Genomic DNA, 72,089 nt, shown 5'->3' with positions numbered 1-72,089 from the left:
CCTAAAAATCACAAAACTCGTCAAAAATTTGCAATAAACTTTGCACATTTTCACTGTGGATAACCATCCCTTTTGTGTTCACACTTGCACTTTGTAGACTAAAAATCAAAGCACTACACTTCAATGCCAATCACAATATCTGAGCATCGTGAACCAACAATCAATCCAACGTGTCACTACGAACCTATCAATTGAATTCACAAACAGTGCTATCACATTATCAACCTATCAAACACCATCTAAACACCTAACACACTAAAAAGAAATGTAATAATGGACAAGAATAGTTGTTGGCTCACGCTATTTAGTGAGTGATTTATTTTTGCTTTGTTTTTTCTTTGATCATGTCCCTATGCTACTCGATGATATAAATTGATCTATGAGAGTGGTCAAGATGCTTCATGGTCATCTTTTTCCATTTTTGTCTATTACAATGTACCTTTGAGAGTCTGGAGCATGTACATATGCCTCAGGAAGGACAAGGTCATTCTCTGTTTGCATTGTGCTTGTTTATGCAAAAGGCTTGCATTTGCGCTCTAGCCCTTTATGCCATGATGCATTGCATTCCATTTGCCATATCAAAATAAAGCTCCATTTGACATCTAGTGCACTTTCTACAAGAAAAATTCTTTCCATCATACTAACATCTCCTCATATCATCTTTCTTTTTCATCTCATTCTCCATCACCATGATCATGTCTTCCACTTCACCAATTCATCTTCATCTCACATTCATGCATTCGTGCATCATCCTACACTGTTAATCAACTTTCTATGGCTTTCCACCGGGTTCAACCTTAGTATAACTTTTTTCTCATCATATTTGACCAAATATGACCATTTTTGATGATTTCCCTCATGTTATGACATCTTTCCATCATTTTGGGCATGCACGCACAGTTTCGGGTCTACACTCTAGGCCTCATAACTTTCACATTTTAGCTATGATTTTCATTCCGTCAGTTGCTATGGTTTTGTCTTCTTGTTGTCGATAAATTAACTTATCATATGCTTATCTTATTCAATTTTTCAAGGGGGCACCCATATATATCATCCCTACTGGGGCATGTTGTGGCTTTCTCATCAGTTATTCTTTGATACAATGCTCTAAATCACATTGTATCAAAGAGGGGCAAAATGTAGACACTCAAAAATGGTTTGCATCTACAACCTCATCACTTCTTCATACTAATTTGTCCCATTTTTTGATTCTACTAACTTCGATCTTTTGGCCAGATTGACCATATTTTGTCATTTGTATCCCCTTTCACATCAATTTCATATCAACTCAGAATCATATCAAATCAACTCGGAATCACCCCAAATCAACTCGAAATCACTTGAAATTGGTCCTAATCAACCCAAAACATATCAAAAATCCCAAATCAATCATCATTTATCTGCTCCTAGGCATTGTTATGGCTTTCAATATCTTGGAAACCTATCAACTTATCAATCTTATCAATCTGACCTTAGTACTGTCATGGCTCTCAGTACTAGGTCAAAATATCATTCATTTCATTCAATATTTGATGTTGTTTAGGCTTTCAATGTTAGATCATGGAATCATCAACCATTTTAATAATATTGATAGTGTCCGTCAGTGTTATTATGATCAAACCTTATCAATCAATTTCAATCCTGTAGCATTTACAATGTCCGTTAAATGTTACATATCAATTAATTCATGTCATGTGTCCTTGGCATGTTATCAATTTCAATCTATCAATTAATTTGACCATGTCTTTGGTCTACCTTTTCATCATCTTATTCGATATCCATCATCGTCACATTTTCATCAAAAGATACGGTCGCATTCATTTAATCAATTTGGCCAATCATCTACTAATTTTCTCTATAGGATTAAATAACCCATAATTTAATTCTATTATTCTCACTAATTATTCTTCCTAATTATCATCCTCAATTAATTAATTTTATTAATTAATTGATTCATTATCTGCAAACCATGGAAATTTACAATTTCCTAAGTTCTATTTTCCATCATTAATTCCATTTTCTACTAATTCTTATTTTGTGGAATAAAAGGATTTTTAATTCAAATATTCCATAAAATATTTCATCATCATGACACTTGGATGTGACACCTCGTGGATTCTCCTTTGACACTTGTCTGAGATTTGTCATAATCAAATATTCTTATCTCTTACGCATGTCCCTATTTGGCTTATTCGTCATAGATTCTTGACTTTAAGTTGGTTGAGGAATCTTATGACGCGTCATAGATTCTCTTCCAAATTTGACTCTCGCGTGTCATAGAATCTTACTTTTGGCATATTCTATCATATGCATCATAGAAATTATTATTACCTCTTACGCATGTCCCTATTTGGCTTATTCGTCATAGATTATTGGCTTTAAGTGGGTTGAGGAATCTTATGACACATCATAGATTCTCTTCCACATTTAGCCAAATTTGACTCTCATGTGTCATAGAATCTTACATTTGGCATATTCTATCATATGCATCATAGGAATCTCTTGCCACATCGCATGTCTATGGGTGACAAATCCAATGCTCTCACCCTACATGAAAATTATAAAATGAACACTCTTTCTCTCATTTTGGGTCCTTGAATCCGAATGCTTAAGTTTTGAAAGTCCAAATCTTTGAATCTTTGAGTCTCTACTTCTTTGCATGTTGCATTCTCTCTCTCACATAAAATCACACTTCAAGTATTCTCATGGCATTATCCATATCACAGGCTTTGGCTTCAATCTTGTGTGCACTATAGGCAACTTTGGAGCTACAATCATTTGGAGAAGAAAGAAGAACATGGGAGCTACAAACAAAAAAGGGGGTTTCTATTGCTTTCTTAATTAGTTTGGCTTTCATGGTAGACTAGTGGGTGCTGATACATGTTGATTGAGTTTTGTGATTTTCTCATAGTGTGCTATGCATATTACCCATTTTTTTGGTCCTACACATTGATTTCCATCATGACAAGGCCTCCGATAGGAGGCAAAAAGAATTCTATCACACTGAGAAAATCCTCTAATCAAGATTGGGAAGCAACAAAGGATAATAATCCCAATGAGGAACTTAGTAAGTTCAAGGAAGAGGTTAAGAAGGATATGTGTGACCTACAAGGAGATATATCAAATATATGAAGCATGTTAAGCACCTATATGAATGAAATAAGGAAGGAGCTCTCAAGCAATCAAGGTGAAACCTTCAAGTCAATTAATAATGACACAAATTTTATTAATCCTACAGGATCTAGGAATTTTTTCCAAAGGTGGATATGCACAAATTTGATGGCAAGGATCCTCTAACATGGATAAATCAAATGGAGATTTTTTTTGAAGTACATCAAATCCCATATGGACAAAAGGTTACGATGGCTTCCTTACATCTAGAACCAGATCAATTTATTTAGTATCGTTGGCTTTGTACTCATAGGAGGAAAAAGGGTCTCACTGTATCATGGTCAATTTTTACAAAAGAAATCCAAGCACAATATAGCAATAGGGTGACAAAAAACTTCTTTAGCCAACTTGCTAAGCTGCAACAAACAAGATCAATTAAGGATTATATTCAAAGATTCCAAAATCTATCCTTAAGAGAGGATACAATTATAGAGAACTTCAATGATCTATTCTTGGGTGGTCTCAAGGATCACATTCAACATGAGGTACACATGTTTTGTCCCAATTCAATAAATGAGTCTTTTATATTGGCATGCAGGGTAGAGGAGAAGTTCTTGATTCCTAGAAAGCAAGGGGCTAATGTGACAAGAGACAAAGGATATTCAACACCTTATCTTCTTCAACCTACAAGGTTGACTCCACAAAAAATTGAAGTGTAAAGAGCAAAAGGGTTGTGTTTCAATTGTGATAGCAAATATAGTCAAGGACATAAATGTAGTGAAAAGAAATCATTCTATATTGAAGGCCCAAGTGAGGAAGAAGAGGATGAGCCCATGTTAGAGGATGATAGGGAGTCAAGTGAGGAATCATAGGATTCTCAACCAATAATTTCTTGTCATGCACTTCCAGGTTTTAGTGCACTACAAACTCTCAAGGTAGTGGGTTTCTTAAAGAAGTAGAAAGTAATAGTATTGATTGACTCAAGTAGTACTCATAATTTCATCAACAAAAAGTTGGTAACTCTTCTAAATTTTTTTATATATCTAGCCCCAGAGTTTCAAGTTTTGATTATAGATGGGGGCACAGTTAGTTGTTCATGGAAGTGTCATAGCATTAAATTATCCATGGGAGATTATCAAATTAATACCCCAATGTATGTGATATCCATGGGTGTAGACAATATTGTTTTGGGAGTACAATGGCTTACTACATTGGGAAAAATTGAGATGAACTTCCAAGAACTCTTCATGCAATTTCAATCATAAGAAAAGGTAGTGGAGCTAAGGGGATTGAAGGAAAAATCCCCATAGATGGTAAGCTCTCATCAAATGCAAAAAAAATTTAAGAAAGGTGTGGATGGATTTGTGTCCCAGCTATGTTCATTAGAAGTCTCTCAATCTAATGCTCTTACTCATCCAAATTTACAAGAAATAATTGATTATCACTCAATGATTCTTGGAGATATGCCCAAAGGAATTCCTCCTAAGAGGGACCATGACCATGCCATACAACTAGTTCTAGGGAGTTAGCCACCAAACATTAGGCCTTATAGGTACCCACACATACAAAAAAGTGAGATAGAAAAAATTGTTGAGAAAATGCTAGAGGTAGGAATTATCAGGCATAGCCAAAGTTCTTAGTCCTCACCTATTGTGCTAGGGTGTAAGAAGGATGAAAATTGGCGCATGTTTCCAGATTACAGAGTGCTTAACAAGTACACCATTAAAGATAAGTTTCCTATTCTATTCATTGATGATCTTCTAGATGAATTAAATGGAGCTATGTATTTTACCAAGTTAGATCTTAGATCAGGTTATCACCAAATTTGGATTGAGGAAGGTATTTGTAAGACAGCATTTTGAACTCATGAAGGTCATTATGAATTTTTTTTGATGTCATTTGGTCTTACCAATGCACCATCTACATTCCAAAGTTTGATGAATTCCATTTTTAAGAAGTTCTTGAGAAAGTTTGTGTTAGTGTTTTTTGATGATATATTAATTTTTAGCAAGACTTGGGAAGAACATTTGTAGCATGTAGATCAAGCATTACAATTACTCGAAGATCATCAACTCTATGCTAAGCCATCCAAGTGTTCTTTTGGTCTTAAGGAGGTGAAGTATTTGGGACACATATTTTCACATGAAGGAGTAAAGGTGGAGCCTAAAAAAATTAAGGGTATCATGGAATGGCCTATTCCAAAAACTATTAAGAAGTTGAGAGGTTTCTTGGGATTGACATGATACTACAGAAGATTTGTGAAGAATTATGGTTGTATAGCAACACCCCTTACAACTCTATTGAAGAAGGATTCTTTTCATTGGAATGAATCTACTAATGTATCATTTGAGCAATTGAGCAGTTCTCATGCAAGAAGGTCAACCAATTACTTTTCAGAGTCATCAATTAAAAGGTAAAAATCAACTCAAACCTATCTATGAGAAGGAAATGTTAGCAATCCTTCATGCAATTAAAAAATGGAGGCCTGATTTAATGGGTTGACACTTCATGGTTAAGACAGATCAGGATAGCCTAAAATATTTTTTTGAACAAAGACTATCATCGAAAGAGCAACAAAAATGGGTCACTAAGATGTTGGGATATGACTTTGAAATTGTATACAAAAAAGGGAAGGAAAATATTGTGGTCGATGCACTTTCTAGGAAGGATGAAAAAGATGAAGCCTTATTGTGTACCCTTTCAATATTACAAGAAAATTGGGTGGTACCAGCTAAAGAAGAGTGGGAAAATGATGTTGCAACAAGGAATCTCATCCAACAATTAAAAAGTGACCCTAGTAGTTCATATAAGTTTTTTTTAAAGGGGGATATTATTTGGTATAAAGAGTGCTTGTATCTCTGCAAGAATTCCACTCTTAAACACAATATTCTGAAAGAACTAAATGAGTCCCTAATTGGTGGTCATTCAAGATTGGTCAAGCAAGATTTTTTTTTGGAAGGGCTAAAAGGTGATGTTCAAAATTTTGTGGCTGAATGTTTGGTTTGTCAAAGAAATAAGGGGGAAACAATTAAGACACCAAGTCTCTTGTAGCCTTTATCTATTCCTAGCCAACATTGGGAAGAGGTATCCATGGACTTCATCATAGGGCTCCCCAAATCTAAAGGTTATAATGTCATCATGGTAGTAGTTGATCACCTCACTAAATATGCACATTTTATTGCATTATCACATCCTTTTACAACAAGTATAGTGGAAAAAGTTTTCTTGGATAATATCCAAAAGCTACATGGTACACCTAAGGTTATTGTTAGTGATCATGATCCTATCTTTACTAGTCACTTTTGGAAAGATTTATTCTCATGTTTGGGTACTTAATTGGCTCATAGTTCTTCATACCATCCACAATCAAATGGGAAAACTGAGGTGGTTAATAAATGTGTGGAAGGAGATCTATGTTGTTTCACTTCAGAAAAACAATCTCAATGGGTAGATTGGCTACCTCTTGCAAAATGGTGGTATAATACTTCTTTTCATAGCTCATCAAAAATGTCTCCATTTTTGGTACTTTATGGATACCATCCTCCTTCCATCACATCATCATTAAAGGTTTTTCCAAGAGTTCAAATAGTAGAGGATCACTTGCTTCATGAACAAAAAGTACTTTCAAGACTCAAGGAGAATTTAGCTATGGCACAAAATTGAATGAAACAACAAGCAGACCAAAATCATAGAGAAAGAAATTTTGAAGTTGGGGATTGGGTCTTCTTGAAATTGCAGCCTTATAAACAAATTTCAATGAAGCAACAAAAAAAGAATAATAAGTTGTCTCCAAGATATTGTGGACCATACCAAATCATGCAAAAGATTGATAGTGTTGCCTAAAAACTTGAGCTGCCACCAACAACAAAAATAAATCCAATTTTTCATGTTTCTTGTTTAAAGAAGGTAATTGGGAAAAATATTCCTACTCAAATAGTACTACTAGAACTTGATGAAGAAGGAAGAATAATTTTGGAACCAAAGTACATTCTTCAAACATACATGAAGAAGTTGAGGAACAAAACCCTAACTCAGTATCTCATCTAATTGAAGAATTTACTAGTTGAAGAGGCCACATGGGAAGATGAGGAGTTCATTCAAAAGAATCCACACTTGGTTAGCATTAAGGATAATGCTTCTTTCAAGAGAGGGGGCATGCTACACCCTTAACATTTTTGTATATAGGGTTATGAATAGTCAACTTGTGGCTATCTTAATCCTAAATTAAGTCATATTTTCCTTATTATATTATAATTTAGGTAGATAGGTCGGCCTAGATGTTATGAAGGGTTGTGTCTATTCAACCTAAGCATAATTAGGTATATATAGGAGTTTGTGAGTCTTATTTCATCATGGTATTGTGAAGTGTGTTCTCATTGGAGATATTTGGAAGTTTACCCCTCGAAGTGGCGTATTACTCTTAGCTATTATCAAATATTTATATAATATTTCATATTATTTTTTTCTATTATGCAAGTTATTTCATTACAATCTACGATTATGTCAATACAAGCACCGTCAGGTGCAACAATAGATGCACCATCAATAAGAGGAGAAGAAACTGATAACTCAAGAACTTGGTCACATGTGAGAATACCCAAGTTCAAGTAGCCAAAGTCCGCCTCAAAGTCTAAATCAACACTAGGAGTGTGATCAAAATCTATTGTAGAATTTGCTAAGAAACCACTGTCATCATCATGAGAAAAATATGAGTAGTATAGTCTAGATGCATGATCAAACACCCTATAGCAATTACCTCTCTAGTGTTCAAGTCACTAATAAAAATTGAATAAAGTGTGAATTCCACAGTCCTCCTTGTATCTCCATGAGTGAGCTAATAGATGGAAAGAAGATTATGACTTAGGTGAGGTACACAAAAAAAATCTTTGAAGTAACCCTCCCCCTTATCAATGGTTCCTTTCCAAATCACATTCATGTAAATATGATTTCCCATCAAAATAGGTGGAGTATGACAAGGATCAAATGATGAAAACATAGACTATGAAGATGTCATATGATGTGAAGCCCCTGAATCTCAACTTGAAGTAGCAAGTAAGGCTTGACCCTTGCCCATGTGATCCTTTCTTTTATCTGAATGTGAAGAAGAGGATGAAGTAGTCATTCTTGAAGGTAGATTTATGTGATTCTTCTTAAGAAGATTCTTTATTTCATCAATTTCCTTCTTATAGCAGTCATGTTCTTCGTGTCCACTCTTCTTGCAATATGCACAAGTAAGAAACTCCCTCTTGGATGATTTCCCCTTATTATTGGAGTTGTCTTACAGTGAGGAGGTGGATTTCTCTTTCTCTATTTTTGTCTTATGTTTCCACTAGGTTTGCTTCTTTTTTCCTTGATTCCCTTGATTAGCTACCAATGCCTTATAATTGGAAGACTTGAGAATTCCCAGTCATTAATTTTGATTGTTCCAACATCAACATCTCTCCAAATGACTCAAATGAAGGTCTAGTGAATGCACTTCCCATTCTCAACTTGTGAGTGTCATAGCTCGAAACAAAGGTTGCATATGCTGAAGGAAGATTGTCCATCATATGATGGATCAATTGGGAATCCTTAATGGTAATACCACAATCCTTAAGTTGTACTCTCAACTCATTAGCCTTGTTCATGAAGTCTTGGATTGTGTCAAAGTTTTTAGGATCCAATTTGAGAAGCTTTTCTTGAATTGTGAATCCCTTATCTTCATCTACTTTACCATACAAACTTTCAAGTTTATCCCAAGCTTCCTAGGAACTACTCAAGGGTATAATGTGAAACAAAAAGATCTTCAGTGATTAATTCTCTAATGATTCCAAAAGCCTTAGAGTCTTCAATTTTCCATGCAAATATTTCCTTAGGATCTACATCAAGACTATAGGGAATTGCAGTTGTTCCATTTACAAAGATATTCAAACCTTCCTTCATTAGCCTACTCCATACATTTTCTTTCCATTTGGCATACTTATGTGGAGTTAATTTAAAAAATGAAGAAGAATTCATGATGAAAAATTGAAAGAATGTAAGAAAAATCACACAAGACACCCCCCCAAATCACTCAATGACATAACCCCCCCAAATAGATGATTTGACACTTTATATTTATTGCATATACAATAGCCACTTTTCAAAACAGAACAAAGTGGACTTCTAATTTTGATGTTTACAATAGAAAAGATGAAGCTATAGTAGACTCAAGTACATAAGACACCAGACCTCTCAAGGATCTAAACAAGTACAAGTGCTAAAATAGGCCAAAAATGACCAAATGTTGAAAGTACAATATCTACTTACAATTTCTCCAAATTGATAGTAGATCTGGAAAGTAGACAAAAAATTATGCATTTTCAAAAAATTATGCACTTGAAATGTCTCCGTACAAGCCTGAATGAAACCTCTAAAGTTGTAAAACTAAGGATTGCAGAGGAAGAGTCACCAAAATCTCTTAAATCTACTCACCAAAACAAGAAAATAGCTACACCAATGTGTTATAGGAAATGTAGTCCAAAATCAAAAAAATTGTGTCTGATTTGGAGTCCAAATGAGTGACTTATGGCCTTTTAAAGTCAAACTACCAAATCAATATCAATATGAAGAGGGGTCCAATTTTCAAATGCTTTCTGACATCAGGAAAACTGATAAGCCTAAATTTGACAGTTTGGATCCTGTTAAGAAAAAAATTAAAATGGCCACCAATTAGCCTCAGATGGTTGTCAAAGTTAAATCCTTAAAAAAAATCCACAATAAATGTAATTTTATAATTAAAATTTGCCAATCACCCAAAGTTTGACTGCCTATTGAGGAATTCACCACTGAGCTCAATTAGTTTTCTTGCAATGCTCAATCCAATGATGGGTTATAACTCAATGTTTGCATAGAAAAAGTACGTAACTCAAAAAACTCCAAATGATTGAGCTGTGGGGAGTGCTCTGATGAAGTTGCATGCTACCAAGGATTGGAGACATGTGACTATGGTTGGGCAAAGGAAAAATACTAGACTAATGACCTCTAGTCAGAATATACCTCTATGAATCTAGAAATTTCAATGAGTCAAATGTCAAGTCAGATCACTATGATGAATCACCAATTTTGACTGGAGCTCAAAAAATCTATGGTTTTCAGATGAATTGGCAACACAAAACTATCAAACTTAGGTTTGAATATGCAGTGATATTGCTATGATTGGGGTCAATGGTAAATCTATGTGAGGAGGGGCTCAACACAGTCATGATGCCATGTTCCTCCTAAGTTGGTTTAGATCAAAGATCATACAATCAATTGGTGTCTTGGATCACATTATGCAGGTTGGGCTCATAGGCAATTGCCAAATGAATGGCTCTAATGTGTGGATCAGTTATCAAAGATCAGATCAAGAGTTTGTAATGATCTGTATGTGATAGAAGTGTCACTTGATGGATCCATAATCAGAGAGTTGGGCTCAGATTTGCTATGACAATGTGGTAGAGGTCTAGTCACTGTAGAAGTGGGCCAAAGATACAAATCCGTCAATGGGTATGAAGAATGGTGCTTGGTATGGAATGCTCCTAACACCTAGGATCACAATTGTTTGAGCAAACCCATAAACTGAAGTCACTGGATATGATGTTGAACTTCACCTACAGATTCTAACAAAGACAAAGAGCACTTTTGCCAAAGTATTTTGCCATAATTTTTGTAGAATAAAATGCTTCAAAAGGCTCTAAAATAATAGAGATTCAAAAATATGCACCAAATAATGCCAAATTTCCAAATCTTCAAATAATTGAATATATGCAGATTTGAGAAAAATAATTGAAATTAGTTTTTTTTAAACAAAAACCTCAAATCCATATCGTAGCTTGCAAGCTTGCCATGAAGAATGATACTTGTAATCCTTCAAATGGGTAAATCGGGCTTCCAAGTCTAATTCACAAAAAAATTGTCTCAAATTTGTCTTTTGCCCAGCATAGGCAAATTTATAGTCAAAATTTGTCAAAATGGCCACCCAGACATAATGGTGAGATCCATATTTTTCTCAAAACACTCCCAATAACTACAGATATCTTGGATATAAATGATGGCCCTCCAAAATGAAGCAAAATAATGCTCTCTAATGGCTATGCAATGAAGCTCCTATGGCTCTGATACAATGTAAGAATTTTCCTAAGGCAATAATGTAACACCAAGATCTAGAAGCACAAGAGATAGCACAAGAGAGACAAGAGATGATCAAATGAGAACCTCAATGATGATCAAATGATAATAGATTTTAGATGAATACATCATATAAGTGCCTTGTATATAAAGGCAATTGATATGTCTAGGAGTCATACAAGAGATAAGTGTAACAACCAAGCACATGTCCACCAAGAGTGGATTTTCATCCATTGTGCATGAATGTATGTGCAACAATGAGAGGATAAGAATACAAATGTGTATTTCATAAAGAGATATAGTAGACAACATGTGCTCAATTGGAGTGCAAACTACTATGTTGTCAACATGACAACTCATATGAATATGCAAACTCCTAAGTAAACTTAAGTAAAGTGTAAGTAGTAAATACTATTTACACCAACAATTATCATGATAAGGGTTGGGGTTTTGATTAAGGTTAAGCTTAAGGTATTGGAATAAGGATTATCATTAGGGTTAGAGTTTACATCATTGTTATGATTAGAGTTAACAATTAGGGCTATAATTTAATTCTATAAGGGTTAGGGTTAAGTTGTAGGTTCAATTTAAAGTTGGGTAGATTAGGGTTACTATTTGGATTCATATAGGTTTATATATTAAATTTGACACTATCATTTAGGATATAAGATAGATTTCATAGGTTTGTATCTTAATAATATACTTTATAATTAGGATAATCTTATTTGAATTAGTTTAATTCAAACAAGATTACCCTAATTGAATAAGTTAAGGTTTAATTAGGTTCAAACTTAGGGTTATAGTTGAATTAGTTTAGTGTAAGGGTTAGGGTTTAATTTATTAGGTTGCCCTATTTTTTATTATCTTTGAGCGAAGTAGATCTTGGGAGCCTATAAAAGATCAATTATGGTTATAGTCATGTTTTTCTTTTTTGATTTATGTATAAAAAAGAGCTTAATATTAGGGTTAGGGTTAGGATTAGGATTATTATATAAATACTAGAATTAGGATTAAGGTTTAGGTTTAGAATTAGATTAGGATTTAGTTTATAGGGTTTAAGAGTAGGATTATGATTAGGGTAAGGGTTTGTACCTTATGAAAAAATAATGGTTAGGTCAGGATTTTGATAATGGTTAGGGTTAGGATTTGGATAATTATTTTAGTTAAGGTTTAGGGTTAGGATTAGGATAATGGTTAGGACTATGATTTAGGATTGTGACCACGATTAGGGTTAGGATCATGGTTGGAGGTAAGGATTACAAATTAGGGTTAGTATTAGGCTTTAGAATTTAGGATTTAGGGTTATAGTTAAGATTAGGATTAGGGTATGGGTTTACATTGCTATTAGTGTTATTTATAGGGTTAGGATATGGGTTGACATTGCGATTAGTACTATTTTTAGGGTTAGGGTTTTTATCAGGGTTAAAATTTATGGATAGGATAATTATTAGGGTGAAATATTTAATATTAGGGTTAATAATTAAGGATAAGGGTAAGGACTTAGCATCTAGTATAAGGGCTTACCATTTACAATTAGGGTTAGGATTATAGTTTAGTATTTATAATTGGTTTATAGCGATTAGAATTAGATTTTATAATTTATAATTAAGGTTTACTATTTATAATTATTATTTAAATTAGGATTGGGGTTTAACATTTTGGACTAAAATTTAGAATTTAGGGTCATGGTTTAGTATTTATGATTTATGATTAGGGTTAGGGTATGGGTTTACATCATTGTTAGAGGTATGGTTAGAGAGTTAGGATTTGTATTAGGGATAGGATTTAGCATTATGGTTTTAACATGTGGTTTCAATATTTATAGTTAAAGTTAGGATTATGGCTTAACATTTATAATTAGGGTAAATAATATTATGTTTTAGGTTAGGATTTATGATTGAGGGTTGTGCATTGAGGATTAGGGTTTAGTAATTAGGTTTAGGAATGGGGTTTATCATTTAGGATTTAGGGTTTTGGGTACAATTAGGGTTACGGCATTCAGTTATGACATGGTTAGTCTTATTGTTAAGGTTAGGGATCGAGTATTATGATTTACTATTTAATGTTGGGGTTTAGCATTTAGGTCTATGGTTTAGATTGAGGTTTAGGAGTTATGGTTGAGCATCTAAGATTAGGGGTTATAATTTATGATTAGGGTTTTGCAGTTAGGTTTATGAGTAGGTTTAGTATTTAGGACTATTGTTTAAGAATTAAGAGTTAGCATTTAAGTATTTAGCATTTAGGCTTATGATTAAGATTTATGTATACTTTACATTGTGATTAGGATTATGGTTAGGGTTAGAGTTCAAGTATTAAGCTTAGTATTTGGAGTTACAATTAGGGTTATGGTTTAGCATTTAATATTAGGGATGGTTACAATTTTGATTAAGGTTAGAGTTTAGGATTATGATAAGATTTTACCTTGAATGTTTAGTATTATGTTTAAGATTATCATTTTATTAGGTTTAGGAATTATGATTAGGGTCTAAATTCTATGATTAGGATTACTATTAGGGCTAGGATTTGCATATTGCACTCTAACTATTTCTTTTTTTTAATTAAAAATATGAAATCATCTAAAACCTTATTTTAAAATTGATCTCAAGTATCCCTATAACCTAACCCCTAACAACAAAATTCAAACCCTAAACCTAAACTTCATTATTCTTATGAACTAAAATTAATTAAATCACAGAAATCTTAATTTTTATTTCATATTCTTTGGGTTCCTACAAAATATATTTCTTATCATATAAATATTTAAAAATGTATAATATCTTTTAATTTAAGTTTAATGAAATTTTTTCAAAAAGACCGCTAAATTGAATTAATTCTTCAAAACTATTTTTCAATGTTAAAATATATTCTTTTATTTTAAAAATATAATTATGCAATTAATCATAATGTATATAAATGTATACATGATGTATTTTCTTTAATATTTATACTATTACAAATATTCATTTTTCAATCACTATTTAGAAGAATATATTATTCTTCTAATAGTAATACATTATGACATAATTTGTGGTGATTATATTTATATCTATATATTGACTCTGATCTGACCAAAGTCTCTATTTTTAGTATTGTCAAATAATAATTTGACATTTTTATTATGTTTAATTATAATAAATATGTATTGCTATAATTTAATTAAAATTAAACTTATATTTATACATAGAACATATTTTTAGAAATAGAATATTTCTATATTTTTGTACATATATTTAAAATTGAATTATAAAACTTACATCTAGATAGAAATAGAACTTTCCTATAATTTTTTACATATATTTAATCCTTCCAAACTTTTATCAAATGTATACATAGAATTTCACATATAAATTCTAATTGTTTCATGAATTGTTAATAATAATACTTAGAACTTTAAAGATCTAATACAATTGATTGGATACGGTGTATTGTTCACAGGTGAACTAATAATACTAAATAATTCCTAACAAAAAAAAATACATAGTTGAATAAAAGCAACATGCATTTAGATCTGCAAGCACGATTCTTTATTAGCCAATGAACAACTAAGAACCATTTCAATGCACATTTCGAGGGTGTGATTCATTTCTACAAATTCTTCTTCAATGATTATTTACATTTGAAATAAAATAGTTTATGTAATTCTAAATAAAAGTATATAAATCCTATAAAGAACATTCAACAATCTATTGCTCAAAAAAGAGAAAAATTCTCCACTCTTTAAACTTTAACAGTAATATTATACAAAAACTTTCACAATTTGACTGAAATATCCCCATCCAATTTAATTTATATTTTACAATGTAAATGATGGATACATCCATCAAATTTAGGACAACTCACGAACTAATCTAAAATATTTATTTTATTTCATTTGAATCATCCCAATAATAGGATCTTAGAATGCTTGAAAATTTATAGCATGAAACTTGAAAATGCTTTCCAGCAAAGAATTTATGTGAGTAAACACATAACCTAACAAAAACTAAATAAAGAGAGACTCTGCAAATAGGACATAACTGTATACAAACAGCAAATGACAAAAGAGAAACCCTTAGCTTGTATCCATTGCACAATGAGGAAACATCACACACTAAGCTTAATTCCTAGACTAAAAGTGTTAAATAGTCAAAGTTGATTTTTTTTCCCAAGCTTAATTCTTCCCTTAGTGTGTGATGTTTAAGGGTGGCTAAAATTATAGGTAGGGCTTCTTGTGAGGATTCCCCTCCCCAAACTCCCCATAGCTATGATAAGAGTTGCATGTCTTGTTGTATGACACAATATCCCCTCTTAGAGCTCCTTGGCTTATGTACTGCATCGTGGGAAAATTCCTTCTATTAATCTCTAAATCTATAAGGATTTCTTCATCAATAAAACACTCCCCAGTCGGTTCATCGCAAATTTTCTTCTAATGTAAACAAAGAAGAGATTTCTATTGCATCTTCTATAGAACATGTCAATTTCTCTACATCTGCCATTAAAAGCAACACCAACACTCCACACATTCCTAACCTTGTGCCTGCAACCATCTTCCCGATCTAGGAGACTCCAACATAAACAAAGAAATTTCTTTAGAGGAAGTTGTGGAGCATTTTTTAAGGGCAGGAGATTGAAATCTTCTTTTTTTCCATTCATATCCCATTGCTATTTCCAACAGTGCATATTTATTCTTGTTGTCATTATTTTTGGCTATTTTAGATAGCAATTATACTGCAATATGGAGCGACAGCTGGTGTAATGGACCGTCTGAGTAGGAGATGGTGTAATGGAGTGTATGCGCAACAATTAGTGTAATTTTTTTTTCTTACACCGTTACATTTGCTAGGCTCCTATAGTGGAGGTCTGCTACCATTGTAATGTTACACCTCTCAACTCGACGTAATAAAAGATTTTTATATTTTAAATTTTTATTATATTTATCTAATTTAGAACTATATATTTCTAAATCAATTTTATATTTCAAATAGCCTAAAAAAATTGAAATGTATATTCTAAAAAATATGTATTTTTTTATCAAAAAGAAAATTACAAATACACTAATTAAATTAAATTTAGTATTAAAAACAAAACAAAAAATCATTATATTGAATATAGTAGCATAAGTCGAACATCTCAAAAAAAAAAATTTAATAATATTTTTTAATAAAATTCCGAACGCAATTTTGTTTCTTTAATCTCGGATCTAATCCAGTGTGCCTATATAATCCTCCATTGATCAGCGAGGAGGGGGTTCGATAAGAAAAGCCCGAGGGAGGCAGATAATTGCGCACTCTCAATTCAAACCATTAATGGTGGAAAATTTAAGTAGAGCGATATAGAATGAAGCTTAATTTCCTAACCAATTTTCCACAAACATAAAATCATTTCATCAAATACTATTCCATTGACCTGAAATACCCACCAATTCACAGTTGCATTACAGTAATATCATTTCATCGAGAAGCATTTAAATGGAAAAATAATCAGCAATTCACAATTCTATTGCAGTTCCATCAGCGCGATTTAAAAGCTTCCCCATTAGATCTGAAATCTTAAAGAAAAACTAACTACAGTGAAAACAATTCTACATCTGCGTTATTGATCCAATAAATTACACGGAAAGCTCAACCTTTAGCATTAATGTACAAATAGTCAGAAGAGCGGCCATCATCCTCAACCAAAAGGGTGGTGTTAAAGAACACCATTCATTTTCTACACTTCCTGCAAGTCTTGAAGCTAAAAGAGAGAAACCTAGCTCTCACATTAAGCCACCTTCTTTGCCTTCTTGGCAGGCAGAGCCTTGCCAGCAGGCTTAGACTTTGCAGGAGTCTTCTTCACGGACTTGATGGATTTAGGCTTCTTCACCTTCATAGGCTTCGCCGCAGCAGTTTTCTTTGCAGGAGCCGACCTCTTCACGGTAGCCTTTGCAGCAGCAGGGGCCTTGGCGGCCTTCTTAACAACCTTCTTAGCGTGTGGCTTGTTAGTTTTGTTAGCTTTGGACAGCTGTTTGTTCATATGCTATTATTTAGTATCTAATTGTTTTTGCTAACAAATTGGTTAGAGCAAGGACAATTATTAAATAATTGACTTCTTTTAGAAACAACTAGAAACCAATTTTGTTAGGGTTGGTAAGTTGTTTTATATCTCCATCGTCAATTGTAAATCAATCTCGGCCGTTGGTTTACCAACGAGAGTAGTATAAAAGGAGCTCTAGGGGGCATTTGGAGAACAATGAAGTTTGGAGAAACGTTTGCAGTGTTAGCAAACAGTCTTGCAGTGTTAGCAAGGGCGCAGTGTTAGCGTGGGAATAGCAGTGGAGAATATCAGTGGGAGAAATTAGGAGGTTGGCAGAGTTCTACCAGTAAGAGGCAAGGAATTTTGTATCTCTTGATTTGCTGAAGTTTAATATAATTTCTCATCTGTAAAACTGATTTTCCCTTGGGGGTTTTTCCAAGGACAATTTGTCCGAAAATATTGTGTTCATTGTGTTGCGCATTTCTTTCCATATTTTATAAGTGAAGTTGCAGTTGTGTTATTTTTCGATATTAGCTGGGAATTTATTTTCAACAGTTTAATAATCGTTTACGATAGGAAATTAATAATCAGTGACTGCAATAGTTAAATTTTTCACATAGTATCAGAGCATTGTTAAGGGTAGAAGAGTTTTTCCCTAGGAAAGAAATTTTGATCTCTTTAGATTTATTATTGCTTTGAACCCTTGAGATGGCTTCAGCTGGTTTGAGAGATCAGGATAGATTGGATGGTGCCTCAAATTTTGGTGTCTGGAAGGCCAAAATTTCTTTATTGTTGGAAGAGAATGGTATCAAAGATTATGCTACCAATGTTGTACCTATACCAACGGATGCAACCCAACTTGCAGCATATAGAAAGGACGATGCCAAAGCGAGGAGGATTATCCTTGATGGTGTCAAAGATCATATTGTTCCACATATCGCAGAGCTAGATACAGCGAAGAAGATATGGGACGCCATTCTGAATCTATACCAGAATGCTACCACCAACAGAAAGTTGATTCTCAGAGAGAAGCTAAAGAATACCCTAATGAATCAAGGAGAAGATGTCACAAGTTACCTCACCAGGCTTAGACTTGTTAAGGACAAGTTAGCAGCTGTTGGAGATAGCCCTAGTGATGACGAGCTAGTGAGAATAGCCCTAAATGGGTTTACTAAACAATGGAGTGTCTTTGTTCAAGTTGTCAGTGGACGAGATACTTTACCGAGTTCGGATCGACTATGGACTGATTTCACTTAGGAGGAGACTAAGTCTTGTCAATGGGGCCAACAAGAGTCAGAAAAATGAGGTGGAACAAGAGAATGTTGCCCTAGAGGGTAAAGGGAAAGAAAAGAATGGATCTAGCAAAGGATCAAATTCACAAAGTGAAAAGAAGAAGAAGGACCTTTCTAAGGCCAAGTGCTTTGGATGTCACGAGTTTGGCCACTATGTCAGTGATTTCCCAGAGAGGAAGAAGGGTAAGAAGCAAGTGGTAGCTTTAGCAAGTGTGGAAGAACTCTCTAATAGAATGGAAGATGAGTTTGCACTCATAGCTTGTATGGTTAGCTCAACCTCACAGTGCGTTTGGTATATAGATAGTGGGGTGTCATTTCATATGACAGGAGTTAGAGAGTACTTCTCCAGTTACAAGGAGGAGGACACCAACATCCAAATTTCTATGGGAAACTTGTCCAAACTCAACCCTGTTGGGAAAGGGACTGTTTAGTTTCAGAGGGAGAATGGAAAGATAATCCCACTTCATGATGTGTTATATGTGTTAGGCTTAAGTATGAATTTGATTTCTATATTTGTTCTTCAGAATAGGGGGTATAATGTGCTCTTTAGAGGGACAAATGTGTTGATTAAGCACAAGGATTAGAAATCACCCATAACTATTGGAGTTAGGAGTGGTCACCTATATAGATTGCAGTTTGATACTCCTAAGGCACTTATGAGCAACAATAATCCTAGAGATCTTGGAGAGCTATGGCATAGAAGGATGGGCCATATTCATCATAGAGCACTTAGATTGCTTCGTGAGATAGTAACAGGTGTTCCAGAGGTGAGCACAGAGCATGACAATGTATGTAAGGGATGTGTGTTGGGGAAATTTGCAAAAGCATCTTTTTCAAGGAGTGACACCAGATCTAAGGGTGTTCTTGATCTAGTACATTCAGATGTTTTTGGACTGATGTCGATGAAATCTCTCAGAGGATATGAGTACTATGTTACTTTTATTGATGATTTCTCTAGAAAGACCTGGATATACTTCTTAAAGACTAAGGATGAGGTTTTCAGTCGATTCCAAGAGTTCAAGGCTCTTGTGGAGAACTCGACAGGAAAGAAGATAAAGGTTCTTCGGTCAAACAATGGAGGCAAGTACAAAGGAAATGTCTTCTAGGAGTTCTGCACCAGAGAAGGAATCAAGAGAGAATGGATTGTTCCTTACAATCCACAACAAAATGGAATTGCTGAGAGGAAGAACCATTCTATATCGGAGGCAGCAAAAGCTATTCTACATGACCAAGACATGCCCCGTTACTTATGGGCAGAGGCGTGTAATACAGTAGTCTACATTCATAATAGAGTTCCACACAAGGTGCTAGGGAAGATGACATTAGAGGAGGCTTTCACAGGGAAGAAGCTAGATGTTAGTCACTTCAGGATATTTGGGAGTTTGGCATATTGCCATATTCCTGGAGATACATGTACAAAGTTAGATCAGACTGCAGAGAGGGGGTAGTTTGTTGGGTATAGTGAGACCTCAAAGGCATACAGGATTTTCATTCCAGGGACTAAAAGAATTATTGTCAGACGGGATGTCAAGTTCATGGAGGACAAGGCATTCAGGAGATCCAAAGATTTGATAGCAGATGATTAGAGTGAGAAGCCAACAGAAGCTCCAAGACCTAGTCAAGGGCAGCAAAGCTCAAGTACGAGTGTAGACTCAGTTAGTGAAGATTCACAGAGTATGGAGCAATAGGTGCAACAAGAAATGCACCTAGAAGACTTAGAGATTGACATTTCATCCTCTACAGTTGGCAGGGGGAATCATGTGGTTCCAGATACACAAAGGGATACTCAAGAGTTTGTGGGAGCTCCTAGGAAGGGTACTAGACAGCGAAGACAACCAGCCAAGTTCAATAACTACGTGGCATTAGTTAGTCAGTTGGTAGATAGTGAGCCTTCTAGCTATCAGGAAGTTGCAGAACATCAGGTATGGCGAGATGCTATGGTTGAGAAATATTCTTCAATAATGCAGAATGATGTGTGGGAGGTAGTACCTAGACCAACAGATAGGGTTGTAGTTGGATCACACTGGATCTATGAGATAAAGCACGGTGTAGATGGTAGCATCGAGAAATACAAGGCGAGGTTCGTGGCAAAAGGGTTCTCTCAGAAGGGGGGAATAGACTATGAGGAGACATTTGCTCCTATTGCTAGGTATACTTCTATACAAGCTATAATCTCACTTGCAGCACAGATGGGATGGCAAATCCATCAAATGGATGTTAAGACAACATTCCTTAATGATGAGTTGAAGGAGGAGGTATACATAGAACAACCAGAAGGCTTTGTAGCACACAACAAAGAGACCCACATGTGCAGATTGAAGAAAGCATTGTACGGACTCAAGCAAGCTCCTAGAGCGTGGTATGAGCACATTGATACATACTTGCAGAAAATGGGCTTTGTAAAGAGTGAAGCAGATGCTAACCTCTACTACTTGATGGTTGGGGGTGAGATTCTCATTCTTGTTCTTTATGTGGACGACCTATTTCTTACAGGTTCACTAGGGCTCATAGTGGATTGCAAGAGGAACCTTGCAAAAGAGTTTGAGATGAAGGATTTAGGACTTATGCACTACTTTCTAGGCATGGAAGTGTGGCAGACAGATGAGGAGATTTTCCTTGGTCAAGGGAAATATTGCATTGAAACCTTGAAGAAATTTCGGATGGAGGATTACAAAGCCATGTCTACGCCCATGATCATGAATTGGAGGAAGGTAGATACAACTAAGGAGAAAGATGTAGATCCCACTTTACATAGACAGTTGATTGGTTCGCTTATGTATTTGGTCAATACTAGACCAGATATAGCATTTGCAGTAAACTCTCTTAGTCAGGGTAAGCATGTGCTACGTTACTTGCGTGGTACAATCGAGTATGGGATCAGATATGTTTGAGGTGAAGGTATCAAGTTGATAGGCTATACTGACGCAAATTGGGTAGGAAGTACAACAGACAAAAGGAGCACTTCAAGGTGTTGTTCCAGCTTGGGATCAGGAGTTGTATCTTGGTTCAGCAAGAAGCAAAAGTCTGTGGCTCTAAGTTCAGCAGAAGCAGAATACATAGCAGCTAGCATGGTGACATGTGAAGCTATATGGCTTCGAAAGTTGTTAGTAGCCTTGTTTGGTCAGAAGGTTGAGACTACTATGATACATTGTGACAATCAGAGTTGCATCAAGTTGTCTGAGAATCCAGTGTTTCATGATAGGTCTAAATATATAGATATCAAATATCACTTCATCAGAGATTGTGTACAAAGGGGAATTGTTCAGCTACAATACATACCTACAGAGGAGCAGGTAGCAAACATTCTAACTAAGGCATTGAGGAAGGAAAAATTTATCTTCTTCAGAGATAAGTTAGGTGTCTTGCAGAACAGCTTCCTCTCTAAGAGGGAGTGTTAGTTTTGTTAGCTTTGGACAGTTGTTTTTCCATATGCTATTATTTAGTATCTAATTGTTTTTGCTAACAAATTGGTTAGATCAAGGACAATTATTTATTAAATAATTGACTTCTTTTAATTTAGAAACAACTAGAAACCAATTTTGTTAAGGTTGGTAAGTTGTTTTATATCTCCACTGTTGATTGTAAATCAATCTCGGTCATTGGTTTACCAACGAGAGTAGTATAAAAGGGGGTCTAGGGGGCATTTGGAGAACAATGAAGTTTGGAGAAATGTTTTCAGTGTTAGCAAACAATCTTGCAGTGTTAGCAAGGGTGCAGTGTTAGCATGGGAATAGCAGTGGGAAATATCAGCAGGAGAAATTAGGAGGTTGGCGGAGTTCTACCAGTAAGAGGCAAGGAATTTTGTATCTCTTGATTTGCTGAAGTTTAATATAATTTCTCATCTATAGAACTGGTTTCCCCTTAGGGGTTTTTCCAGGGACAATTTGTTCGAAAATATTGTGTTCATTGTGTTGCGCATTTCTTTTTGTATTTTATAAGTGAAGTTGCAATTGTGTTATTTTTTGATATTAGCTGGGAATTTATTTTCAGCAGTTTAATAATCGTTTACGATAGGAGATTAATAATTAGTGACTGCAATAGTTAAATTTTTCACATGGCTTTGCAGGCTTTGAGGCAGAGTTGGCCTTCGAGGCGGTTTTCACTGCCGGCTTTGAGGCAGATTTGACCTTTGAGGTAGTTTTCGTCACAGGCTTTGTTGTTTTCCTTACGATCTTCTTCGTTGCCACCTTCTTACCCTCATCTGAAAGCTTGAAAGAGCCTTTCACTTTGACAAGCTTTCCACTGAGCACCAGCTTCTTGATCTGTACTACCAGCATCTTCTTGTAATTTGGGGAAAGCATGGCCTTGTGCTTCTCCTCCATGAATTTCGCAATTGCATGGGGACATGAACCTCCCTTCTCCTTCAGAGTAGAAATCGCCTCCTTGATCATCTGAACAAAACACAAAGAAAAATCTTTAAGCGCAACTATTACATTTGAGGCCATTTTTCGACCAAAATTGGTCAAAATTTTGACCCAATTTTTTATCAAAGTTTGATCAACCAATTGGTCGAAGTTTTTCTCGTCAAAATTTTGACCAACCTACTAGTTGGTCAAAATTTTGACCGAAAACTGTCAAACATGTTGGCCCAAGTTCTGCCAAGCATTGGTCAAAGTTTCAACCAACACTTGGTAGTTCTTGACCAAACATTGGTTGAAATTTCAACCAATACTTCGTAGTTCTCGACCAAAAATTGGTCGAGAACTGTCAAACATGGCCCAAATTCTGCCAAGCATTGCTCAAAATTTTGACCAATGCTTGGTCGAAAACTCCAAGCATTGGTCAAAATTTCAACCAATGTTTGGTCGAGAACATCCAAGCATTGGTCAAAATTTTGACCAATGCTTGGTCAAAATAATGTTTAGGCTCACACTTGTTGAGGTCCACTTTAGCAATGGCCCTTCTTGTGAAATTGTTGTGTAAAACCTTTCTAATGAGATAATGTGTTATGAGCTCTTCATCAATGGGATGGAACGTGAATCCAAGAGGTAGTTGTACATCACCCATATCATGACTGTAACTAAAGTTAAGAGCCTCTATTATTGAATTCTCTTCCTTATCACCCATATTCATTTACTTTGCCATGGGAAATAAGGAAGAGAATTCAATAATAGAGGCTCTTAACTTTAGTTACAGTCATGATATGGGTGATGCACAACTGCCTCCTAGATTCACATTCCATCTCACTAATGAAGAGCTCATAACACATTATCTCATTAGAAAGGTTTTAGACAGCAATTTCACAGGAAGGGCCATTGTTGAAGTGGACCTCCACAAGTGTGAGGCTCAGGGAGGGTTGAATCCCCTCCTTTATTCTTCACTATGTGTATAATCCCACACACCCATTTGATCTCGAATGATGATGTGCTGAATGTTGAGTGTATGTGCTGAGTGCTCCAAAACTCCATTTCATACCTTCATCTATACACAATGTCTTTCCAGTTTCTTTCTACTTGCATGCCCATTTCATTTCATATGATCATCTGAAAATTGTGTCACTCTAAGCTCTCAATGGTTTCCTCTTGAATGATCATCTCATAACTATTGAATGAGAGCTTTGGGATAAGCTATAGGCATTCGTCAAAGCATAAAGGATTTTTTTAGATGGTGTAGATGTAGTAGTAGCATTTGCCTTGGGAGAAATTCTTGCAAAATGGAAGCATAGATAAGTCATGTGAACTATTTGACAGGATGCCTAAACATAATGTGGTCATCAAAAGCCATGGTTTCTGGATATGCACAAAATAGATATATTAAGAGAATATATTTGTTTAAGTTGCAACTGCCCTGGTAGACATGCATGCAAAATGTGGAATCCTAGATGAATAGTTCAATTGAATCCTCCTCCTGGAGGAAGGCTACAAAAAATACATAGTTCAATTGAATGTGTTGGTGTTTGAAACTACTGAGCAAAAAAATGCTCAATATCACAGTGAAATTACTCATACAATCTAAGGATTAGCCAATTCCTAGTAGCAATTACTTGAATAAACCTCTTTGACCCAACTTCAACAAAACCAAAAATGGTTTTCTACTCTTTAGGCTCTGCTAAACCAAGGCGGGTATACCTAGGGATGATTCTAATGCAAACTGTGGTATGAAATTATCTTAGTTTCATTCTTATTCTCATCTTTTACCCTCAAGAACATACACAGTTTATCAATTTTCTCTAAAAGCTTCTCAAATCTATATGCATCCCCTATAAGCAGATCTGGTTATAAATCTCCTATTAGTTTACAAGTATTCCTAGAATTAGTGGCTATCTAAGACTCAAAAAACTATATGCAAACGAGTGGTAACTGGCATTTGTAACTTTAAACAAAATGGAATGAAATAATTTTGATTTTTTAAAAGTGATTTGATATGTAGTAGCAGAATTCACCCTTGCCCATTTCTGACTCATGTGACCAGTGCCTTATCCATTAGGCAGAAAATTGACTATTGGCAGGAGATCTAATTCAAATAACTTGAAAATGAATAAATCAATTGTAATCACCCATTTCCCTTCTTATGAAATATCCCTTTTATAAGCTCACAAACCCTATTGATTCATTGAAGCATTTTCATAATTCCTTGAATTATAAGCAACAATAAATCTAGCATACAACCCATCCAGATTGCATTCAGCCAATTAAATCTTATTTAAGTGACTTCAAAGTAAACAAACTCATAAAATGGAGACAGAAATTGGTGACACAAATATAGTGTTAATACCCCTTTGTATTATCCTTCTGAATGACTAATGCAATAACCAATAGAATTCAAAGAAAATCCCAGAACATCTTGTTGATTTTGTCATTTCAATATCACCAGAGAGTACAAGTGGAAGCAAACTCAAAACAACTACATACTATTGGACCGACTGTCTGTACTTTTCTTGAGAAACACAAAAATTATACAAGTTTTCGGACCATCACCTTGCCTTGAAAACTATAGACATGAGTTGCAACAAGAAAAGGGCAATTGTGATTGAAAAGTGTCCTTCCAAACAAGAAACAAAACATCATAACAAGAGACAAAAACAAGCATAACAGAATGCCAAGCACAGCAAAAATTCTTTGGGTAGGCCCATTTCTATTACTGCTACAAATCATCAACTTTTGATTTATCCCCTACTATTTCGGATCTTCAAAATATGTGGCTACCAAACTAGCCAACGAAGGGTTATCCTGTGGTGCCTCCAAATCAATTTATTCTTGTGGATTTTCACTACTTTCACCTTGAATAGGCAATATTACTTTTTCACCTTCTTCTTATGTCAGATCTAGTGCTGATGTGTCAATGATCTGCACCTCACCTTTCAGTTCTTCATCATCATTTGTATTGCCTTCTTCTAACTGCTCATCAGAAGTAATATCTTTCATCCAGGTGTTAAACTATGCATCATCAGGCCAGCTGAGTTGTAGGATATCATCTTGCTTCTTTAATATATAGTTAGCCTCATTTTCAAGACCAACAAACTGTTGTCTCAAAGAATCAAAAAATAATTGGACTTTAACCAATTCCTCTGTTGTGGTGGCCCACCAAGCATGTCCCTTTTTGTTTACAACATTATTTATCCTTATGCAAAATAGGTCATCTAGTTCTTTACTCCATGCATCTTTATTTTTCAATTTACTTTTTCTATCCAAGGCACAAGGAAACAAATCAAATTTTTTATTCTTGTACTTTCTTAAATAAGAAACAATTTTCAGTTGCAGAACAATTCTCCTATTATCAAAATCTGATAGGTCATTAGCAACATCATACATTTTTTCAATATGGTCATGGGAAGACCTTATAACTGAATAACATAAAAGGGTGATTTCTTTCTCCCTTTTTCCCCACTTATTAACAATAGGCTTGAGGGTTTCATCATGGGTTTTCAGTTCCTCCCATATACTTGTTACTCTTGCTAACTGATCATAGAACAAGGGCCATTCAATTTTATCTACTAAATACATTAGGGCCTTTCTAAGCTTATCCTCATATTGCATATTTAACTCTACATGTAAGGCCCATAGCTTTCTTTTCTCTTCTTCAAAATCCTTAGTTGTGTAATATTTTGGCCTTTGAGGTGTGTCTGGTATTTCTACAAGGGGGGTGGATTTAAAAGGTTCCACTGGAGGACGAGGGTATGTTATTCTTGGCTTGGTAGACTTCCCCATTAGCTTGTCCTCAAGCTCAATTCTCCTTTTTACCTCCTTATTATAGGCCTCAAGAATTGTTTCATATTTATTCTATAACTCAAACATAGCCTGTTCCTTCTTCCTAGCAGTGGCCAAAAGAAATTTGGATGAATCCACATTCTAGTGTGCTACCTGCACATGTGAAGTATCAACAAGCCTTCTTACAATTATGTTTCCCATCAATCCAGACTCATCTAATTTTGATGGTGTGGCTCTAGATCCTCTTGTTAATGACCAACTAACCAATGTAGCTTGATCCTTAACAAATACAGTGCCCCTAAAATCCTTTTCATTGTGATCTTGCAAATTCAATTTGTTTGAAACAAAACTGAAAACTAAGGCATCAACAATATCCCAATTTGGTAACAATAAAATTTTAGATGCCTTCACCATTTTCCTCCACTCCTCGGGGCTTATATTCTGAAATTCTTTCATCATTTCTTCTTTAGTTTGTTTTTGGATGCTCTATTTTTAAGCTTTTGCATCTCTCTTCAAAAATATCCATGTTTTCCCTCTATGCAAACTGCTAGAAAGCCTGAGATCTCACGAAACTGTCATTAGCTAAAAATTGACGACTTGCCTATTCTAACACAAGGTCCAATTCCCTACCTCTATAGTCTTCTACTATTAGATCCAAACTTGGGAGGGGAGGTTCTGGAGGGTTGCCCTCATCTAATTCTTCTTGAGTAATAAAAATACCTCCCTGTGATCCCATCTATTCAATCTGCTCGCCAGTGAGTTGTTCTTCTCCAATCCTCAAAGGGGATTGAGTGGGTGAATATTCCTCAATTTGAGGGCTCCCTTCTTTCATTACCTTCTGCCTCTGGGGACTAGGTTCTGTTGGCATTCAAAATTGTAGCTCCAATTTTGAGCATTGTTGAGAAAATTGAACCCTTTAAATGTTTTTAAATGAGGTTGTACCTAGCTGTACCTTTGAGACCTTTAAGGTTTTTAATATTTCTAACACATTTCATTTAGTGTGCCTACATGTTTCATGAAGTTAAATTGACATTCTGAGCTATTTCGTGAAGTCTCGTTTTGAGCTAGTGTCAAATCTGCATTTTACACTAAGTGTCAAATAGCGACAAGAGGCCCTATTTGCATCTAAATATCTCGAACCCAGAAATGTTTTGTGACCCACCACTTTGGGAGTGTCTAGTGTCCATATTTGAGAACCTATGCTTTAGATTTTGAGTCATTTCAAATCTATTTGACTAGGTTTTGAATCCCTCAAAGTTGGTCAGTTACTGTTTTCATGCTTTTGCAATTAATTCTGAATTCTGGGAGGCCTTGTTTGATGTGCTATAACTTTGACCCAGTTGACCAAAATGTTGAAATTCTTTTTTATTTCATTTTAGACATCAAAAACTTGTTATGTTTCAAGTTTTAGCTCATGATGAATCTGTTTGATCAGTTTTCAAATGCGATTCCAAATGCAATTTCTATCTTTTTACTGGTGTCAGCATTTGCAAATTTGTCAGGACCCCTATTCGAGATGTTATAACTTGAGATCCATGATTTCCTAGATCGAATAAATTGTACCACTATGTTGTCATCCAAAAATACTCCAAGTGTGTCAATTTTCAAGTCATGAAAAATCCATTTGCACACTTTTCCAGGTCAATTCCATTTGTAAAAAATCATTTCTTGTCATTCTTTCCAGTCAAAAAATCCAAGTAGCTCACTTTGACCATCCACCATTTGTGCCCGGTTATTCTTCATGAGCCCAAATCATATATCCATAATGTCCTCATGATAGAGAATGAGTGTCCCAATTTTTGTTCTCCCAAGTGTCAGTTTACATAGCTTTTGAAGCCAAATTCGAACCCAGTTTGTTGTTTTATGACATGTTTTCTTGTAGGCAATTCTGAAGGGTCAACTTTGACAGCGAATATCTTTTGACCCTGAATTCTCCATGAGACGAGATTCAACAGGGTACAATTGTGTGGAACAGAGATTTAGTGTGCCAGTTTTCAGAGCCAGATCAGGTTTCCTGGTCAATTTTTAAGGCCGGACAGAGGACCTTCTGGCATCAAAATGACAGTTTGCAGATCAGTGGTGAAATGAGTTTAAATGATCAATCAATGCTCAAATTCAAGTTTAGTCAGTATCAGATTGATCAGTAGGTTATTTTGTAATGTCAGTCATTCGAAAACAAAAAAAAAATTAGCTAGGCCACCATGTGACCCGACTCATATGATTCAATACATGGCATATACAAGAGAAGCATTTTGATATCCAAGGGTTCAATGTGTATTAATGAATCATAGCTATACAAGAGAGAGGAATGGCATCAAATTTATTTTCACAAGGCTATGAAATGAAAAGTATTACAATCCCTATCCATTACACAATATGGAAGCTCAATAGCCACACAAATGGCATGGCTAAAGGAATATTAGGGTGTCTACATTTGAGTATGATATGCCCGAGATGTTGTGATCAGAAATAGTTTATGATGATGATGGATCACGACTTCTCTCATGTGGAACACATAAAGAAGAAAACAACTCTATTGCCCTACATTCAAATGACTCAAATTTGAATTTATTATCATTCTATGATAATAAGAAGATAAAATGGAAAAGATAATAAGATAGAGTTGAATAGATCCAAATTTGATAAATAAAAGCTAACATTAGTCAATAACAACTTCCTAAATATTAAGGAGCTCCATGTTGATAAAAGGGTGCGAGCTACAAGCCAAATCCAAAGGACAAAGGTCATGTGAAGGCAAATACTGGATTTAGTATTTTTATTTGCAAAAAACCAAACGTCTATTATGTGAGTGCTTGACTGCAATAATTTAAGCAATCACCATATCACAGCAAGTTGAATGCCTCCTCTGTTCTATAGAACTATGCATGGAGTGAGGACAAATGGATTAAGAGCATTGCCAAATTCAACAGAGGGTTTGTGGCCTATTCCAAATGCCAGAAGGCCCCATGAACAAGATCGTAGGAATATCCAAAGAAATAAATTCTAAGTGACAATTGATAGAAGGTATCCTAAAGTAATGGATTCAAATAACCTTGCTAGAAAAGAAGACAAGTCTCAAAATTTAATGGAAAGAGTTACAGGGAGCACTCACACAAAAGAAAGTTGCATGAGGAAATCACATTGAATGAAGTCGATAAAGATGTAAAGCTTGAACGACATAGGCAAGGCATCCACATAGGAGTTGGGCAGAATATAAAGAAAACCCACACATTCAAAGGATCCTAGCGTTAATGTGAGGAGCTTTCACCTTGTTTTTAGTTTGTGTCTCAAAGTATAGCATTTTGGGGAGTGGCCAAGTCTTTTTAGTGATGGAGGAGATAAGTTCTTAATAAGTTGCTAGTCTAGGCTGCCCATGCCACAGGAGCCAGCAAGCTTTCAAAGTGTAGGGGAGTTTTAAGTATAAACAATAGGTGTAAAGGTCAGAATTCATGTTGTCTTAAAAAAGGAGCTCCTATGTTAAAAGGATACTCACACAGCATTGAAAAGACAAGACTCCACACAACCACAAAGGGAGCCCCATGCATACAAAGAAGACCCAGTGCTAAACATGAAGTAGATTTTCCCACATAACAAGGGCATCTTTTGGATAGTCAATGCCATAGGAGGACATTTGAAGAACGGTTAAAATAGTAATAAAAGGCGTAGGGGAGATCAAGGCAGACCCATGTATAAAGGAAAAGATGCTAGACAAAGCCGCAGGTAGTAAGAAGAAAAGACTCCAAGATAGAAAAGACTCCACATGGATGCTAAACATTCCAAGCCACTAGTATAAGAGAAGCCACGCTAAGAAATTAAGTAGGCAACTTACATACAAGAAACCCCACATTAAGAATAAGAAGCTAGTAGCATTTTCAAAGGGGAGGCATGAGAGTCAAGAGATGTGAAGACACATGAGGAACAAGGTTGGCTAAGAAATCATCAGGGGAAATCAAAATAGTTTACATGCATGATACCCTATAGGAGTAGTAGTCTGTTGCAACCCTTATGAAAATGTGAATAGAGGAATTTGCATGAAGGAATAGTTAATAGCTAAAGAGAAAGGCGTCACATGTAGGGAAGAAGGTGCCAAGCAACGTAAGGTTAAGTAGTCCATGCACAACATATATTTGAGTGGGTTCAACATCTCAGTGTTGGAAGGCATCAGGCACAGTATGAAATAGCAGGTCGGACCAGCAAAGGAACCTCATGTGAGAAGACAAAGGAAGGAATTTATCCCACATAGACATTGTTGAAGGTATTTCTATTGTTTAAATAACAAGGCACTCAGTTTGTATGGTGTCTAAAGACAACAGGCTTTCATAAGCCACATGTATGAAGGAAGGGCCCATCGTGGATGGTCAGCTGGGTGCCAAGTCAAAATTTTTGACCAATCATAGAGTTCAAGCAGGTGTCAGAAAAGCTAGAGAATTCGGCAATGTGCTATGTCGCCATCGAAAAATGGTAAGGTTTTTTGGTAGCGACATAGCAACCTATCGAAAAACATTGAAATTTGGTAGGAGTTGTGGGGCCTACTTGACAAGGTGATTTGGATGATGTTGTAGCGTCAACAAATAAGATGATGACATGGCACATAAAATGCAGATGGAAGGAGATCGTGACAAGTGGTGAATCGTGTGGATGTCGCTATGTTGCCAAGCGAAGATGCTCACGAGTTAACCATAGTGGCATAGAGAGGTTTGATATGGTGACAACACGTGGTAGATGATGAAGATAATGCGGGCCAATCATAGAGTGACACCTGGCAAGCTCGGTCAACAAAAGTTTGACCCTAGATTCAAAGGGCAAGGAAAAATGTGAAGGCAATAAATAATTATTTTTTGACAAAGTGGGTGCATGTTTAGAATTTTAAATTCTAAAGGTCATATTCTAAAGTTTGAACTTCAGAACATTTAAATTTTTCAAAATTTAAAGTCAAAGATGTTGCAGACTCCACTGAGTTTTTCTAGCAAAAGGGCATTTTTTCAAACTAAGTTTTAATGGGTTTCTGGAAGGAAAAATATGCAATATTATATATCACCAGAATCATGAGAAGAAATTTTTGATTATGGAGTTCATTTTTGCACAGGTGCTCACTGGTTTGAATTATAGCCAAAAATGTGAGATTTGGGGCCTTCTCAGTGGAATTGGTAAAAACTGAAAATCTAGTTAGAAGATCAATAAAACTTGGTAAGAATGCAGGTGGAGTTCACTTTGCTCACATTTACTCATTAAAACTCAAATTTTACCAAACTCTTCATGAAGTTATCTAATATTTTTGATGACTCAACAAGTTTTCATCATTGAACAAAGATATTTGCAAATCAATAACAGAAAAATGATGAAACCAAATCATATCAGAATAAGAGAAGGTAGAGAGAGTCTTTTCATGAAAAAGGCAAGGAATTTCATGTGGACAGATGTCAATTGCACATTCAATCCAGGAATTTCTTCCTCTATATATATCTTTTCTTTCATATTGTAGGGGTTCCAAATTCTGGGAAGAAAAAACCACTCACTGGTGAGAGACCATATTTTAGTTCCAGTTTTGATGGATTCCAAATACTGAGACATATTCTTCGGCATAATTCTTTTGTATGAATAGCAGTAGTACAGATAATACAACAAGTTTTGATATGTGAGGTGTTTTATGTTTTAATTTTATGCATCTAAATGTATAGTTTCAAGGAAATGAATACATATGAGCAATAATTTCACTAGTTTCATTCTGGTTCTTGTCTCCTATCTCAGCAATCTATAAGTCTTATGTGGTCATGGAACAAAGATTTAAGATCCATTTGCATCCCCTTCAGGTTGTATGTTTGATGTATTTTTTTGTTGGACCAAAGGGCCAATTAAATGCTTGATATGTTTAACAAGGTTACTAGTTACTTGAGAAGGATATTTTGTGAGAATGAGATCTGAATGAACACTGATGTCTAAATCACAAGGTGATTAGATAGATCTAATGTCTGGGTATATCAAATATGGCCTGATGTCACAGATGTATGTTTTGAATCCATGGAATCACCCAATGGATTAGGCACTGATTAGTTATAGGATCACTTGCTATACTTCTGCATATTTAAGATTGTGTTGAATCAACATCATTAATCAAATGTTCTTTCCCTTTCATGTTGAAGGACCTAAATGTTTAACCCTCACTCAACTTATGAGATTCATAGCTTTTCATTTAGCTACTATAGATCTGTGTCATTTCATGAGTCATTAGGAGAAATAAGGTTAAAATATGCTTAATAGATTTAGGGATATGTTTTTGCACTGGTAGGGTATCATTTGAATCTAAGGTCCACCCACCTAGGTTTAGCAGAGCCTAAAGTAGAAGAAGGGTCAAGCCTTATAGTTGGCCCTATGTCTGAAATGATATGTTGAGAATGGGAATTAGTTGCCCCTAGATATGTCATATTTTGATGGGGATAATTGAAAACCCTCCAATGTTTTCAAACACCAATAGGTTCATCAGGTCTCTCCTCTTGGGCTGTACTGGCAGATCCCATTATTTTCTTTCCCTTATCTATAGGAGCCCTTTTATTTTGAATTATAGTGTAATCAGGCTTCTTTTGTACAATTATTTGACCAGCTCCTATATTAGGAGTGAAAGCCAACCTCCTCATGACTTCTCTAGCCTTATCAGGATAAGAGTCAATAAAAAAATATTTCTTCTCATTCATAGCTTCCATTATATCAAGGAAGTTATTCATGAGCTTATTTATTATGTTAGCCTATGTATTAACATTATCTAAAGGACTATATCTCTGATCAAAACAATGAATGAATTCTAGGACCCGGGAACAAACTCTCCATTTTTCCTTTTTAGTTTCCTGCGCCTGTAATGAGAATTCATTCCCTATAATGTCCTCTGGATAATATGAATCATGCTTGACCTATCCCAGCTAATTCTGTCTCAAGGTCTAATTAAAAAATCCCTCAGAATCACAAAAACGGGGATGGGAGACAGCCATCATATACTGATTCAAAATTTTATGCAAAAAAAGCCAACCCCCTTTGGTAAACACAAACTGATGGGCCACTGTACAAGTAGAGAAAATTGACCCTAGTTGCCTTTTCAACAGAAACAATTCTTCTACTCCTCCTAATTGCCACAAAACTTTAGCCATTCCTACCTTCAAAAGTACTTGGTAAGGCAAGACATGAGGACTCCCTTTAAAACCATAGATTCTGAAAACTGTAGAAACTAGGTAAGGAATGATATCTCCCCAATTATGTGAAACTTTCAAGTTATGGGGTTTGTCCATAGGTCTGAGGAGGTCCATTAATACATTAGGGATTCTAGGATTGTCTCTTAATATGAGACATCTCAATTTAGAAGCAAAATAACTATCAAATTTGACAAAATTGGCATTATTTGCATCCCAGGTCATATCCGCACTCCACAACTGGACTAGCAGTGCTTCCCCATTCTCTTCTCTATTCAATTCCATCTCATTACCAAAATATATCACCCCCTTGAACAAGAACATATGCATCAATAGAGAATAGTGGGCAAAATTTTTCTCCACTTTTCCCTTTGTAATTCCAACTAAACCAGTATGAATTTCCTCAACCAAAAAGGAGGAAAAATCAAATATAAAATCTACACCAAAATAAGCAATCTAAACCATCATATACATAATGCCAATGGGCATGAAATCCTGCTCATCCTCACCAAAAACAAAACATAGGGTTCTGTATATTTCTACAGCTGAGGAAGTGAAAAGACTCTTCTTAAAAGGTTCCCTAGAGCCTATGGTAATTACTGGAAGAGTTCCTATTGTACCAATGTGTGCCCTCAGTGAACTTCTCCTAATCACATTCTTCTTTACTTTGTATTCATTTTCTAGTTCTGGCAGATTTATTGGCACATGGTAATCTGACAATGGTTCTAGGTGAAAAACCTCTCTAATTTCTTCAAGACTAATCAAGATCAGAGGTACACCATCATTTCTTCTTACCACCCTAACAGCTTGGTCATAATTCATGGCAATGGCTTCAAGAAAATCATAATCCATGAAAACACTTGGGACTACTAGTTTTCCCAAATCAAAATTCCAAATGTTAGCATGTGGGGCAAACAAATTCCTCTATGAAAACCACTTTTTAAACAAGACAAGACTAGTTTGCGTAGTTGTTGCATCCCTAACCTAATTCCCCTTGTCATATAGGCCATCAACAATATTAAGCCTAGGGTTTAAGGAAATTAACCTTTTGACTTGTGCAGGCTCGGTGGTGGATTTTGGGAGTAATTCTAGTAAATCAGCATGGACATTTCTATCCATATGATTAATTTTCCCAGAAAATGATTTCTTAGGAGGCATCTTGATCGTAATAATAGGAACTGGAATGCTACAAAGGTTGTATGTGAATACTTACTTGACTTGCCAGACTTGTTCTTCTCTAAACCTCTGATATTTTTCTTTGAACAGATAAGAAATTGTCTCATGTCTTTACTAGGCTTAACACAATACAATCAACAGGCTCTTGTGCTCAAAAAATGCGAAATCTTTGTTTGAGTGCGATTGGAAGTGATGAAATCTCCTCTATTGTACTCTATTTTTCTCACATGCAAAGATTTCATTCATCATAAATGCACAAAATAGAGAAACAGAGTGGCACCATACTTCCTTTTAAATTTGTGTCGTCGATCTTTGAAAACTCCTACGATCATGGAATGAAAACTGGGCTGAGTCACATTTCCTCTTAACACGCTAGCGGTCAACCCAATAAAATGACTCCATTTGTACCTTTCCTCTAATGTTGGCATTTCAAAATGGGCCCATGGATGACTAAGGACACGTATCATCAACTTGCTACCTCGTATACATAACTTTCGAGCACCTTTCTATAGCGAGCTAGCGATAACCATTGATTTTACTTTGATCCTATGGCAGAGATTTGATACAACCCTTAAGAGAACAATGGTTGGTCTCTTACTTGCTACCTCACTATACATAACTTTTGTACATCTTTCCATAGAGAGTTAGCGAGTATCATCAATTTATGCTTGATCTGACAATTTAGAATCATTTACATGTTCTATTCATGGGGAGTGGGTCCAAGATATTGTTATCACTGAGCTGGCTTAACATGCTGGCACACATATATATTATTTAATTTTGAATTACATCATTTTTCCTCGACTCTATAATGTTTTTCATTTTTAGACATGTCTCTACCTCGCTACCAGTGAAAAACACAAAATTCTTGATAGTGACATAGTGAGCTCTAGTGGAGTCAAAACTTTTGGCCTATAAATGCTAAGTAGGATGCCACCGTGTCATTTAATCTGCACAACTCATTTCTGAAAAATAAATTTTTCAGGGCCCATCTCTTAAAATTTCCATTACATCACAACCCTCCGACTAGTCGCTACCTCGCTATCGATGAAAACACCAACTTCCTGGCTAGCGAGATAGTGACTTCTAGCGGAGTCAAAACTTTGGTGACGGAGAACAAAAACACATTGATTGAAAATTTTTCAATTAATACTGGTGTCAGAGAAGGTGGTCATCATATTTATGAACTTGCATGGGAATTTTTGCGATCACATTAGTATTTAAAACAAATTGCCACTTCCTTTAAATTCTAGGCACTCACTATGTTATTACCGGTAGGTCGCATAGATTTTCTGATAGCAACTTAGTGAGTCATCAGAGAAAATTCAATTCTGGTGACACTATTTGTGAATTCCTCCTCTGTGTCCTTTTTGGATATTGATAATCCTGGGCTAGTTCACTAAAGCCTTCTTTAATACTAACAATCTGGGGACATAGCACATGATCATAATGTCTTGATATTAACACACCTTTTTTGGTGTCGGACTTCATTTTTCAGCACCAGGACATAGTTCTTCGATGGTCGCTACATTGCTATAGGAAACAACCTCACAACTTTTTATAGCGAGTATGTGACATCCGTTGATTCTAACAAGATCCAATGGTGGGATAAGATTTTTCAAAAGGACTCAACAATGACCTCGACGTAGGGAGGAAAGAATATTCAGTTGCTATTAAAACCTTCGCGCCAAAATAAGATTTAAAAGGAAAGACCTAGGGTTTTACACAAATTTTAAAAGATGTCAAAAATATGAGACCAAAACCTAAAACCCTAGGACCTAACAAAAGAACTCACATCTGATTTTTTCAGCATAATTCTAAGAAAAATTAATATGTAAAAAATTAGACCAATAGAATGGTCTATAGATACCATCAGGATAAATCGCAACTATGGATAAATCATCATATTAGAGAATAACAACTATGGATAAATTGTCATTTAGAACTATTTTCACTAGTAGCTAAGATATTAATTTGCATCATACATGGAAGAAGTTGAAGAGCAGTCAATACACATCAACATCATGAGAAGAAGTGATTTGGTTAATGAACCGATTACTAAATCAATATGAAGTGATACAGAATAGAAAATGAGGAATCCATAATGGGTATTCTAGTTCCCAAGTGCCGATAAGTATGATAGCTACTATGAAGACCAAAAACCAAGTGATAATTGATCAATGATCATATGTATATCCAATGATGGTCCATGATTACTATGTAACAGGATGATACACAAATCAGGAGAAGCTATATCAATAAACATAAATAATCAAGAGGACATCAATCAACATATGACTGAGCAATAATAAGCATAGAACACTCATAACCGATACCGATATGGAGGAATAACAATATGTTATGATAATGATTAAGTGAAAAAATGACAAACTTTGAGATTTATTGAACCAATGAACCATATTATTATACTAGCTCATGCACACTGACTAGTGAGATTATTACTATTGGCATCCAATAAGGAGAATATTATAATCAATAACTAAAGGCTAATTAATTATTGAATGAAAGGATGCAAATATAACAAGGAAAAAGTGCATCTAGAAATGATCATGAAGGGATACAATCTTCATTATTAAAAAATGTTATACTAACTGATCTTATTGTTAGAAGACTTGTAACAAAAAGGTGCAATTAGCAAAGGAAATGAAGGAACACGAGACATGTCCCATACAATGGCACTCCTCACTCAAGGATGCAAATATAAGAAAGCTTTTCCATTGATCATTCATAAATACAATACAAATTATTCAAAACACAAAACAATTTGACACAAATGTCTTATATTCATTTAAAGAGGTTCTTCAAAATCTATTTCTTCTTTCAATCATTTTATCTTTATTATTCCTAGCTAAAAGAAATGAATATTTCTAAGTTTTGAATCTACATGAGCAGTGCACAACTTTCATTCAACAGAGTTATGAAGAATAGTCATGATAGATAGTCATTGTCAATACGCTCCATAATACTATCAGTTGGCTTCTTCTCGTATGTTTTGATTGTCTCCAAGTAACGAGCACACTCTTCCACATTGCAATCTCCAAACAACAATCCTAATTAAAGACAAAAAAATTCTCCCATTTAAAAAAAAATAAAATAGTTTTTCATGCATGTTTGACCCTATGTTCTGAGTGTTCCTTGGTGGGGTAGTACAAAGGATCCATGGTGTCTTCCTAGGCAAATCTGCAAGAGGTTGGAACACAATAAATTAGAAGCAAATCCCAGTAACAAATGTATAATGTATAGTAATATTAAAACCTAGAAGGATTGCTACTGAAGGGACAAAACTGATGTTAAAGATAACAATCTAATTTTGGAAGGTGAAGTAAAAGCAATTGCAATAGATGATCTAGTACTCAATTATAAAGTATTTGCAAAGACTTCAAAAATTATGGCAAAACATTCATGTGAGCCAGTATTTTAAGAAAGAAGCCCCATTTTATACATTTTTGAAGTTGTATATTAAAAGTGTTACTCAGGATTTTGACTTTTACTAGCTTTGAGGATGAGTCTATTTAAGGAAAGGGGCATGTTGTGTGCTTAGACACAAAATAACATTATACTTCTTTTCTAGCCTATAGCCCTAGTTCCCAAAAATACATCTCTTCTTTTCAAAATGCAATAGACAGAACCACCATTGTTTGAGTACTCTTTCTTTATAGTTAGGAATTTGTAGCTGCAATTTATCTTAGGAGAGCATGTACTTCCAATATTTTGCAAATATGGTGTTGTTTGATATTTTCTGCAATTCATTCTATGAATTTTTAAGGAACTCCTTAGAATCTGCACTATGAAGGAAAGAAAACAACATTCAAAACTAAAATGAAAACCATTTATTTCATTGGTAAATAGCAAGGAACACGGTCCTCTAATGGTAGAAATGATAGCTCAACATGAAAAAGGCTTCTAAGGAGATGCAAGTAAGATGATTAAAGAATTTTTTTTGTTCTTGATAGATAGAATCATACCTCAAAAATTCATCCATAGGTTCAATGAGAGGTTCCCAAAAGTCATGCTTTTCATTGTATGACCTTGTCACTAATGACAGATTTACTGTTGAATTTAAGTAATCGAGACTTCCATGTAAACTAGACATGATGCTAGTGAAACAAATGTTCAACAATGGAACCATCTGCATGGACAAATGAAAAGTGAAAACTAATGTCAAACCACTGATGGATTCCATGATTTAAACATCATCATATAGATCAAAACTATTGAGATATAATATTTACATAGCCATTTTCACCACTAAATTATGAGAGTACATGCAAGCAAAGTGTCACATCACAACATTCCTGCCCATGAAATGCTTACCAGACCCCCAAAATCATCAAAAAAGTGTTGTTGAAATCCTTTGTACTTGGGCATCAATCACTAAGTCATCTAGTTCATGGGAATTGGTCTGATCAACCAGTCTCAAGGAAAATCTTCTTGGTGGCCTTTTTATTCCAATTCTTACAAGAAATGTACCAGCCTGTAAATTGCCTCACATGGTCAGATTCTAGAAAAATAAAAAAGAATCTCAATTATCCTTCTACAAAAGTGATCAACAGATTATACCTCACTATCTAGCATCCATATGCTAAAGTCTTCTCTTGTCTGTTTAATTTTAGTTGCATCCCAAATATTGTTATCAAAGAACTAAGCTCCAATTACTAAATCATTGTGAATACAATGCAATGAATTGAATTCACCTAGTTTTCGGGGAGATTTTCTTGCAATGTATCCTAGAGAAACATATACAGGAGGAGCCTAAGGCAACCAGAAGGAGATACTTTCCACGCCTCTATGTTTATATATTTGTCCCATTTTTATGGATTCTAATGGTGGTCTTAAAAGAACCCCATCATTTAGGTCATGAAGAATCAAACTTTCATTTGGAGGCTCAAATCTGCATTCCAAAACATTTCAACAATAGGAGAAATGTTAATAATAGCAGTCGCTTGAAGTAAAAAATAAAGAAAAGCATTATAGCAATTGACCTGTACAGTGAAGAATTGAACATGTAAGGAAGATAGTTAAGAACCAAAATTGATGTACAACAATTTAAAAATATAGATAAAGTGTGCTTTTCCTATTGAGGTATAACTGGCATCTGCTACTACTACTACTACTATTGTTGAATGGGTGCAGCTCCAGACCACCTAACATTAGATCGTTGTCCTTGTTGTGTCTGAACCAAAGAAAGATAGAAATTTGGAATAGGTGCATTTCTTGGCCTAATCCCAGGGACAAACTACTACTGATAACCAAATCCACCAGCCTACGACAAAATTGGCATCAAATCATAAACTACCAATGAAAACAATGCTAAATGAATCACTTGCAAAAATTTGGAATGGTTTTCCAAGCATGACATGCTAAAAAGGGCAATTTGTTCTTATATAAGAACATAACAAATAAAAGCTTATGAACATTGAGCTTTTCATTTCAAATTGGTCACCAAACAAAATTTGACACATCCTTTTCTTCAAGACAAGCATAGAGCCATTCGCACGGTATCAAAATTAACTTTGAATTGATTAGCATAGATTAACAGCATCAGTAGCAAATATATCAAAAAATATGAATATATATCGTATTTACTTGAGGTGGCATGAGTGTGGGTGGCCCCTATCCATAGAACATTAGTTGGCTTAGACCTAGACCTCCAGGAGGGTATATAGGAAGATGAGTTGGTATAACTTGTGCCATGCCAATCGGATTTCGCATTTGTGAGAATTGCACCTGCATAAAACAATCAAGATATGCCAAATTAGTATGGCATTTCCCCTATCAGAATACTAATAATTTCAACCAACCAAATAGACATTATGAATCAATAATTCCCAGAGTCATACTAGTTACAACAATATTTTGAGTAAGCAAATACATTCTAGTAATAAACACACATTTAGGAACCCAACAATTCCTCAATTTCTACCCAGATTTAACCATCTAACCTACTGACTATATTGTTAATACCCTTCCACCCCCTATAACCTAATGACCATTCTTTCCTACTCTTATCAGAAATAGTTCCATCAAGATAGCTCAAGTCCATATTAAATATCTTAATGATTGAATTTCTATATATAGCTATCTTATTTAGACTACCTAACTTTGACTTTTAGTAAATTTGCTAAATCTTAGAGATAAATTGTAAGATAAGCACAAGAATTGAATATGGATCCATCTTGCTGAATTGGTTTCAAAATAAACAGCATGAAATCAAGTTTGTAAATCTACTCCTCAAAATAAGAATGAAAAGAAGTACCTATAACCTTTCTCTGCTATCTTCTTTGCACTGAGCCAGCACAACATAGAGTGGCTTGCTAACTACTATTTTCCCATTCATTTTTACAAACTACATATAGGAACTTACAATCTTAAGACAAGAGATATCAGAAGACAAGTTTTAGGAGTTCAAAATATTTAATAAACATTTACATCTACTCAAAACAAGCCATACTTATAGCTCGAGATGTTTCATCAGGAGTTGAGAAGGCCACAAAATCCGAGCCCCAACTATAACATTCAATGAATACAATCACATAAAATTCATTAATATGATATAAAATTCATTAATACACAATAATCAGCATTGCCTATCATTCATTAATGATGTGGAGGGAGGGTGGTGGTCTTCAAGACATAATGAGAATTTAGAAATTTCATAGATTGAGGCACTCTAACCTATCAACTACTTCAAATGCTTAAGAGATCAAACTTGTCAAAGCCTTATACTACACTCCTAAATGATAATTTTGGTGTTATAGGCTATTAATGACTTTGATTCAATGGATTCTAAGGTTGTATATCAATCCCATACTCCACATTTGGTAAAATTCTCACAATCTGTCATAGAGACCTACTTCAGCAACCAAGTGGCCCTAAAGCAAAGCAAAAAATGGAAATAACTTTGTTTTTACTCAAAACACCTGGCAAGACATTTGCCTATTTTGGACAAAAATTGCCCCCGTGGTAGTAATTTGAAAAAATCAGGTTTGGACTATGCCTTTGCATTAAAATGAAAAATTTAAAATATTATATAGTTTAAAATATATAAAAATTCAAAATATTTCAATTTTTCATTCAAATGATTTTCACATGTTTGAAGCATCTTCTGAATTTTCACTTTATGTTCAATACTCTCCCTCTTGTGATGCCACATGGTAGGTCCCTATTGGCTCGAACCCATCTTGAAATATTTTTAATTAATAAATTAATATTAATTAATTCCTACACGTAGCACCAGAGGCTCTCATTTCTCCATTTAAGACTGAAAGCTCTAGAAAATTCATTCGTAACCATATGATGAACGCTACCCTTTACACTCTAACAACCTTGGATGTAGCACTGAAGAGCTTGAAAATTTGATTAACGCCCATACGGTGGGCCTCATCTTGTATGGGCATAATACATCTATCATCCACATCCTAATCATACGAGTAAGCATAAAAATGTAGAGGCTTTCATTTTAACTTTTGCACATATGCTTAACCTTTAGCAATTTCACAAGTCAAAATATAATTAACCTTTGACTTGCGGGCCCCTTCACATGGCCGTGGCTTCTAAAAGCCCATGTCCTTAGACATACTACACACTAAGTGGGAGTGCATTTAAAGATATAAAATCCAATCACATAATAGATGTGGGACAAAAGCCTTTGATGGCTTCCCACATCCTGACGCCTCCTCTACTTCAGTCAGCTACTTCTTTGGTGCATGCTTCCTCATTGTTTGGCATGGGTGTCTTTGCTAGAATAGGCATCTCCATTTCTACTAGACCATGGGTTTTCTTTTCTCTATGCAAGTTTCTTCTGTCTTTGCATATGGAGCTTCCCTTCAACCATTCTACCTCTACACTTTCTTTTCTTTGTTCCTTTACCTTTTAACAACTTCCCCTTTGTTCTTTACATGAGATTGAACTTTGACTCTGGATTTTAAACTCCCCTATTTATAATCCATGGCTTGGTCTTTTCTTTGGCCTTTTATAGTGTAACATTCTTGCTTTTTAACATACTGGTTCCTCTAACCCTACCATTTCACTTGACACCTGTGGATTTTTTCATGCTGATGCATGGGTTCTTTTTGGTCACAACGTGGATTTCTTCTTTTTAATGCATGGGTTCCTACTTAATGTTGGTCTACCCTATGATTCAGCATGGAAACTTGTTTCTTTGTCTAGTCAAGTCATCCCTGCGGCTTGTTCCCTTTTGTTTTCACGCAATGGGTTTGCCCTGCTTCCATTATTTACATGAGATTCCTACTTTGTTTGCAGCTGATTCCTATGACTTCAACTGGTGATTGCTCATGGCTTCTGCCTCTTTCACGTCTTCTCTTTTTTATCTACAGCTTTGCTTGAGCATGGAGCTCCCTATTCTTTGGAGGCAGTTTGCACACTTTCAATACATGAGTTCATTTGTTTGACTATGGCCTCATGCTCCTCTAATCATGGAATTTCTATCTGGACCAACTGGTAACTGAGGACATGTGTCGACAGGTCGCTACTTCACTATACATATAGAATAACACCTTGCCATAGCGAAGCAACAACAACCATTGATTCAATCTTGATCCTATGGATGACACATTACCAAATTACTTAGAAGAACAGTGGTGGGCCCTTATTCACTACCTCGCTATACATATCCTCTGAGTGACTCTTCATAGTTAGCTAGCGATAACCATTGATTTTACTTTGATCCTATGGCAGACATTTGATACAACCCTTGAGAGAACAATGGTGGGTCCCTCACTCTCGCTATCTCGCTATACATAACTTTCACACATCTTTCCATAGTGAGTTAGCGAGTATCATTGATTTATGCTTGATCTAATGATTTAGAATCCCTTATATGCTTTATAAATGAGTGGTGGGTCCACGGTGCTGATGACGCAGGAAATTTTGCACTACCGGCAACAAGCAAAACCCTTTTTTAATCTTAGTCATCTTTCCACGTTGCTTGAGGTCCAACCACATGTTCATTTCACAGTGCCTCACTATGACACACGACACGAAGGTGCATTCTCGCATTCCTTAAATTTTGAGCAGTTCTTTATTGTGGGCTTGCACCAGCCCTTGATCTTTGAAGGATCTTTGGCTAACCAAACTTCGATCACATCTGGCAGGGAAACCTCCTTAACGACACAACTAGTAGTACATGTTAGCAATCACTTTTCAATTTGTTACACCGTAGCATATACTAAGAACTCCCGACCCCACCTTGCTACGTGTCCAAAAAAATGCTTGCTCGTTTTATTTAAAAGCCTTGCATCTCAATATTGTGGGAATGCAGTACCCATTGATCTAAATGAGATCAACGGTTACACAAAATTCGTATCACATTGGGCTTTTCTGAATAAAATAATATGGTCAATAATTTTTTAAACAAGCTTTTAAATAAAATCATGCTCGCGTAAGCCTGACCTTAGGGTAAAATGATATATTTTCAAAATCATTTTTATGAAAAACTATTTCGAGGGCTTTTCAAAACTAGGGTAAAATAAGCCATGGTACTAGGGTTTCTGAGAAATTCTCTGAAGACAAACCTTGAGAATTTAATAGGATTTCAAAGACACAGAGACCAAGCTATGAACTAGGGCAATCTAAGGGTTTGAAAAATACAAGGAACAAAACCCTAATTTGCAAGACACAAAGACTAAAATGATTTTTCACTAAAAAATTTCAAAATTTCTACATTGTGAAAAATCAGACTCAAGTGATACTTGGACAGTTATGCGAAGTTTTGGTTATGATGATGAGATTAAGCTAAGAGATGAACTCCTTCCAACTGCACAGTTCAAGCGAGCATCTAACCAGGTTTTTTTTTAGATTATACAATGTTTGAGGGCCTCATTCATGTTTGACTATTAACTCATATAAATCAATAATCCACTTGGATATAGAAAATGAGTGACTATTACCTACCAAATAAGGGTTCAGCAATAATAGCAACTGAGAGTTGTGAAGCATAAACAAGATATGGCTAGAAGTAAGTGTTCATGTATTTTGTGCAGCTGGATAGTCTACAAATGTCCCAAAAGGGATCAAACATATGTCATAAACAAACATAATGTTGTATGGTAAATATCAAAATGATATCCAATATGACCAAGCCTCCTTCATGATGCTCCTGATTTTCCTATTCGAATATTGCCAATTTTTTTAATGCAAGGTAAATACCATTCAATCACTTTTAATTACTATATTATCCATATTAAAAGCTCTAATCATTTGGAGGACAAGAAGTGGAGCTTCAACACATATTTTTTTGGGATGAAGTACGAATGGTGGTCAAGTCTTAATTTCATAATTAAGAGAATTTTGAACAAAAAGACATAACTGATATATATATATATATATATATATATATATATATATATATATATATATATATATATATATATATATATATATATATATATATATATATATATATAAAGTTATATAATAATAAGCTAATACAACTATTCTAAAAAGACTAGATAAAATTTTGTATTAAGAGAAATTACAAAAAGTTTACCCATAGACTGGTTTGCATAAAATGTCGCATGGCCTGGTTTCCTTGATCTCTTATGGGCTCCATTTTGAGAGGAATTTGATTTTCCTTTATCTGTTGTGGCTGCACTCCTGTCTCATAAACCAGTCAAGGATCTTTGAGAAGTTGATTTAAATGTTGTCACAACCATCACTGGTTTGAGCACACGCCAACCTACTTGAAAAGAAACAACACATATAATATTAGCTTACACATAAAATTTGATAATTCCTTGAAAATTCAGTAGAGGATGTAAAAGACACTAAAAGTGCAATATTGCAAGTTTCTTCTAACATATCTATTTGAAGTTCTCTGCTGTCACAGGAAACGTGACAGCTTGTCACTGTTTTGAAGAAATTTAAGGAAATATGCCTCTCCCACTTTTTTGATTAAAATGTAACTTGTGGGAGAGGTACTTAAGCCTATAAATATGATGGTTTTACTATGATTTAGATGCAGGTGACAGTGAATAGAGAAAGGAATAGTGGGTGACTGATGAACAAATAGTGAGGGTGCACTTAGAAAGCACCACATGGTGAATATAGTGATCTAAGGGTTGGAGTGGATAAATGAATGTTGGAAAAAATTAAGGGAGTGTATTGTAAGGTATCTAAACCATTAGAAAGGTTTTGTGAAACTGTTAAGGGTCTTTTCTAGAGAGTCCTAGGCTAGAAACCCTTAAAATGAGGGTTTGACAAAAGAATGCTTAGATGTGAGTGGAATTTCAAAAAAAATTAGGAATCTTTCTATTTAATAGATTCCTTAAGACTATGTCAAGGTTTGGAATGTTGGAAGTAAGAGAAAAAATGAGTTGCTTCGTAAATGGATGGCTAATTAGGCCTAGTTGCATGTATGAGCAGTCATAGAATGGTTCATCAGTCACATTATGAAAGGAATGAGATTCATAGGGTTTGAAGAACTCAATAAATGTTATTTGAAAAAGTGAAGAGGTTACTAGGTTGTTTGAGAAGTTTGGAAGTAAAGTGTAGATTACTTGCAAGACAGGGCTAATAAGATAGGCCTATTGAAGGTAGTTTTATGTTTGAGACAAAACTAATGTTTGGTAGGAGTTGGAACTCCTTAGTTATGTTATTTGAAGGGTATTGAAGCATTGTAAGGATTAGGGGAGTATTTGAGTATAGAGATCAAGAGTTGGTATTGAAGCATTGTGATCCTTAAGATTTTTAAAATTATAAGAAAAGGTGTTAAACAGGGCTTTTTGGAATATGGAAACATTTGTTTTTAAGGCATTGTATTGAAAGCTTGAGCTAACTCCTTGTGATGCCAGTCATCATAAGTATGATGCTCAAATGTCTTTAGGTATTGAGTGTTCTAGAATTGGTCATTAACCTCATTTTCTTTGAAATTGTTTGGTGAAGATTTGCACATGAAATTGAATTTAACCCTAGCTTACCTAGATGCTAGGGTTCTAATTTTTGCAAACTTGGCAGAAGTTTTATTCTTCCAATTGGACATAGGGTTATTTAGCTTAAATTAATTCAATTGGGAAACGCCTTTTTTCTTTGTAAAAAAGAATGACCATCAAATAAAAAAATTGTCCTATTTCAAAGTAAAAATGTAATGGCCTAACCCTAGAATTCTTATACATTCTAAAGTCTCAATTTTTTGTCAAGAACAGGATAAAATGTAGGCAAGGTAAGCACATACTTTAGAGAACTATAGCTTCTATTGAGCAACCTGAACAAAATCATATTATATTAATGGGGAGTCTAAAAGGAAAACACCTACCTTAGAAAAACATACTTTTAAGAGGAATCCAAGAATAAAAAAAGCTGCATGAAATGTGATGATAATGAAGACAATTAGAAGAATAATAAACTCATAGAGATAAAAGAGGAAACCCTCTAAATCTAACATCATAACCCAGAATCTAGTCAAATAGTTAGAGGGAAAAATAGCGAGTTACTTTGAAACAATACATATGGATGCCAAATCCTCTCCTCTTCTGCCCCATAAATGAAGATAAATTTTGTTTGTTGAAATGTCAAAGGCCTTGGTCAATTGTTACTCATTTAAACATTTTGCAACTCAAGAGACAATTTGGGTTTAATATGCTTTAGCAAGTAAAACTTGCTAGCTTTTCTTTGGAGTGTACTCTGGAATTTATTTTGAAAAATGTCATCCTTTGTAAATATATATTATACAAAGAAAAGGGGGTCTACTATTTTTTTGTCTTGGTTTGTTGACATTGATTGCTCCCCATGTAACAGAGCCATGTGGATCATTATTGAGTGTCAAGGTTATAAATTTTGGATCTGTTTATATTTTCCATTTTGGTAATGGCTATTATAGAGAATGGATAGAGGAGAGGATTCAATTAGCCTCTAGCCTTCCTAAAGTTCCTTGGATTCTTGATGGGCTAGAGACGTGGAATTTGATAACCTATAAATTTCCTAAAGTTCCTTGGATTCTTGATGGACCAGAGACATGGAATTTGTTAACGTATAAACTTCCTAAAGTTCCTTGGATTCTAGTGAGGACATCAATATGATAGGAAAATGAAGATACATCTTGTTGTAATAGAATACACTTACTTTTTAAACTAAAATGAAAAGGGTCCTTAGCTTGTCTGACCCTCTTGAACATAATGAAAAAGGGTCCTTAGTTTGAGCTTCACTTGGTTTCAAAAATACTATAATATTCTCTACTTAACAAGGCCAACCACGTGAAGGTGGAAGCTCATCTGGCTTCACCTCCCTCCCTCTAACATCAATCTAAAGTACCCATTATCATCTAATTACATACTCCATTCATTCATCCATCCATTTATGAACTATAACATTCAATCAATACAATCACATAACATTTATTAATACGATATAAAATTCATTAATACACAATACTAATCAAGACTTCATTGACACATAACAATATTCATTAGCATAAAATAAAAATCTCTATTAATATGCATCATTCATACATAATTACTTAAAACAAAGTTCTTTCATTATCCAACAAGGTTTATCAAAGAAGATTTTTAAAACATCATATCTTTTTCTTTTTTTCTGAGCTCTCTTAAGAAAAGTGCTCATAGGATCATCTATATCTGCACCATTCTCCTCCTCTTCTGGCATGTGTAATGTCAAATTACGATGGTTCCTTCTCTTTGAAGGAGCAGGAGGCTGCTACACTAAAGGGGGCTCTGTTGCAAGAACAAGTGAATGGGATAAATTGGCATACTCTTTTTCTTTTTCTAACTGTTACAAGTCTGTAATTAAGTACGAATACAACATAACATGCATTTTTCTTACCTAGAAATGCCACATCATGTACATTAACATTTTGATCCACCACCACATCAACATGTTGAACACTTGGAACATGGTCCATTCCTTCAGCATGATGTTCAACATGCTCTGAAATATTCAAAAAAAGGATACACGTCAAATTGCAATTGAAGATGTTAAATTATCTTCATAATTGCATAATTAATTTCCAATAGAAAATTAATACCTCCACCACTATAATGCACATCATGGCCTTCGTCATGAGCAGGTTCTGTGGTAGGATATGAAGGCTACAATAAAATGTTATGCACATTGTTATGTAGTCAGTTTACATTTAAAACTGATACCAAAAAAAAATCTTCTCAACTATATATTCAATTTCATTTACTTTTCATCTGACCAATTTACCTGTGAGATATCATTTGGTGCACTGAATTCTTGGGAAAGGCTTACAGATTCTTCATGTAGGCATGCAACCACAACTTTATAGCCTTCCTTCAAGGCAATTTTTCTATCTTCATCTGTGACCTCCACATTGAATTCTGTGCCCTGTATTTTTTGCTTGATAACATCAATTTTCCATGTATGGCTTCATTAAACAAACTTTTTGCAACATTATATTTTAAAAAAATGAAATTTCATTGCTCTACTTACAAGTCAAGACTAGAGATTCATATAGCCACCAGAGCCAAGTTTGTGTTGGCCAACCTTTTCTACTCTCGCTTTTGTAGCCACAGATATGTCCTGCAATCTATGAACAATTTCAAACATCTTAGATTATATATTTACAAATATCAATAATTAGTGCATGATTAAAATGTACTCAATATTATAATGACATACCTATTTTTGCCCTGTGCTGCTTCATTATCTCTATCTTCACATAGCCTTTTCTCCTTTGCATCTTCTATTATTTCATTCCACTCCATTGGTGGAATCATAGGAGGACAGTCATACTTTGGGTTATCCTTAAGAGCCCTTCTATATTGATCCCTCGTAGTCTTTATATGCTTTTCTGCTCTTTTTAGAAGTAGGCTAGTGTAAAAAATGTTTTTTCCAAATTTCTCCTCAAAAGATGCAATCAGCTGATTATTTAATTCCACGGCTTGTACATTCCACCTTTTTAAAAACAAATAGATTGTTAGATCAATAACTTTAATATATTACAATAAATGGAAGAAAAGAAAAATTATGTAGCAATGATATGAAACTACGTACCTTTTATGTATGGTGGGTCCAAATAGTCTCAATGTCATATGAAAAAGATGTTCAAAGAAAGCATTGTTACCTACAAAAACATAAAGAATTTATCAATCCAAAATGAGTAATGTAAAAGTAAACTAAATTTACACTTTAAATAATAAAAAATTTAAAGCACCTAGAAGCTTTCATTCTTTTAATGGAAACATAGTTTTCTTATTCAGCAACAATGTCCCTTCATATGAACCAATACTAATCACATGAACTGCTCTAGGAAATGGATCAGCTTCAGTAATACTGCTCTCTGTTGGTCTATCAACTAAAACATCATGACAATGCTAGTACTGCTCTATGTTGGTCTACCTCCTTGCCTATCTCCATGTCTCTCTATGTGTGGGTATATATATGTATGTGTGGTGTGTGTATGCATGTGTTTGTGTGTATGCAGGCTTCTGTAGACATCATTTAAGCACTAATATGCTACTTCATTTCTCATCAACTTGTAGAAATACATTACAAATAGCACATTACAAAATATAGAAAAACAAGGTTTTACCAGTTCTAGTGGGCATAGATGAGGATGTTTGCATGGTCCTTATTGCCGACAATGCACAAGGCAATACTGGACCGCCAACCAAAGGAGGAGTCTGCACTTCATCATGAGTTGAAGAATAGAATATTATTAGCCAAAACATTTGGAATGGATAAAGATCAAATGGGATACTAGTGAGAAACGTCCACACAAAAAAAAGGTAAGTGTTATAATGTTGATCAAAACAAACAAAGTGTTACTTACACGAAGGTTGTACACAACAACCCTTACCATGTTCACCATGTGATGTCACAACTGGCACATATGTCCATATAAAAATACATAAAATTAGAGATCATGATCCATAAGATACTATAAAATATTAATATCTATTGAACTTCTATTACTGCTTTAGTCAAATTACTGCTTACCTTCAAAGATTGGATTATACGATCGAATTCTATTCTCAATGCCTCTTTCTACTCACTTTTGTCACCCTCAATGATAATGTTAACAAGTTCATCAGTGTATCTTTGCTTAATTTTCTAGGTGATGAATATAGGGTCAATACTAAGGGCAATGTCATGTAGATATGATGCCCATATTTCAGATCGCATTTGATCAATGATCATTCTAGCTTTTTCCTATCATTTGTGACATCAAATATCAGTATAATTTCATCAAAATAACTCCAAAGCCATAAAGAAAAGAACATAATAATATGGCATTTGTTTCTATATTAACATTAAAATTTACAATAATTAATGTTTACCTCTATTGAAGGTGTCTGAGATGGTGCATCCATATCGCCCTGTGAAAAAAATTAGTAAGTCTTAGAAATCAGTAGCAAAATTAAAGTAATAGACTTACCAAAAAAATATTAATAATAAAGTAGATTGTATATGTAAATCATTTGTCTTAAGTAAAAAATTTAGTGTAACTAATTTTTATATCTAAAAAAATATTTGACATGTTCTACTTAATGTTTATATGTATGTTGAAATAAATTATTGGAAAGAATGCTTCTGAGAGGGGGGGGTGAATCAGAAGTACTAGCCTTTATAACTGTTTCAAATCCTTAACAACATATTTTTGAAATGAACATGCATGCATATAAATATTAAGCAATCATAAGAAACCAATATGCATCACCACATAACACTTAAGATTTGGTAACCTAGAAACCCTCCAGAAATAAGGTAAAACTAGGGTGGGGATGATACCCACAAAATCACTGCAGTAATAATGTTTAACCATTCTGATGGTCTGCCCTGTTAAAGGCGTACCCTATCAAAGGCTTTACACTGTATCGATAGTGACCTGGTTAAAGGATTTACAAACACTTTACATGAAGTGTCACCTTGTCAAAGGATTTAGTCACCTAGTTAAAGGATCTATAAAATAGCTACTAAGCTTACCTATCATCATAGGATTTCCTTTCTAATACAATGGCTAAAGAGTATTAGGTATGATAAATCTAATGGCTTATAATCCTTTGATTGCTAAATATAGGCACTTGATCTTCTCTCTCTGATCTTGATCCTCTGTGATCTGATTCTCTTCTCTTTGATATTAGACTTCCTTATACACATTTTTCATGCTCTCTATATTTAATCTGATTTTGTCTTCCTTATAAAGACACTCAAAGACTTAGGGTTAGGTATGGATCTACGATCCATATTTAATCTCTAATTTTTGCGTATTCCTTGCACATCTCTTATTGTTTGCACACCTTCTCCATTTTTTTTATTGGCTGCATGTAGATTGCATAGGAAATAGATTTGATCTTATCACTTAAATCTTCTGAGATTTTTCTTATGTCAGCTATGAAAATGTTTTACATCTGAGTTTGTGAAGTTTCAAACTCATATGTTGATTCTGAGTTACTCAGCACTTACTACTTCCTGATGCTCGACACCTACTATAGCTCGGCTTCTGTATATGCTCCTATCTTGCTCGGCATCCTTTTAGACTCAGCACCTGAATAATGCTCGGTACTTAGATCATGCTAGGCACTTGTACTCACTCGACACCTAATCTTCACTCGGCACCTGAAGACTGCTCGGCACTTGAAGATCACTCAGCACTTGTTGAATTTCTTGACTCAGCACATGTTGTGGCTTAGCATACACAGTGTACTCAGCTTCAATGTGAAAGGTGGTTAAGTGTGTTGGCACTCAAATGTCAAAAACATTTTTAGACTAACAATCTCCCCCTTTGACATGAGTGTCAAAAACACTTAACTAAGAAATATTTATTTGATGTTATGAGTATGCTTTCTAATCTGCTTGGTATGTATACAGAGGTTTATCAAAAATGTGTAACTTAATCAAAAATGTGTAACTTACAATATATATACCTCAAAGTTATTATAACTCTTATAACTCCCCCTGAGTTGATCATGCCAATGTCTTCTATCATTATGCTTAATGTTCTCTTGAATATATCTTCAACATATTATCTCCCCCTTAGAGTATTATCTCCCCCTTTTTGATACTTATGTCAAAGGGTCCTAAATAGTAATGCCATGTTTGGCCAAAAATGTCTTGTTTACCTCAAGGAGTATTTGGGGAGCTGCATCCCAATTATTTAAGGCAATATCCAATGACTTTTATTGGATTACAAGCTGTACTACAAGATCAACCAATCCTTCATGTGTAGAAATATTAGGATCCTTCTTCAGGACTATTTTTGCATACATTGGCTCCTTGTGCAATACTTCTAAGTGAGGAGTAATGGAGGCTTGAATTTGCATCAGCTTTTCTTTGATAGTGGTGTCTTCTCCTGATAATGTACCTAATTCCCTCTAAGTGTGTAATGTATGAGCAAATTGCTTTTCACTTTGTGTAGGACCTGAGGGTAGTTGCGTGCCAGAGAGTTTTAATTTACTCTCAAGGTTCAAAATTTTCTGATTTATTTCATGTGTGAACCTAGAAAAATCACACAATTTTCTATAAAGGGAAAATATGTTCCCTAATAAACTTTTAACATTTTCCAATTTCTTGGCTAGGTCAACCTGTCCCAAAATTATGTTATTAGCTATCTTCTGGTTGACTTTTCCTATAAACTTCTTTTCTAACCATTTCATTATTTTTAGATTAGTATCATGGTCTTCATTATTTACTTGGTCAACTATATCAGATAATTGCTCAAGTATTGGCTTGTTTGCATCTGGAGGTTGAAGACTAAAGGCATCCATGAATATATCTTTTATTTCATGCATTGCCTACTTGTATTTGTAGTCTTTTCTCATTGCCTCTTGCCTCCTCCTCTTATCCAATGCACTCTGTATTTCATTCATCTTTTCCTCATTTAGAGTGCTTGAGTCATAATAGGGTATTTTGATTTCTTCATCAAGCTTAGGAATACCATAATGGATGGTCCTGGCTACCCTTGTAGAACTTGAACTTGGTGTACTGACATGTAAAGTTATCTTTTCAGTACTCTACTCATGACTGGGTTTGGTGGGAGTTGCTATTTTTGGTAATTCAACCAAAGTTTGTATTGCAGACTCCTCTTTGTTTTGGGTTTCTTCCTTCTCCTCTTCTTCTTGTTTTTCTTGTTCTTGTTGTGCTATAACTGCTAGAGGTGTACTCACTGTTCGAGCTATTGTCCCTATGATTACCATTGTTGTTGCACTTGCCTCCTGATGAGTTGGAGTGACTAATCTTGCTGGTGACGAAGGTGGTAGAAATGTAAGCCCAGTAGTTTGAATGATTTGAGGTGGTTGTTGTGATGGCACCTCGACCTCTTTGAGTTTATCTACTGACTTTTGAAGATTATCCACACTGACCAATATGGGATTTGTACACAATTGTGCTTGTAGATTTGTTTGGTCAAGGATCTTAGTAAGATTCGCTACAGTTAATGGATTGATGTTTTGACATGTAGTGTCAACAACATCCTTAATCTTTATGATTTTTGTAGGTGTGATAGGTGAGTGAGGAGAGGTAGGAAGTGAAAGATGTGTGCCTTGCACATTTTTCTGTTCATCAGTTCCTTTGTCTTCATCTTTTCTTTCCTCCTCTCTTTCTTTCTTATTTTCCCCTTCTTCAACCTTTTTCTCTTCTTCTGTTTTCTATTCTCTCCTCTTCCTTCTTTCTTCAGGTTTAGTAGAAGCTTCTTCTTTGTATATTTTTTCAAGAACATCTTCAAACATTTTGTACAAGTTTTCCATACTCTTGTTGTTCTCTGCACAACTTCTTCAATTTTTTTTTGCAGGATGGAGAATGTCCTATATTTAGGTGTAAACCTTTTGTTATGCCTTTTGACTGCTTGAGTTACCTATTCTTTTGTCAAATCAGGCAGTAAGTTTGCTAGGGTTGATTCCCTCATCTCTTTCTCCATCATTAGGTAGAAATGTCATTTGTCTTTTATAATTTTAGACAATTCCTTTGGCAATTGTCCATCTAGTTCAAGAGGTGTATACTTGAACTGTGCCATAAATGCATAGACTGATTCTTCTATGCTATTTTGTTCCTCTTTACTAAACTTATTGAAATCAATATTTTTCATTTCATTTAAGTCTCCATTCCTAATCTTCTTACATAATATATCAATTGAAGATTTAGGAGGACTTACCTCTTCAATCTGATCTTCTTCATCAGTATTAGGTTGGGCCACATATCTTTTCCTTTTCTTTGGCTCTTCCTGTGCCTTTGTGTTTTTCTTCTTTGTGGCTTCCTCTTTAGCCTTTTGGGTAGAGGCCCTTGTTGTAGCTCTGGTTGTTGGCTTTTTTGGCATTTGCATGGCAGATTTCGTTTGTGGGGGCTAAGAAGCAGGAGAGGTCTTTGTTTTCCTTTTAATGACTCTGCCTCTAATGAGTGCTTCCTTGGTTTTTGTTTCCTCAGAACTCTCATCTTTTTCTTCTCCTTATCTTTGAAGCAATTCAAGTGGCTCTTGTTTTGGCTCACCTTCTTCTTCTCCTTCACTAATCTCTTCTTCTTCACCTGATGCACTAGATTCTCCAACACCAAATTTCTTCTTTATCTGCTTTACCAGCTTGTCCTTTTTCTTTACTGCTGAGGCTATCTTGAGTTCTATAACAACTCTTGATTTTACAGTGTCATATGTCCCAAATGCCTTGGCAGATTTGTCCATTTCCTCTACAAGTAAAGCTGTGATGGCTGCAGAAGCTTGGTCAACATCAAGCTCATATCCTAATGGTCTAAGCCATCTTGTCCTTGGAAGGACTACTTGAATGTAGGTGTAATCAATATCAACAAGAAAACATATGTCATTTATATGCTTTTCTACCAGTGAGACTGGTATCCTCATTCTATTCTTCATTGCATTTTTGAAATCCTCAAAATAGATAGACATTTGATCATCAAAGCTATCTCCCATTTGTCCAATGAAATCATTAATTTGATCAACAATGGTTTTATTTTGACTCCAGTTGACTTTGCCAAAAGAAGGGAATTCCTTCATTACATAGAAGAACATACAAACCAACATTGAACCAAATTTTCACTGTGCTCCCTTGGATTTTCTAATAGCTCCAATATTTTCATTAATCTATTGCAACAAGAGCTCTGCAAGATCATAAGTGTGATCTTTCTTTATAATTTTATGTGCCACATCTATTGCTATGCAGGGTACACTATTTAACATACTGGATTGGTAAAACTTATGTGATATGATCCTTATAGAAAAATCTAAAAGGGGATCAGTTATGGTGTCTATAGTCATGCCTCTATTATTCCACTTTGCTCCTGTGTTCTTCTCAATTGTTTCCTTCTTTTCACTTCTTAAGGTTTTTGGCCAATCTAGGGTTGGAAAGCTAGTAACCCTATGAACCATCTTCTGGGTAATCTTGACTTGCCCTTGTTCTAACCAGAATGATCCATAATGGATTCTACTGAGTATAATGCGTATTCACTCGTTTTGTAATACAATTGGAAAAACTAGGGCTTTGGTTAAACCCTTCTTTTCTATGATAGAAAACTCATCTTTCATAATACCATTATCACAGAGTTTGTCGTAGGCATTAAAGATTTCCAAATCTCCTATTGCTCCTATTTTACAATTATAACATTTTCGCAAATCCTAAACCATAACAACTTTTTCAAGGATGGTGGATAGGGCACTAGTGGGATCATTTTTGTATGCAACCTCTGGTATTGGTCTAAACTTAGGTTGCTTAACTTCGTTGCTAACAAGTTGAATTTCATGACTCATTTTCTCTTGGGTCATTTTTGAGCTTGTCACCATTTATATCTGAACTAGGGTTTTAACAATTTAAAGCAAAAATTTTCAAACTGTAAAACTTGGCACTTGAAGGAAATACCTGGATAGATACTTTGATCACTTGGGTAGATTGCTGCAAATCACTGGTTGAAAGCTTGAAAATCACTCAAACGTGCTAAAAATAATCGCTCTTCATTTGAATGGCTCAAGAATGAATCGAATTTTACTTTTAAATGACAAAAGAAACTTTTGCATTTAATGCATTTTAGTACCTACACCTATCACTCAGCTTCCAAATGTTTTTCAACTCGACATCAACTCGACAACTATGCTTACTCGGCATCTACTAACTTTGCTGATTAACTCAACATCCAAAGCAGTTTTACTCGGCATTCAAAGATGACTCGGCATCATTGTTTGAATTTCAATCTTAGCATCTTATCTTATGCTTAATTCTTCTTTTCAGTGCTTCTTTGTCTTGGGACTTACGTATGATATATCTTTGTATATCAATCCCATATATCTCCTTATGCTTAGTTTGATGAAGTGTGATCACTTGACTCGTTAGGTGAAGTGATCCCTTTGCTTAATGTACTACACTCATCTTTCTTCTTCCAAATCTTATTCATTTGTCCTCTTATGACATCAATCTTTTCTTTTCCTTTGTTGGCTTCAGTATTTGGTGCTTTGGACCTTGTAGGACAGTTCTTGCTAGTATGACCAATTTTCAAGCAACTGAAACATGTAGTTTGGCTCAACCATCTTTTATAGTTTCCCTTCAAATGTGTTCTTATACAATTTTGGGGTGTATGTCCATATTCTTGACAATAGTGACAATTGTACCTGGTGTTATAATCCCAATGGTAGTGGCTTTCATTCCCTTTTTCTGGTTGATTTGATGTCCACATGGGCTTTGATCTACATTCAAATGCCCTATGTCCATATTTCTTGCAGTTATGACAATGTCCATCAAATCTTTGTGTTCTTGGGATTTTGGATCTATAGTCTTGTGTCATATGTCCTTGCATTTTGCACTTGTTATAGTAACTCTTGCTTTTCTGTGTGTTTGGCTAATTGATTCTTCTATTCTTGCAAATACTAGCAATATGTCCCTTTTTATTACAGTAATGACAAGTGGGTTTAGAATCCTTACCTTTGTCACTTCTTTTCTCAACACTCTTTGATGATTCTCCGACTTTAGTACTATTGTATCCAAGTCATGATGTATCATGGATTGATCTTGGGAATTTTAGCAACTATTCAAAGTACTTTATGGCTTTGCTTGACTTGTTGAAATTTTCTACTATCTCCTTTTCTCTGTTCAGTTCATTCTATAATTGTTCATTCTGCATCCTCAGAGTAGAGATCTCAATATCTTTCATATTAAGTTCATGATGAAGGTTCATCATTTGAGCAAGTGTATCCATCTACATGTTTGAGATCCTTGTTGATTCAGTACTCTTTTGTTCCAGTCTGTTTGCAAGATTTCTTTTGTCATCTTCCATCATGACTTTGTCCTCAACTGCTCTTTTCTTTTGTTTAATGATTTCACATAACATTATGGCATGTGATTCATGTTGCATCTTGAGAGATCTTATCTCATTTGCTTGAACTTTGTTTTTCTCCATAAATTCTTCTATTGCTGCATCAAATTCTTTAGTGCCTCCATTGGAAAACACTTGTGTGGTATCAATTTCCTTGTAGTGTATGTCATTTTCAGCTATGGCTATCTCCCTTCTTCTTTTCAAATATTTTTTTAATTCCACTCTAGCTTCCTCTACCTTTTGTAGAGTGAGATGCACATCTATCGCCTAGTTTTCAATGATCTTTCCAAGTTTGAAAACCTCCATCCTTAGATCTTTTCCTCTAACCTATTAGGCTTCTCTTTGAGAGAAACTAGGCTCTGATACCAATTGTTCGAATAAATTATTGGAAAGAAAGCTTCTGAGAGGGGGGGGGGGTGAATTAGAAGTACTAGCCTTTTTAACTATTTCAAATCCTTAACAACATATTTTTGAAATGAACATGCATGCATATAAATATTAAGCAATCATAAGAAACCAATATGCATCACCACATAACATTTAAGATTTGGTAACCCAGAAACCCTCCAGAAATAAGAAGGTAAAACTAGGGTGGGGATGATACCCACAAAATCACTGCAGTAATAATGTTTAAGTACTTCTGATGGTCTACCTTGTTAAAGGCCTACCCTGTCAAAGGCTTTACACTATATCAATAGTGACCTAGTTAAAGGATTTACAAATGCTTTACATGAAGTGTCACCCTGTCAAAGGATTTAGTCACCTAGTTAAAGGATCTATAAAATAGCTACTAAGCTAACCTATCGTCATAGGATTTCCTTTCTAATACAATGGCTAAAGAGTATTAGGTATGATAAACCTGATGGCTTACAATCCTTCGATTGCTGAATACAAGCACTTGATCTGCTCTCTCTGATCTTGATCCTCTGTGATCTAATTCTCTTCTCTCTAATATTAGACTTCCTTATACACTTTTTTCATGCTCTCTATATTCAATCTGATTTCATCGTCCTTATAAAAACACTCGAAGACTTAGGGTTAGGTATGGATCTACGATCCATATTTAATCTTTGATTTTTGCTTATTCCTTGCACATCTCTTATTGGTTGCATGCCTTCTCCATTTTTCTTATTGGATGCATGTAGATTGCATAGGAAATAGATTTGATCTTATAACTTAAATCTTTCAAGATTTTTCTTATGTCGGCTATGAAAATGGTTTACATCTGAGTTTGTGAAGTTTCAAACTCATATGTTGATTCTGAGTTACTCGGCACTTACTACTTCATGATGCTTAGCACCTACTGTAACTCGGCTTCTGTATATGCTCCTATCTTTCTCAGCATCCTTTTAGACTCGACACCTGAATAATTCTTGGTACTTAGATCATGCTCGGCACCTATACTCACTTAGCACCTGATCCTCACTCGACACCTAAAGACTACTCGGCACCTTAACATCACTTGACACTTGTTGAATTTCCTGACTTGGCACATGTTGTGGCTCAGCATACATAGTGTACTTAGCTTCAATGTGAAATGTGGTTAAGTGTGTTGGCACTCAAATGTCAAAACCATTTTTAGACTAACAATGTACACATATGGTTTGGAAAGAAAATGTTGGTAACACAAGACCCCATCATAGTTGGCATTGATCTTACCTAGGCATTTCATTGATCATCATGATCTTCATCCATGTCATCATCATCATCATCATCATCATCACCATCATCGTACTTGTCACTTTGATCATCGTCCTCACCACCATCATCATCATCTTGATCACTATCATCATCATGACCATCATCACCATGATCATCACCATTTTCATCACCATGATCATGATCGTCATCAACATGATCATCATCATTATCACCATTGCCATTAGCATGACCAAATTCATCACCATCTTCTTCTTCTTCATCACTAGGTAACTATCATTCCTGATAATCATTTACTTCCTCTTGTGCTTCTTTAATATCTTCTTCTTCGATCACATTATACTTTATCGGCCTTCCTCTTGGGTCATGTCTAACAACAAATGACCAACCTAGTTTGTGTGGAACACCAAAGTAAAACACTTGCTTGCATTTTCTTGGAAGAACATAGGGCTCATCTCTGACTGGCTCAAATGACCTTGTATTAATCATAGTAAATCCATTGTCGTGTTCAATAATAGTCCTATTGGGATAATTTTGATTTAGTCTTAACCTAAACCATTTGATGAAAAATAGAACTATTTTGAATGAATTAAAGTTGCACTCAAGTATATCATCCAAAATTCCATAGTATCAATTTTTAGATTGTTGAGGATGTATATCAGTTCTAGATGAAATATTGGTGACCACAAACACAGCACTTATCCCAAAACACACATTTTCTTCATTTCATCTAACTTTTATGTGTAGAATTTATAGTCATGGTAGTACATAGCTTTGTGGTTTTTGACTTACAATTATTCAAACATGTTAAGAATCTTCTCATTGATCTATGAGTTGATATTAAACTTATGTCTCATGATTAGTACTCTTATACGTACCTTTGTATCTCTTAAGCCATATATTAGATCAAGTACCATTGGCATAACATTAGGATCTCCATTATGATGAGCTTCTTTAACCAAGGATGCAACACCATCCAATGTTAATGAGTGACCATTTTCTCGAGATTGTTCAATCCATACCGTCATCCAATCAAGATTGTTTGCAATATACAAGTGTAGTGCATCCCACTCATGACCAACTATAAAGAAGACAATTACACTAGTTAGAAACAACTTGTATATATTGGCTATGGATAAGAATTATTAAATTTTTAAAAAAAAACTTATAATTACCTCTCACCCTCCTCAATCTACCTTTCCCTGTCAGGTACTCCCCTTTGAATTTGTCATTACAGTTGGGATCCCAAATGCGATCTACATGGATATCTACTACAAAAATTGGAAGATATTCACTAATATACACCATGGTTTGGTATATCATATATCCCTCTATCATAGAGCCCTTAGGACATTCTCTTTGTTGAACCAAGCCCTTCATAAATTTCAAGTGCCTCTCAACCATCCACATTGATCTAGCTTGTACAGATCCACACAATTCAATCTCCTCAACTTGATGTATGAGGTAGTGTTCTTGAGCATTGAAAAACATTGGAGGTAAACACTTTTTCATTTCACACATAAGATGTGGAATTTTTCTCTTCCAATATTTTATATCTTTTTTATCAATTTCTTTAAATGTTAACCACCTAAAAGAGATTCAACAAGCAAAAACACATAAAGGAGATTTCAAATAAAACTATACAATAGATTTCAGATAAAAAGCTACAAATCTAACAAAAAACACTTCTAACCTCATGTATTTTTCAAGATCATATATAACTTGTTTAATACTATTGTCAAACTATTGTGGAAGGGATAGAGGTAGGATGAACTACAATCATTAAAAAATGATCATTTTAATATATTATTAAATAATGCAATTGGTACTACATTCAATCTTACAAATATACTGTAAATAGAGAACATGACTTACCTTGAGGAAGGTATGCCAATCATGTGTTTTCAACCCTAGCCCAAAATCACCTTTCTTTAATAGAAGAGTGCTTATATTTGCAACGAATCTTATTGGAAATTTTTCTTTTTTTATGACTTCTTTTAATGCATCACTTTGTTGCTCCATTAATAACCAAGGAAGGGCAAGCTTGTATTTATGTGGTCTTCGTTGCTATTTGATTCAATGAAAAATTTTAGTGTATGATTGGATTCATGAATGTCAGTACAATTTTTGGCAATTTTTTCTCTATCACGCCTTCCATCCAACATTTTTCATAGTGTCTCTATTACATTCTTTTCAATATGCATAGCATCAAACAAATGTGTGATTGGGAGATCCTTGTAGTATGGTACCTACTAAATTGAGTAGGATAACTTTTCATTCCTCTAGGAAGTTGGTCATTGATGCCTTGATGACCTTCACGAGCATCAATTACAGCATTAGTAAATATAAGACAATATCAAAATACAAATTTGAAACTTCAGATGACAAATGGGACATTACCTCGATGATTTATCGATCATATTTCAAATTTCATAAATGAGGTGTCATTCTTCATGGACCTAATGATGTCTCTTCTTTCCCATTGAAAAGATGTTTTTTGGCAATTCAATACCTATGGTTATTGTGGAAAAAGTGTCTAAACTCATCAAACACCTGCTTTCCTAAACTTCTCGAATGACGACATTTCATCTTCGGACCACAAACTGGACATGCAAATTTTCCCTTTATCTAAAGACCTAAAAGATCATGTATAATTAGATCATGTACAATTATCATGTGCAACTTAAGCATTAAATAGTAATGTGTAAGCACTATAATAGACCAAAAATATGTGATCTTAACAATATAAGATACTGCAAAAATGAGTTAGCCCAAGGACATCATGTATTGTCTATATAAGCATTGCATGAAATTGAAATTGTTGATGTCCTATCGGTCTAGAGATGTCATACATAGTGATGCCATTCCATAATTTCAACAACTCATCAATTAGGGGCTCAGTATAAACATTCATATCTTTAACTTGGTATTTACCTAGCAATTGAATGAACATAAACATTACGTAATTATTATAACCATTTTCATGTACTATTTATAAATTAATTTAGATAACTATAAAATAAAATAAATACCTAGCACAATCATTGACAATATTATGTGCTCCCTCTTTATGGACATCCAAGGAGGAATGTTATTGTTAATAAAAAAAATAGGTCACACTAAGTAAATAGATCTCATATCTCCATATGGATTGACACCGTCCACCACCAATGAAAGCTTCAAATTACGAGGTTCTTTTTTAAAGTGTGACCATGTTTCTTCTATCTCTTTAAATACAGAACCATTGATAGGGTCACATAATGTCATCCTAACTTCTATTGTGTGCATGGTAATCCATAAATTGTGCCAAGCTAGCACACCTGAATAACCGTTGAAGATGTGAAATAATGGGAATGTACCGAAGAACCTTGTGAGGCACTTTTTTTGTTATTTGATCTTATTGATATCTACTAACATGACAATTAAGGCATTTTGTTGCAAATTCATGTTGTTTATGATATAGAATGTGATCATTGGGACATGCATGTATTGTCTGATACTTCATTCCAATCTGATCCATAATGTTAGATAATTCTCAATACGAACGAGGCAAAATGTTTGATGGTGGTAACAAAAACTCACTAATCAACCTGCAACAACAAATATGCATTGTTAATATAATGAATAGTAACTATACGCTAACATTGAAGATGACAAAAATGGCATACCTTAGCATACGTGACATTGCTACATTGGATATACCATGCATAACCTTTAAGTTTGCCAACAACACTATAGCCGAGAGTAGAGTTGTTTGGGAGCCTTCATATAAGAGCTCATGTGCCTTCTCAAGTAAAGGTATATCAAGACCATCTTCATCATCATTATCAGATTCGCTAGTACCATCATTATGAGCCTCTTCATCAACTGCCCCAATACCATCTTCTTTAATCCTATCCTCTAGAACATTATCATCTTCTTCCATGGGAGTGTTATCCTCAGCTTGGATATTTACACCTCCATGTTCCTCAAGTAGGAAATCCACATTTAGCAATGGACGAAAATCGTGGCCCCCTTCAACATGACCATATTGCCTACAATGACTCTGGGCTATTGTGATTAGAATTCTTTGATTCTTTAAGCCCTTACACTTTTTGCAAGGACAATAACATTGATTAGGTTTTCTTCAAAATTGGGCCCATAATGTAGCCATTGTCTCATTATTTTGTTCTGGGTTCATATTGTCAGGCATGGTCTTTCTTCACAAGAAAATATACCTGCAAATAAATTGGACATGTTGTAGTTAATGTTTATATCTGCACATAAGAAAATTATTGATTAATGTTTTCAAATGTAATTAAAATGATCTTATAATTTCTAGAAGGCCTAGATGTTTGCAAAATGTGGATTTATAGACAATGTATCTTAGTTATTTGCAAAATGCCTCAAAGAGATGTCACAAGGTGAAAGTTACTTAGGTGCTAATAGGAGCATGCCATGACTAATCCTGATAGCAATGACTAATGTGATTAATGCATCAACTAATTAAGATGAATAAAAGATTGAAACATATTAATGCAATCTTCAATCAAGAACATGTGAGCTCAAAAGATGGGTAAATCTCAAAAACTCGTGAGCCTAACATCATTACAATTTCAGCCATGAAATAATTGCAATTGAAATTTGTTGACAAATAGGCCTAAGTGGGTTGGCTTAAGGGTCAAAAGAAGAAATCAGATTTCACTTAATTAGAAATCAATTAGCTTATGCAAGTTTAGCCTCATGGTGGTTGTACAATTTTAAAAAACTTAATCCTTAGACCATTTTGGCCTAACATCAAGGGACATGAATTTAGGACTCAAACATCTATAAAGGTTGGATGTTGGAATTCTTTGGAACATCCAAAACAATTCCATAAGCATATAAGAAGAGCAGATTGGCAAGTTCCACCTTGGAGGATGATTTTGGAAAAGAAATTAGAGATCAAGATATCTAAACTCAAATGGATTTAGTGTTTAACTTAGAGTTTATAAAGTAATATTATATTTGGAGGGTTCAAATGCTTTTAGATCTAAGTTTAGAAATGTAGCATTTTGTTACAAGCAACAAGATAAGTGTTGATAAATATTTTGTGGGAATCATAGGTCTAGAGGTGTTACTAGGTGTTGGGACAGTCATAGGTCTGGAGGTTCCATCTGAAGGAGGATTATATTTTATGACAAGGAAGGTTTTGTTTGGGCTATATGAAGGTGTTGGATCCATTGGAAGGATCAGGAAACATTTGGAAAGGTGAGTTTGATAAAACCCTTGGTTTAGGCACCTAGGAAGGAGGGTTTGTTGGTTGGGTGTGTAAAACTTGGTGGAATCTCCTATGAATTTGAAAATCCTTTGTTTTGGATGACAAGCCAACTCTTTTTGAGGTCAGATGGTTTGTGAGATGAGATATGTTAGTGGTTGCTTTGTAATAGAAGGGCTAAAAGAGGGTTAATTATGGGGAAGCAGTGTTGGTTTGGGCATTTGGTCTAAGGGAGTAGCATGAGAATTTGAATTATTTTGTGTAGAATCCAAAATGGTATCTAGATATGGTCTTAGTTTTCTTAGAGTTTTGGGGAAAGTGAGAGAAAAGTGTGAAAAATCGATTAGGCAGGGCTAATTGGGAAATAGGCCTAGTGAAGGGTTTGTAGTGGGTTTTTGGTATCAGAAAATAAGATGAGCATTTGCTAACCTTGGAAACAAGTTACTTGAAGTTTTTTGAGATGTGTGAAGGTGACAGAAACACCTAGTTGAAGTGAAGTCAAGATTGGAGCCTATTGAGGCATTGTGGGCATTTGATGGTTGTTGAACAAGATTGCTTGGTGAATCCATTTGAGGGACATGGGATGATTTCTAAGATGTAGAGCCTATGGTGGCACAAGAGAATGGTATGTTCACTCTGATAAGTTTTGGATTTGATTGGATCAAGGAGAGTGATCCTATGAAGAAGCTTGATTGTGTTATGAGAACACTAGGAAAGTCCCTCTTATTGTGAATAACTAAAAGTCCACCTAGGTCTCTGCATCAATGTCAAGAGCTAAAGGTGGAATGATTTCAAGGCAAGAAAGAAAGCTCCAATAATTCCTCTTTAGAATTGTAGCTAGAGTCCTAAGCATTCCAATCCAAATGATTATGTATCAATAAGATTTAACACAAAATAATCCTAAGAACATTAAGTTAAGTTGAAACATATAAGAAAATGAATGAGAGAAATTTTGTTACCTATTACCTAAAAATAAAACCAGTTGAGGAGGCAAGGGTGCATGAGTTGTCAAAACTTCATGTGCTTCTCACTCAGTTTCTATGGATAACAGGAAAAGTCTTCACATACCCTCATACATTTTAATATTGAATCACAATCAATATTTTGTTGATAGGGAATGTTTAGTAAAATGGAGAAGAGAAAAAGAAACACAGTTGCAGTAAAAAAATAAGGTTAAATGTAGTAGTGATCATTGCAAAAATGCCAACAATATCACCATGAACCATCTGAGAATCAAAAAGATCAAACATAGAGGCAGCCCAATGTGCCATCATGCTCTTACAATATTATCTTGATTTTCTTCCTATATCTAGATAACCACATTTTCTCACTACGATGTTGACATTCTGATCTAATACAAGCCACAAGAAATTGGAATTTTTTTTATGTTTTCATTTGGGAATATTGTTAAGGAAAATATATGGTAAAGGTGATGATGAAGCTAGAATGATGAGAAATCCATTAGTTTCCTAATTTCCTTTCTAATTCATGTGCACTATAGTGTAATGTTATTATATTATCTAATCTACTATCCCCCAATTCTTTACTGTATTCATCTCTAGCTAGTCAAATCTCTTAGACTGTTATATCCATTACATATTTCCCTCTTTAAATTTTAATAAACCTTCATCCTATATAAATGCAAATATATTTTCTAGGTTTTTGTCACAAAACATCCAGCTACTCTGTGGTGATTTTCTAGTTTACAAAAATTGGTTTTGCCAATATGGCAAAACAATCCCAAAATTAGTCTGGTTGGGTTCACTGTACAATATAATATATAATTTGATATTCCTATATATTTATATATAACAATTTATATGTAAATACAATAATGAATAAACTAATATTAAGATATATATTTCACATCCCTCCTATATATCTTTATAGGATTACAAGAATATTATATTAATTAATCTATTTACTGATTTATATATAAATTTGTTATATAACATGATTTTGGGTTGCACATATTACTCACGTGTCATTGGTTGTCCAATGGGGAGTGTAGATTATCCAAAACATCCAATGCTATTGTTGTCAACTCCATGAAAAATTCCTCTGCTTCGGGTCTGTCCTACCAAATTCTAGCCCACTTAAAGCATTCAAACATGGTTGTTAAGCCTTGGAGAACCTTCCATAAAATTTTAAACAATGGGCGCCAAGAATTTTTTTATTAACAGCATTTTGAGCTCCTAGACCTACAACATTTTCTCCTTCACACTCTCCATGCTTTCTTTTCTGCAAATGCAAACAAATTTGTACTGGTCTTGCAACAACAATAGCAAATAAATCTCAACTGCTTCAAATGTATGAGGATCACATGGATGCAATGAGTGCTAGGTGGACTATTTGTAATCACAAGAGATGAGCTCTTGTAAACCACTACTCTTGCAATTGTTTCAAGATCGGTACTAATTAAACATCACATAATTTGACATGACAAAAAATACCACCTAGTTGTTAATGAAAGAATTGAGTATATCTATGATCAATGGTTCGTAGGGAAAATAACTTGTTGAAGGTTTTGCAAATGGCATAGCAAGCTAAGAAGGCTTAATCTTGGGCAAAACTTTATGGTCAAGGAAAGTTGGATCATCACGGAATTGAGTAGGCAGACCTTCTAAGAAGTTGCAATACTTCAACCTTGTAAGTGTCACCTCAATGCAATGGGTACTAAACAAACAATTTAAGTTGAGAAATGGTTGTTATGAATTCAACTTGTAAGTGTCACCTCAATGCATTGGGTATTAAACAAACAATTCAAGCTGATGAGTATGGGTTTTTATGAACCACAACTCATGAAATATGCATTAAGTCCTAATAATGCATTCCAGTTAAAAGCCTACGATTGGTATTTATGAATGAAAATGGAAAAGAAGAATTAAGTCCATAACCAAAACTTTCCAAGAGTTGACATCACCTAGAAATGAATGAAATTTATATCTTTATTTTCAAATCCGAACCCCATCCTATAAGATGAAGGGAAGGTTAAGAGGGCATGAATAATAATAATGATAAATCATAGTTCATAGTGCAGCCTGTGGATTATCTCTCATATTCTAGATAAATAACAAAGAATATAAAAGATTTATTTTGTTCCATATTCATATTTGAAAGACTAGGAGAGTTTCATTAGGACCAGCTACCCCCATAGTATTGAAAAGACTTGTAACATATTATTTATCAAGGTATCAAAAATAAAGATGAATACCTAACATTGAGTATGAATATCAAGACATTCATTCACAAGTGGATATAATATATTAATCAAGATCAACATTTCCCCAATAAGTGTCATCAACTATCAATTGATACTGTGGTATAAGTAGAGTTTTGGTTTAGAAGTATTCTCTTATAATCAAATCATGAGTGAATAGTCCCTTATTCTTAGAATATATATAGAGCAAGGACATTATAGGTATAAACTACCACCATTACAAGTATACAAGTAAATATCAAAGGAAGAGTCAGTAACTAATAGTTCCATCCATAGATATCTAAATGATTTTTTCCATAAACCATTATAAAGAGTCAAATCTGTTAGTAAGACTAGAAGATTATATTTGAAGGAGATTCTAAAACAAGATTTAATGATCAGATTATTATACAGTGACTACATCAAGTCCTTACCAAAGCTAGTGACCATCAGTAAATAATTTAATTACTTTTTAAAGGGAAGAAAACTATAGCTGAAGAAATATTGATTATGTGTGAAGAAAATACTTTGGAAAATACATAAATCTAATATGAAAATTATATTATTTAAAAAAATTGTTAACTAGGACAAAAATAACAATTGAAATGATGTATAACTTTTTCTACTCAAGTACGAGAATGGCTAGAGAGAGTAAGGAAAGTAAGTTATTGTCTTAATATTCAAGGCATATGATTAAGGATGATTAAGATCCCTGATTTATTTTATTTCTTTCCAAACTAAGCAAATAATTTGAACAACTAGTGCATATTGAACAATTCTCCATCGATTAATGCCCAGATCCCAGAAACACTCAAAAATATGTTATACATCTAAGTCGAATGTTCAAATACGTAGTGGAAGATATTGCAATAAGAAACTATGTAAGAAGAAAAGAATCCTGCCTTGTCTATGAATAACATCAATAATCCTACCTTGTTTTGTGAAGAAAAGACGTAGTGGAAGATAACGTCAGCCCTAGCTAAGTAAATGCCTCCAACTACAAGGAGGAAGATGCAAAAAATGCACATAGTGACTATTCTTTCCCACATCCACTGCTATAGTAGATTATGAAGTCTTCCCGCACGTACAAGTTTCTCATAACAATGAAAGAGGGAAAGTGACTTTTTTTCATTTTAACATATGAAGCCCGTGTTGGTCAAAATTTTGACCAACGTGGGCTTCATTTTAAAAAAAGAAGATATTTTTTCTTGCATATACCAACCAATCTAAAACATTTTAATAGATGGTCAAAAAATTTGGTCTAAAAATGGGGTCAAATGTACTAGTGAGCTTTGAAACAAAGATCTTAAAGCAATTCCACAAATTGTCAAATTTGAGAACCTCCAATCAAAATTTACTAAATTAAAGAGAGTGAGAAGAGATCTACTAAAATTGTAAACCCTACCTGAAAGTAAGGGGGATGAGTAGGAGTTGTCTTAGGAGCCCAGGGTTTATTTCCCTTTATCGACTTCACCATCTTCTCTTTGTTTGGCTCAGTCTCAGCAGGAGTTGTCTAGGCCTATGAAGGAACTTTAGCAGCTACAAGGAAAACTTCTTTAGGTGGTTTCAACTGAGCATCTGTGGAAGCCATTGCTGACTATTGAACTCAGACTTGCAATGCAAATATCGACCGATAAAATTATAATCATGCAAATGAGAATGCTCAATATATTGGGTGGGGGAAGGCTTTAAGTAGTTGGAGTCTATATGTTTCCTTGCCATTTGAGGGCTCCTATTAGATAGAATACCCCACACATGGATTCATTGTTGACACTGGACGATTTTTTGTTCATCCAAGGTGGTAAGGACAAAGCAATTGACCATTTTAATTTCTCATTTTTCATTTTATGTGGATAATAAATCATTATGTAATTGACCATTTTAATATGTAAATTAGTATCTTATAAATTCATTTAGGTGTATATTGTCATTTATCTGAACAAAAGTATTTCAGAATTTTTCAAATATGTATGTTTGTATAATTAGTACTTTTATGAAAAATAATAAGTGAAAGTTGTTAAATTGATTATTGTTTGATTTTTATTTGAGCAATTCTAGGCAATTAAGTTTAACATCTATAAATTATTTGTTATTACAATATTGCATATGTATACATTTTTAATTATTGAAGATTTTGAAATAATTTTCTTTCTATTGATTGGATAAACTATTGGGGTTTTATACACTTTTTTAAGGAATGCTCATGATTAAAATTTTACATTCCTACAAAAGCGAATATTGGATGCAAAACGTCATTGTCCGACTCTTCCCATTGATTTGTTGTTTTTCATTTGTTCATTCACTTCCTAATTATACATGTGATCTTGGCATATTTAGATTTATGGCCTTCATTTAAAATCCCTTTTGTTAATCTCTACTTTTAGACTTGCTTCATATAAAATTTTAAATGTTTCAGAATTTTCCTTTGGGCAGAATTCACCCAAGACCAAGGAACTCAAACACAAGCACAATAGTAGACCAAAGGGAGTATGATCAGAATGATGATATATTCATTCAATATTCCATGTGAAAGTACACTAGGAGTGTCTGTATATAAAGGCCTCTAGAATGCTTCTAGAATGCATAGAAGTTAGCAACATAATAAGTCATACAACCAGGCACGTCCACCAGGTATGGGTTATCCTCCATTGAGCATAGGAGTAAGTGTGATGAGGAGAGGATAAGCCTATAATGGTATAGCACACAAAATAATGTTGTAGACACCATGTGCTAAATTAGGAATGCAAATAATTGTTTTTTCTACATGACAACTCAGTTAATGATGCAAACTCTAGTGTTGTAGACACCATGTGCTGAATTAGAGTTGCTTACTCCAGTGTTGTCAACAATACAACTCATAAAAGTGTGCAAAATCCTAAGTGTCTCACCAAAATAAATAATAAAATAATGTATTAACCTAAGTAAACTTAAGTAAAGTGTAAATAGTAAATACTTATTTACACCAACACCCCCCCTTAAGTGTAACTTAGGGGAATGCCCTTAAGCTCACAAGAACTAGGATGAAATGCATAATGGGTCTTGGCTACTAGGCCATGTTAGGTACCCATGTACATAATGAAATGAAATCTCTCATAAAGCAGAGAAAGAGGGAAAATCTCATGGGAAAAACCCTCCCCCAAAAAGAGAGATTAAAAATCAAGATGCATGGATGGATGGAGTAATCAAGACCCCCCCCCCCCCCCCCCATTACAACATACATCAAGTATATACAAAAGAGAAATGGGAGAAGGATGAAACCCCATAACAATAAAAAGTCCCACCCATAAAAGAGAAGAAGAAGGAGACAAGGTAGTCCCCCCCCCAAAATGTAGTGTGTCGATTAGTGATAGCTACTCCAAAGTAGATGTTGATCCAATGTTGTTGAATAATTTTCCTCCCCTTTGGAAGAAACAATGGCAGAGGTACAAATGAGATGCTTCCCCTACGTGTAGAAATAATCTCGATGATGAATGGTGTCTCAGAAACCTAGTCAACTATCCTTCTGTCAATGTTGATAAGTGCCCCTTCTAATACTATTGAAAAGAACAATGTCAGATCTAGCAAGGATGGATGTAGAAGATGCCCCAAAGAACCAATTGTCTCCTCAAATGATAAAGAAACCTCTTGCAACTATTGTACATAGGAATCCATAATCATATCAACCTATGAAGACTGATCATGTAGAGAATGGACAAGAGGGTCAGACTGAGCCCTCACAAC

This window comes from Cupressus sempervirens, chromosome 11 (genome assembly GCF_028749045.1).
Source record: "Cupressus sempervirens isolate cs-2001-9-10 chromosome 11, ASM2874904v1, whole genome shotgun sequence".
Taxonomy (NCBI): Eukaryota; Viridiplantae; Streptophyta; class Pinopsida; order Cupressales; family Cupressaceae; genus Cupressus; species Cupressus sempervirens.
The sequence above is the reverse complement of the archived record's forward strand: the minus strand, read 5'-3'. Positions refer to the sequence as shown.